The sequence below is a fragment of the Crinia signifera genome, chromosome 19 (genome assembly GCF_055691185.1).
Source record: "Crinia signifera chromosome 19, ASM5569118v1, whole genome shotgun sequence".
Classification (NCBI taxonomy): Eukaryota; Metazoa; Chordata; class Amphibia; order Anura; family Myobatrachidae; genus Crinia; species Crinia signifera.
In genome coordinates this window covers 41,744,252-41,816,340 of record NC_139226.1, presented here as the reverse complement: position 1 = coordinate 41,816,340, position 72,089 = coordinate 41,744,252, and the positions used below count along the sequence as shown (strand labels likewise).

Below are 72,089 nucleotides of genomic sequence, written 5' to 3'. Positions count from 1 at the left end.
AAACCCCACCTGGTCAGAATGTATCAGTGAAGGAAGCAACCTATTGATCCTATTTGCTAGGAGCTTCGCGTAGATCTTAAGGTCTACATTTAATAACGATATGGGTCTATAACTCGAGCAGGTTGAAGGATCCTTCCCAGGTTTAGGCAAGACTGTAATGTGTGCTTCTAGTGACTGTGGGCTAAAAGGGGTCGTTTCCGATACTGAGTTGAAAGCATTGAGGAGTATGGGGGTGAGTTTATCCTTGAAGGTTTTGTAATATGAAATGGTAAAACCATCTGGACCTGGGCTTTTACCCGAGGGGCTCGATGCGATAGCCTTATCTAGCTCCTCTTGGGTAAAAGGGGAGTCCAAAGAGTCCCGCTCCCCACTAGGAAGTGAGGGGTAGAGCACCCTGGTCAGATACTGTTGTATTTGTGTTTTAGATTTAGAGGCCTCTATGTCCGATTGCGGTTTGCGTAGATTGTAAAGGGTGGAATAGAACTCGTGAAAGCAAGATGCTATCTCTGGGGTCTGAGAATGCTGGGATCCCGATGAGTTTTTCATATGGCTTATGAAAGATGACACTCTCTGTGCCCTAAGGGCGTTGGCTAGGAGACGGCTGGGCTTATTTCCAAATTGATAGTACCTGCTTTTGCATTTACGCATGGAGGATTTTACTTGGGCTGAGAGTAGTGAATTTAAATGTTTCCGTTAGTTCATTTGGTAGGGGGTTTAGTGGTGATGATTTATGGGTGGCTTCTAGAAGATGGATTTTTTGAATGAGGGAAGTTATTTGGGCCGTTCTCTGCTTCTTAATATAAGCTCCTGGTTGTATAATCTTCCCCCTTAGAACACATTTGTGTGCTTCCCACAACGTGAGTTTGGATGTGAGCCCGTTATCATTGTTGACTATATAATCAGCTAGGGCCTTCTCAATTTCGGACTTGCAGAAGGGATCCTGCAAGAGGGATTCGTTGAGGCGCCAGGACCATTGTCCTTTCGTTTTGGGTAGAACCTGAATGGTAGCTGTAATCGGGGCATGGTCTGACCATGTGATAGGTCCTATTGATGCATCTGTTAATTGTGGGAGGTGGTGATGGCTAATGAAGAAGTAGTCTAAACGGGAGTAAGACTGTCGGGGATGGGAGTAAAAAGAGTAATCTCTTTCGGTAGGATGTAGGACCCTCCAAGTGTCAGCTAGTCTTAAGTTGTGGAAAATCTTCCTCATTTGGCGGTGTTTCATTTCTGAGTAGCGGGGTGACAGAGTAGAGGAGTCAATATTCGGGTTCATCGTCCAGTTAAGGTCGCCCCCAATAACTACTACTCCCTGCATAAATGAGTCTAGGGGGGAGAGACAGCGCTTGTGGAAGGGGAGTTGGTCCTGATTAGGGGCGTAAATCACTCCCAGTGTGTATTGCTGGTTGAAGATTGTGCAATTCAGGAAAAGAGCTCTCCCAGGGTCTATCTTGTGTGTAACCACCTCTGTGACGTGTAATCTAGATGAGAACAATATCGCCACTCCTTTGGACTTGCTAGTAGGATTGTTGTTATAGTATGCTAGCGGGAAGCGCGCATTGGTAAGGCGGGGAGTCTGGGGTCCTACTTTGAAGTGCGTCTCCTGTACGAACACAATATCAGCTCTCTCGGCCCATAGCATTCTAAGTAGCATAGAACGTTTTTCTGGTATGTTGAGACCCCTGGCATTAATAGACAGGAACTTAAGGGACTCTGTCATGGCAATTGGTCTTGAGGAATGCTTGCCTAGGGTGTGCCATTTGGAGGGGAGTGAGTGGGCAAAATTGGGGGGGGGGGGGAGAGTGGGGAGGGTACAACATATTATAACAAAAAACAATAAGAGAAGGATGAAACATAAGTCAGGTCTACCCGCTTCTGGGGCGCTGGTGCCAAAAGGGAGGAACCAGGGCCACAGAGACCTTGTTGCGTGTGCGGGTCGGGGGTCACCGGGGACAAGTGACTTAGGTCAGCCTTATTTCAATTTCAAGGAAAACAAAACAAGTTAACATATTTGCGATAACCTTCTAAAGAAAACCATCGAAACCAAATAATTGGTAATGAAATGAAATTAGAAGACAAACAATCTATTAAATAAACAAACGTTTAACCACCTAGTATCTAGAGTCCACGGAGAGTGTGAAGAGTTATTCCCCAAAAGAGAAGAAAGAAGAAGGGGGTGATTAAGAATTCACCGAGCCCCTAAGATACACATGTAAACCGAGGACCCCGCCGAGGACCACAGCCGGCCCGCCTAAAGCTGCCTACCCTTAGTAAAACCACCGGGGGTCGGACTAGGCCGTAGTGTGGTATATCATCACAGGCCCATTGGGCGTATATCATTCTTAAATAACTGTGGTGGGGGGGTCCCCATGATAGGCTTATAGCCGATCACTAAGTTTAGGGGCAGCTTGAGGAATGTACCAAAAAAAAACACCAGTCATGTAAAAAAGTCTCTCACGTGTTCCTGGAGGGAGAGCATTCTGGAGCTGGATCGCGGCGTCTTCCAGTCCCTGAGACCTTTTGCCAGGAGTCTGGGGGTTTCTGGGGTATTGCGGAGATAGCTGCCATTGCTGTGGTCTTCCAATCTGGGAGGGAGATGGACGGAAGCCCCAACGCAGTGCAGAAAGAAGGGAGGTTTTCTGGAGAGTGGAGGGTGTGTGGCTTCCCGGCATGGAGGACTTGAATATGAAAAGGGAAACCCCACCTGTATCTCAACTGCCTCTTGCGGAGTTCCTCGGTTAGGGGTCGTAGGGCTCTGCGTTGTTGAAGAGTTGATAGTGACAGGTCTTGGTAGATCTGGATGACAGAGCCGTTGAAGTCGACTCCCTCTAGCTGACGAGCCTTCCTCATAATTTCCTCCTTTTGATTGTAATAGTGGAGTCTGCAGATCACATCTCTGGGTCTATCGGCGGGAGAACCTCGGGGTTTTAGTGCCCTGTGTGCCCGGTCGAAGATAATCTCTGTTTGGGGGTCGTTTCCCAGAATTTCATTGAATATCTTCGTTAGGGCGTTGATTAGGTCATTATTTGTTACATCCTCTGGCAGCCCTTTAATGCGGATGTTATTTCTTCTCCCTCTATTGTCCAGATCTTCCAGCTTTGTTTGAATAAGTCTCAATTCCGAAGCTTGTGCGGAGACCACCTCTAACAGGGAGGACACCCTCTTGTCTGTGAAAGCCTGGCTCTCTTCTAGTGCCTCCATCCTGTTGGACATTTGAGTCAGATCTTGTTTAAGTGAGGTCATCTCCTCCCTAACCACGGTGTGAAGGTCCTTCTTTGTTGGGAGAGTCTTTATATAGGAAAGGATTTCTGCTATATCGTTGTCGAACCTGGAGGGCCTTGACACTGACACATCATCCTCTTTAGCGAGAGTGGGAGCTGTTGATGGAGAGTGTGGCGAGTCCATAACAGCTGTTGGAGGTTCGGGTTCAGTAGATGTGGGTATGAGGAACGGTCTCAGGATTGTTTGAGTGGAATCTTTTCTGGGAGTTGAGGTGTCTTTCTTTTGGGATGATTTCCCAGATTTGCCCATATTGCTTCCCGGAAAAGCCGCAGTGGTTCTCTCGTCTGGGTGTCTTCTTATTTGGTGCGAGTGGTCATCTGCAGGAGGCTTCCCGTCAATCACCGGTCCCCATGAGGGGTGGCGGTCAATCCGGCATTACTTCAGTGATTAAGGCAGGATGGCCAATGTCATGGTATTATTTAGAAGCAAGATTGGGCTTGCTTCGAGTGTCCCTCTCATTGGGCGATCAGGGCTGTGACCTCCCTGTGGTTCTAGGGGTCCGCAGCAGGATATATAGATATCACGGTGTAGTACTGACAGGGGTCTGCCTGTCGTTAGTGTGACCCAGCGAGATACTATTATTACCTAGCTCACTTTCTGGGGTAGGTGTTAGAGGACTCTCTCCCGTGCCCCCACGTACGTGACGGTAGTGGGCAGTAAATGGCCTCTAGTGTGTCAGAACAATGGCAGTGGGAGGTAAGAGGAGGGGGGAGCACAGTGAGCAGGATGACAATCAGGGATCCCTAACTGACTCACCGGAGGACGGGTTCTCTGAAGAGGGGCAGCCTATGCTGGGTGAGATGGGAATCCAGCAGGATCAATCTGCCTAACTAGTGCCTCAGCCAGCTGATGTGAAGCTTGGGCTTGAGTGTTACAATGGCACTTAGCTGTAGTCTGAGGCTCACTGCAGCTTCAGTCTCTCCGTGGGTCCTGTTCTTGTGCCCAGCTGCCTGAAAGTCGTCTGTCCGTTGTTCTGCTGTGGGCAGCAAGGTCCTGTCAGGTCCAGGTAGCCCCCCAGGCACGATGAGAGCTCTTCAAGCGGAGGTGGGGCCTTCCGGATAGCGGGGTCACGTCCGTCCAGCAGCCAAGGATCCCCGGCTCCCCCTCTCTCTGGGGACGGTCACCGGAGGGGTCCCAGGCGCTGGGAGGCACGGGGGGAGCCCTCAGAGGGGAGGGAATCCCTCCGTTCGCGGTGGAGTGGCTCCGATCGGTGACGCGGCTCCTAATCGAGGCCCCGGCTTCCCGGCCGCGGTAGGCCGCAATCCGCAGGAACCTCAGGAGAGGTCCCCCGACTCCGCTGCCGCCGCGGGCCGGTCACCGGGTTGCTCACAAGGCAAGACTGGGTAGGGATGGGTTGTAGGGACCGTCTGTGGTGTGGATGGAGGCAGATTTTCAACCTGATTGAGGGAGCCTCTGGAAAAGCTGCCGTCCCGGATGGCCGCCAAGCCACGCCCATTTCAGCACCTTTTATGTGGTCACCTAAGTTTACCACACCATATACCCCTTATACAAATCATGCAACACAATAGTAACCCCCTTATACTGTATTTGCCTCTTACACATTATACCACATGAAATGAGCCAAAATTCACACCGATTGAGCCAAAATATACACTATACCAGGCATGTCCAAACAGTGGCCCTCGAGCTGTTGTGAAACTACACGTCCCAGCATGCCTTGACATAGTTTTAGCATTCCCTAATAGCAAAACTGTGGCAATGCATGATGAGACTTGTAGTTTCACAACAGCTGGAGGGCCATCGTTTGAACATGCCTGCACTATAACAAACTGATTGAGCAATAATGCATAATATGCATCATAAACAAGGGCATTGCGTGCCAAAGGCGCGCTTTAAAAATGTACACCATAATGCCCATTACACGTTAAGCCTCACACCATAATCTCCATTACGTATTATGCCAAACACCATAATGCCTATTAAAAATTATGCTACATAAGTGTTGCTTACCTACATGTTCATTGCCAGGGATTCCATGCACAGTGCCAGGGGTTCCACGCTCATTGCTATGTGGGATTACATGCTCATTGCCAAGGGGAATAGATGCTCGCGGTAACTGAGGGACAGCCGTTGCCGGGCAGAAATGACAGCCATTGACAGCCGGGCAGAAACCAGGGGGCTGCCTGGCTGTATTCAGAGCACTGCATGTCCCGGCAATTTGAAATAATTCCCCTTTCACACCAGAAAATGCAGGGACTTACCCAGGAATATGGTCCCAGGATCATGCAGGGACATTCCCGGACTGGCCCATTTTACAACAGCCTAGTCCCCCGGCCCCTTTAAACAACCAGCTATATCTTCAGAACCAACTGACCCATTTACATGTAGGCTTCAAATGATTTTGGTCCTGTGGATCTGGGTCGTTTGGGTCCAGAAAATTCTGTCCTCAAACAACATGAACAGCCATAAAATTACATTTCAGAAATGAAAAAAATATTGGTTTACCAGCAATATCTCTAGAACCAATGAACCCATATGGACCAGCCTGGTATCAGATTGAAGGCCCAGCAATTTGGGTTCGACTGAGATCAACCTCGACTTCTGTGATGCCGGAGGGGGAACTAGCATCCATTGGAATCGGGTGGAGGTCGGACTTAGTGGGTTCCATGTTATCTTATAAGGAAAACGTTCCAGGTTTGCCTGGCAGTATCTCCGGTTCCCGGGGTGCTAGTGACGCGGGGCTGGGCTCGTTGGAAAGCCCTGGCCCATAGCTACAAAATGGGCCTATTTGGAGAGTGGACCTGGAGCTGTAGCTCCATCAGGCCCATTGTTAATCCGGCTCTGGCTGCAGCCATGCTCATAGTTTTGTACATTAGGGGGCTATTTAAAATTGTCCTAGAAAACTGTGAGCCCAATTAGACTCAGCGCATTCGCTGCCAGACATAACTGGAATAAAGTGATAATGTTACATGTGACTTTTTTTTTTACTTATTGACAGTTTTGGGCACACATCCCCTTCAGAAACATTCAGTCTGTGTGTTATGTGCTCTCATAGGACCTCATTCAGGTTAGGTCCCATGGTCGTGTGCGTTCGCATGCACCGTGCACACTATTCTATTCTCCATTCTCGCCCTAGTGGATGGTAGGTTATAAAATCCCCCCATAATGCAGTGTAATAGCCACTGCCCTGAGGTTATTTCCCGACACGTATAGGTTGGCATACCACACCGGCATAGAAAATGAAAAAATGGGCGGGGATTGGTGATAAAGGGCCAGATGTATCAAGCTTCAGAAAATAAAATGGAGAGTGATAAACAACTAGCCAAACAGCTCCTACCTACCATAGCACAGGTTGGGGTTGAAAAATGACAGGTAGCAGCTGATTGGATGGTTGTTTATCACTCTCCAATTGGTCACTTTTGAAGCTGATGGCTTCAGCTCCACCCTAACCACTCCTCTTTAAACCTGTTTGGTTGAACATTCCTAACCTGTTAATCCATGAACATCTGTGGGAGGTCTCACCAATCTCACACTTACTAGGAGTTTACATTTGCTCTTGCTCATAAAACCAACAAAAGTTGATAGAAGGTTCCCCATCACTCTTATACCTATACCAAAAATAGTCTAGAAGAAAAATTTAGCTATTTGAATTGTGTGGCCCTTTTACCATACATACCTACAGTACATACATACCCACAGTACAGATGGCGTGTTCTCCATCTTTGCATGGGCTGGTGATTCTATCGCCAGCCGTCACCAGGGGCGCGCGCACCCCATGGAGACTGAGTTTTCCGACGACCTTCCCCGCCTCCATCGCTGGTCCCCACCGGCGACCCGAACCCCCCCTAACCCTGCCTGTCTCTCTGAAGTGGAGAAAGGCAGGGTCCCGCTGCCCAGCCGCCAAGAGACTGGGACGCGCGTGCTCATGAGATGCATCTGCGTCCCAGTCTGACGGAGTCCCTCTCCGCTTGCTCTCACCAGCGAGGACGGTCTGGCATGAGCCGGGCAAAGAAGAGAGGGGATCCATCTGTACATACATACCAACAGTATTTTTCATAATGCTTTGCGTGTTTTGGGGTGGAGCCAAATGGGTGCATCATTAGGCATCACCCCCATGATGATAAATTGTGCAATTTCCAGTTCCTCAAGGAGTGACCCCCCCACCCCCTCCACGAAGACCTACAATGTTATACTTTTTCTGTGTATCCTGTCCGCTTCCCTAGGAAGCGGTTGTGATGTGGGAGGAGCACCGACTCTTCCGAGGTTGCAGAACGGAGCGTCACTTCTGGGGTTGTTGCAAAAACCGTGAGTCTCCTGCAACTTCCCGGAGAGTAGGAAAGCGCGCCGTTTGCAGCCTGAACATTTGATATTTTTGTATCTCCTCATACCTACTGTAGACTCTTGCACCTGAAATGCAGAGGGGGCAGACCCACCTTGGTGCATTAGTGAATTGTAAATATCAGAAGATCCACAGGGCCTCAAACTCATCCTGTATGTCTATATTTCCTAGTTTTGTTCATTGGAAGTAGAACACTTTAGATTCGGCGTCTGTGATCCTGCCGCTTCCCTGTAAGAGGGGTGAAAAGCTAATGTTATTTTTACTCTAGAAGAAAAGCAGCAAACAACAGGAGGCTCCAAGGAAAGCGTGGTCCCAAAATACATGGTAAAGGCCTTTTTAGCATTGCCAGCCAGTCACACATGTCATCACTTACCGAGACAACAGATAGTTATAGCTGCCATTGCAGGATGTTTGATATACAGCTCCCCCAGACCTACTACTAGGAAAGTGTTTTCATGTCATCTAGTTTACCCAGCCAGCGGACATGTGACACTCACAGCCCAATATTACGTGGGCAAAGCACCTCATAGTCAGGCAATTATATATATATATATATATATTGGCACTAGGGCTTAAAGTGGTCATGCAGAGGTGGGGGAACTCATTTCTTTATGCCACCTATTTACCCCTCACCCCCATTAGGCAGAAACAGGGCCAGTGGTAGGGTTTTTGGCACCCCCCCCCCCCCCCCCCTGCAAACTAGAATACTTTTTTGTGAGAATTACTGTGCACGGCCAATGTGGAGTTCAAAAATGTTCCACCTCACTTTAACCCCTGCTTGTCACCCTAAACAAAACTTCAACCCACTGCCCCCTCCCCAACCCCACACTGCCACCAATACCCACTTTCCAGCTCCTCAAGTGAAAGTGCGGAGGTTGCGTCTTAGAAGACATCTTCCCCTGTGGCAGGAACTCACAACAGGAATGGCCATGGAGAACGCAGTCAATTTACTGACAGTCAAAATACAGATTGTAAAAATACTGTCATGTTCAAAATGCTGACATTCATTATGCCGACATGGTCAAAATGCTGACATTTATTATGTCGACATGGGTTTTTCATGATTTTGTCTTTGAAATCGACTTGTTCTTACTTCACGATCCAAGTGGGTACAGACAGACACTATAATAGTGTGCCGAGCACAATGAGCCATGCCAGGGGTCGCAGTACACTTATACATGTTGACCTGTGTTGACATAAACATAAAAAACACGTTAACTCTTTGACATGGTCTCATTTTAAATGTTGGCATTTTGACTGTTTGCATTTTGACCATGTCAGGATTTTGACTGTCTGTCTGTCTGCCAATGCTTGTACATATTTTAAATGTCGGTATTTTTAATTGTCGAGAAATCATACTGACCCCGGCCATGTTACTAGAATCTTCTACTATATAATAGCCCAGATCTGTCACTGGGATGCGGTCACAATCCCGGTGGTCGGAATCCCAACGGTAGAAATACTGTTGCCGGAATCCCAACCGCCGCAACGCCGGCACTTTGTCCACCACACCCATAGAGGGAGAATAAAATAGTGTATCGATCCACGGCCCCGCCTTGTCGGCATTGCGGCGGGCGAGATTCCGGCATCAGTATTTAAACCGTCAGGATTTCGACCACCAGGATTTCATACTAATCCCCTGTCACTCTGTGAGCATGTGTATAATGCTGGGCGGGGTCATAGAGTGACAGATCAGGGCTAATAGCCTATCCATTTGGGGGTTGCTATAGGGACACTTGTCCCAGCCCCTGCCACTCTCAAATAAAGGGGAGGGCCTGGGTCCCCTGCTGCCTGCCGCTTCCCCAGCTCACACCACTTGGCCACGAGTCCCTTGCTGCATGCCCACCCCTCACACCCCACACACACACACGCTGGCGTTAATGCGTCTGGCTTGCACTGTGCCTCAGATGCCTTAAAGTGGGGAGCGGGGACAGAGGAACTTCACATGCCTCCTCATCCCCAAAATCCTGGAGTGGCCGCCACCATCCTCTCCTCCCCACCCACAGCCCAGCACCACCCCTCCCGCAGACCAGCACCACCCCTCCAGCAGACCAGCACCTCCCCTCCTGCAGCCGTGCATCTCCGGCGTCGATGTGAGCGCAGGAGCGGGTGCCGGGCTGCTCTGTGCCTAGAAAACCCCAATTGTGCAATAGTAAGCAGCAAGGCAAGCAGCAAAAGGAGACTGGAGGCAGCAGCAACTCCACTCCAACCCCGGCCACCAGGAGGCCAATGACTCGGCTACAGGAGGCGGTTCCAGGGTGGCTCAATGAGAGTGCTGATGAGGATGGAGGATGGGTTCCCCAGCTACACCAGCAGCATGGATGACACCACCTCCCTCTTCCACTTCTGCAATGGTGATATTAGGGGGCCAGCTCATGCCTCACAGGCATGCCAGGGCGCAACAGGGGGCCTCCATAACCCACCCTGGTACTTACTAGCTGCAAGTAGTTGTTGGGGTACTGCAAGACCCAGCATGCAGCTCATTCCCTACTGCAGCCTGCTAGTACTTGTAGTCCCCTTGCTGCTGGAGGCTCCGGACCTCTGGATCATTGTGCACCAGCTCCTACCATGCCACCCACCCCTTCAACACCCACGGCACCCTCACTCATAATAGGCCCTTGAATATTTTCAGCCACAGTCCCATGAGGCCCATTATCCAGACCTTGCTGCAGTCCCTGGACTTCAGCACTGACCACATAGTGCTGTGGGGAACCACATAGCACATACTATATTAGGTATATTTAGGTAATATCCATGCAAGTCCTGGCTTGCAGCAGTGTGTATATTAGGTGCAATCCGGCCTCCGGGACTCCGCAAGGCTATTATAGGGTCTAGGACTAGAATACATCGAAATTCAAAATCAGTGCACAAAAATAATAAAAAATATATACGTAATTGTAAAATCCTGAATATATTTGGGGACAATTTTGTATAGTAACATGTCATATTCATTTCAACATGCAAAATACAATAAATGCTACATTTTCATTGAGGTGCCCCTTTGTTTTGTCTTGTTACGTTGCTTTGATAGCATAAGGGAAAGCAAACTAAGGAATAAATATATTTATTTTAAATGTGATGTGATATGTATTTTATTTAACAGCCCTGAATCAAATGAAAGAACACACAGATGTATAAGGTAATACCATTAGTTTCATCATTTATTTATTTCATAGCTAATAAGCTTCCTACCAGCCAACAGAAGTCAGCCACTTGATATGCTTAACTCTGTATTCAATTCTTGTTACATTACCCTAACACAAATATCCAGCATATGCCAGGGTTGCCTACTTTTTTTAAGGCAGGGGGGTTAGGCACTGATGGGGTGGTGGAATGAGGCGGAGCTACAGTGATATGACACAGTTTGGGGCGTGGCCAGTGCAAACGTGTCCCCGTGGCTATGCCCCCCTCTGTGCAATGCCAGGGGTGGGGCTACAATAACGCAAATTTGTCATTTGGTCCCACTAACCCCCACCGATGGGAGGGGTGCAGGAGACAGGTAGAAATCCGGGAGGCTTACCCCCTTTCCAGGGGGCCGGGGGTCACGATTTCCGGGACCCTCCCAGCCATTCTGGGAGTGTAGGCTAACCTGGAATATGCACATGTTCCCCTGAAAAACAGTCTGTATTTTAGTGAATCCAATATAAATGACTTCTACAAGCAAGGCTATCATTAAATTACATCTACATCAGTGGCAAGGGGGCTCTCAACTGCCCTCCCCCCACCCCCAACGCAGGACACTGCTTGCCATGGGTGGGACAAGGGGCCTGATTTTGCAGCATGGGCGATTATCGAAGGAGCGTCCATCGCTGGCCTATGCAAGTTCATTGACAGGCGCTGAGCATTTGGGAGCTTAACACTGACATTTTCTGGTAGTGTCCCAGAAAATGCAGGCGTTCCCCGGTCTTTGGGAAAGAGGGTCGGCCGCTGACATCATCAGTGTCCGTCTCCTTCTCCAAGTGCAAAAAAAATCCTTTTCTGAACATGGCAAAGGGCAGGGCTTAGTCGGAGCCCTGATCAGTGCCAGGATTTTTGGCACCCCCTGCAAACTACACTGTAGCACAATCATATTAACATTAGACAGCATATAGTGCCCCGTATTTATATTACACCACATAGTAGTGCACCTTATTCACTGTATGACACACAGTAGTGCCCCTTATTCACATGACATCACATATTAGTGCCCTTTATTCATATTAAGATACACAGTAGTACTCCTTTTACATGTATGGCACACATTAGTGTACACAATGCCCACAGTAGTAGTGCACCTTACATACATAATACCCACAGTAAAAGCCCAGGAAAATGAAGCAGCTGTCACAGGGTTTACTGTTGTAATTATTGTGCAGGGCTTTGATGGAGGTGGACCTAATTCCCCCAATAAATAGAGGTGGGGGAACTCAGTCCCCCCCCCACTTTAACCACTGGAGAAGGGCATCATTTCTATGCTCCCATACTAAAAGTATAGGGACTGTGAAAACTATCATGGGAGAATAGTAAGCAGGAGATACCACTGTTAATGAATAACCTTGACACTTAATTTCCACAGAAGCGGTGAAAATGAAAAAAAATTAACATAAAAAAAAAACATATTTGGCATATTTACCTTATATTTTACCATTACACTAGTTTCCATTTGAATCAATAGGTCATATGTCACTACAAGGCAGTAGGTGCAAAGGGTACGCTTGGCCTTGCTGTACTTATAAACTCACCATTGGGTATCCCCAGGCCCACACTTAACAACACTTAACCATAACTTAACCTTCACTTAACTGATAACTTAACCTAAAATAAAGACACAGACACAAGTGCTGGCGTTTCAAAATGAATGTCAAAATTTATTTTGACAATTTAACTATATAACTATAAACGGTGGCGGCACCAAAGAACGGCCAATAAAGGAAAGTGGGGGTTAAACATCACCATGCATACACACATCGCTGGTGATCACTCTCCCTGGTCAAACCACCCTTGCAGGTGGTGTGGCCATCCCCCGTGCAGAAGCATGGCCCATGACAATCGATGTCAAGGGAGAGTGCACCCACTATCTACATACACACAGAGCTATTAAAGATGACCGTTCTTTACCGCCACCGAAGAAGAAAAATAGGGAAGGGTGGGTGAGGCTTCTCAGGACAGAGGCAGATCACTCTAGCACGGGATCACTTTCTAATCCCTCCCCCCTGCTCTGATAGGCCTTATGCCTCCATTACCATAACACATGACTAGCTACTAAAGTGCAGCCTGCAAGAACCCTTCAGTGGTTTATGTCTACCTCACTGCTTAATCAGCATTCGTTGTTTCTATCTATGTACAGTATCTACTGTATGATGTTCAGGGGACAAAGCTTAGAACCTGTAATGACAAACAAAGACAATAGAATTTAGAGTGAGCAGGGCAATTCATTTTCTCTTATTGATCCTACTCCAGGTTCCTGTAAATCAGACATATTCCATCCCTGATCCTGGAACAGATGCTCATTTTATTAATGTCAGAAAAGGAGAAATAGGATTTCATTACATGATGACAATGACTGAATGTGAGGTTGTGGCTGCAGCTTGTGCTGTGGGATCCAGACAGAGACAAAGTCGTTTACGAAACGCCTGTCTTTCATTACTCTACAATGAATCAGATATATGTCGCGGGCTGAGTGTTGATTAACAATCACATCTTGTGTTAAATGCTTTTGGTGTGTCTCTCCATTTCAGTACACAATTTTTTCCCCAGTACCTTCATTATTGAAAGCTAGGGCCCCATTTAATAACGAGTGATAAGGGAATTGTCACTCATTTATAATGCAAAAGGGTGTTTTGGAACCTTTCCGTTATCTGTCAATGCAAATGCCACAGATTGGGCCTAATTCGTATTCGCTCACAATGCAATATTTAATCAACTGGGTGATTATTGCAGCCTGCACTTACATACAGTACCTCCCAATTGTCCCGATTTTCAAGGGACAGTCCCCATTTTTGGGGGGACTGTCCCGCTGTCTCAGCCCCATGGTGGGAGGGCAGTTTGGAGTCCGCCCTGTCACTCACTGCTCTGCTCAGTGAGCGGTGTCCGTCACATACATGTCACTTCCTGTGATGTGCACACCTTGCCAGGTAATCCCAAGGCTGGAGAGACACAGGGGGACATGAGGTTGGTGAGATACATGGGGACATGAGGCTGGAGAGACACAGGGACATGAGGCTGGTGAGACACAGTTGGGCATGAGGTTGGTAAAGCACAGGGATGAGATGAAGCTGGTGAGACAAAGATGAGCATGAGGCTGGAGATACAGAGGCTGGAGAGACACAGGGTGCACATGAGGCTGGTGAGACAAAGGTGTGCATGAGACTGGAGAGACACAAGGGGGGCATGAAGCTGGTGAGACACAGGAGGGATATAAACCTGTAGAGACACAAAGGGGAACATAAGGCTGGAGAGACACAGGGGAGCATGAGGCTGGAGAGACACAGATATACATGAGCATAGAGAGATACAGGTGAAGCTTGCGCCAGGAGAGAACAGCGAGCCATAACAGCTAGCAACCTGGTGAAAGATGGGTCCAAAATACTAGTTTCTTATCATAAACAAGTTGTTCTAGATGACATCAGAACTCACTGTTTTTGTAGATATTATTTATTTAGGTACTCTTTACTTAGAAGGGCGCCCACGATTTTGATCGTGGGCATCGTTAGTAAAAAATCTCGGGCATCTCGGGCATTGAATGCACTAAAAAATCGGGTGCGATCAACCGACGAGATGCCCGAGATTTCCCATAGGGAACAATGTTAAATGTCTCAATTGACCCAATTTTCCTGTTCAATGCCTCAATTGACCCAATTTTTCCATAGGAAACAATGTTAAATGGGCCACAGAGGCCAAATAGGCACCCTGAAGTGTATAATGGCCACCCGAATTGTTAACGCCACCCCACGATCAACGTCAACCCGATGCGTGGCGAGCGCAGCGAGCCCGCGAGGGGCGGCGGTACGCGTCCTACGACCTTTTCATACCCCCACTATCCACGTCGGCGTGGAGTTGAGAATAGAAAGTGTGGCGAGCTCAGCGAGCCACCGAGCCCGAAGCGTGGCGAGCGCAGCGAGCCCCGCGAGGGTACGCGGACAGCTGTGAAGCCCGCGAGGGGACGCGGATACCTATGAAGGTATCCGCGTCCCCTCGCGGGGCTCGCTGCGCTCGCCACGCTTCGGGCTCGGTGGCTCGCTGCGCTCGCCACACTTTCTATTCTCAACTCCACACCGACGTGGATAGTGGGGGTATGAAAAGGTCGTAGGACGCGTACCGCCGCCCCTCGCGGGCTCGCTGCGCTCGCCACGCTTCGGGTTGACGTTGATCGTGGGGTGGCGTTAACAATTCGGGTGGCTTTTATACACTTCAGGGTGCCTATTTGGCCTCTGTGGCCCATTTAACATTGTTTCCTATGGAAAAATTGGGTCAATTGAGGCATTGAACAGGAAAATCGGGTCAATTGAGACATTTAACATTGTTCCCTATGGGAAATCTCGGGCATCTCGTCTGTCGCATCGCACCTGATTTTTTAGTGCATTCAATGCCCGAGATGCCCGAGATGGGCGCCCTTCTAAAGAGTACCTTTATTTATATTATTAACATCACTTGTGTATAGAGATACTTGAACCAACCAAATATGGGTAGTGCTAATACCTACAGCTTTGCTGGGGAAGTAGTTAATATAGGTGGCATCATTAGAAAGAACGGGAATGAGATAAACTGAGGTTAGAAAGGTTAAGAAATAATGACATACTGTAACTAGAGTGAGCATTCTGTAGGAAAGGTCGACAGGTGCAAAAATAGGGTGGGATGGGATCATTTGTGTGAAGACGTGCAAGTGTTGATGGGAATTTAAAAAAAAAAAGATGGTATGACAGCACTAGCACAGTACTGTATATAGTAAATAAAGATAGGAAGTCAACAAATTCACTGGAATGAGCTCCCGTACTTACCTACTATCAGACCATGCAAAGCATGAAATATGCACTGAAAACCCACCTGTTCATCAATGTGTATCCTTCCGCGTAATCCACCCCCTGCCTACCTGCCTCCTCATGTTTTGCCCATCCTTGTCATGCCCACCTCCTGCCTTTAGGTCTCCATGCCTGCATCTCATGTCACCTGCCTGTCTCTTCCTCCCTCTAGACTGTAAGCTCTTTGGAGCAGGGCCCCCTCCCTCCTGTTCATCTCTCTCCAATACCCGCATCTCTTCTCATTCCTAATACAGTAGTTAATCTTTTCCAATGACAATACAACCTTGGTAATATGCAGACAATCCCTGTGCTTCCCTACAGCCCAGCTGTATTGTGTACTGAGAATTGTGCTGCTATCTGTTGCCTGTGCTCTGTTTTAGTTCTTCTGTCACTGTAATGTTAAGTTCTGTGTACTCTGTATTGTTCCAATATGTGCTATATGTACGGCACTGCCAACCACTTGTGTCACCTTATAAATAAAATGTAATAATAGTAAGATAAAAATGTATTAAACTCTACAGAGAATGCAGAAGGGTTGACATGGTAAGACATGGTAAAAAGTGATGACATCTCTATAGTGAGGATGGAAAGGCATGATGCGTATTAAAAGAGTATAAGAAGTAATGACACCACTAGAGAGGATGAGGAAGAGTATAATAAGTATAATAAGAGTGTATAAGTGATGACATCAACAGAGAGAGGGTGAGGAATGTCCGATATGTAGTAAGAGTGTATAAGAAGTGATGACATCACTATAGAGAGAACTATACGGGGCTGATGTGTTGTAAGAGTATAAGAAGTGATGACATCACTGAAGAGGATGAGGAAGGACTGATGTGTAGTAAGAGAGTATAAGAAGTGATGACATCACTAGAGAGGATGAGGAAGGACTGATGTGTAGTAAGAGAGTATAAGAAGTGATGACATCACTATAGAGAGGATGAGGAAGGGTTGATTTATAGTAAGAGTATAAGACATGATGACATCACGAAAGAGGATGAGGAAGGACTGATGTGTAATAAGAGAGTATAAGACATGATGACATCACTAGAGAGAGGATGAGAAAGGGTTGATTTATAGTAAGAGAGTATAAGAAGTGATGACATCACTAGAGAGGATGAGGAAGGGCTGATGTGTAATAAGAGAGTATAAGACATGATGACATCACTAGAGAGAGGATGAGGAAGGGCTGATGTGTAATAAGAGAGTATAAGACATGGGGGTTTATTCTAGTTCATTCTTTCTGACAAAATCCTTCTTAGATGGACAAAACCATGTGCACTGCAGGGAGGCAGATGTAACATGTGCAGAGAGAATTAGATTTGGGTGAGTTATTTTGTTTCTGTGCAGGGAAAATACTGACTGCATGATTTTACACTTCAATATAGATCTCACTTTGAAGAAAAACCCCACCCAAATCTAATTCTCTCTGCACATGTTACATCTGCCCCACCTGCAGTGCACATGGTTTTGTCCATCTAAGAAGGATTTTGTCAGAAAGAATGGACTAGAATAACCCCCATGATGACATCACTAGAGAGAGGATGAGGAAGGGCTGATGTGTAATAAGAGAGTACAGTATAAGCAGTGCTATTTTTCAGCAGGAACCAGCAGGAACTCAGTTCCTGAACCTCTAATTAAATATGACATCATCAGGAACTGAAAATCTACTTTCCATAAGATAAGTGTTATTTTAATGTCACCTGTGAGTGCCTTTGTTTCTAAATACAATATATACATCTATCCCTCTATCCCTCTCTCTATTATATATCTATTTTTTTATTTAATTGATTCATCCCCAGACCTAGAGTTCCTGGACCTATTTTTCCAGAAAAATAGTACTGAGTATAAGACATGATGACATCACTAGAGAGAGGAAGAGAAAGGGTTGATTTATAGTAAGAGAGTATAAGAAGTGATGACATCACTAGAGAGAGGATGAGGAAGGGCTGATGTGTAGTAAGAGAGTAAGATGACATCACTAGAGAGACGATTGATTTGTAGTATAAGGGAATATAAGAAGATAATGTAGTGAGTTGTGTTATGCTAAATTCACGTGACTGTCATAATAATAATTAGAGATGTTTTCTAAATTGAAATACACATTTTAATGCAAGACATTAAAATGACAAAGTTGTCATCCAAACTAAAAATACGTTTTAGGATTTTTTCAGGGTCTGTAATACGAAATAAGTTTACAAAATGAAAAAGCAAAATAATTTCGACCCACTTTGTCCACAGAAGCACAGAGTGGACTCTTATTGTAGCTGACACCGCACCTATCACAGTATCAGAATCAGAGGCTGGTGGAGGAATGTCTGCAGAGTCAGCATGATCGCTGTATCCTTGTATGAGGGCCAGTTTCAGCTCTCTGGCTTCCCTCCATCTCAGTCTGCTGCTCATGATGTAATCTCTGGCAGCAGATGCACAGTCAGTATAAAGGTTGTGCCCAATCCAAAAACTACAGGAGTGAAAGATGCTGCATTGGTAATTGGTGATATTAACAGGCATTTCTTATTACACTCACACAAGGAAATGGTAATGATAAGAACATTTACATGAGTACCTGGTAATTAACAACCTTATTAATCTCAATATTGTTTGGCGTCTATGCATTCGCATTTCTGCGCATGTGCAGATGCTGGGTGCGAACAGGCACGGCGAACTGCAAGTTCGCAGTCCCATTGGCACACACCAGTGTGCGTGGGGCGGCAGGGGGTGGACACGCCCATGGGAACGCCCAGCATTTCATCGGTTTTCCCATGAAAACGCTTTGCGTTCCCATGGGAATGAGGCAGTGGCGCGGCTGCCTGAGGTGGGCAGCTGACATCACCGGATGTCAGTTGTCCGCCCTGTTCCCGTACAGGACACACAAAACTAAGGCTCCAAATCATTTTATGCGCAACATACATCAGCAGCCGTGGGGAGACCAGGCCGAGCGAGGGGAGGATGGGCGGCATTGCGAGCAGTGTTAAAACCGCACGCAGCGCTGCGTGTGAACCAGAATAATCTCCGACATATTGCCTTTATCACAGTGTGTCTGCTCAATATGCGCGCTCCCGCGGTCGTGTGCAGCGTTGTCAGTTTTAATGTCCACAGCAATCCTGACAATATCACTATCATCCTGTAGTAAGCTAATGAAGGGTGCTTGGCAATCTGGGCTGACAGGATTCATTCCTATATTGCTCCAATCGGTGACCGGTTTACTCCTCAGGCTGAGTTCCCTTGTATAAACTTGTCACAAGAAAGGACTCAGCATTGTTATGTATCTCCAACAGCTTATTTACTGATCATGAGGCACATTTTGGTCAATTATATAGATTCTACAGATGGAGCGCCTCTCATTCAGCGCCAGCCCTCGCCAGGTCCCCTCCGCTGGCAGAGAGGTGTTCCATCTTACGGGGACACGTGAACGTCTCACATGCATGAGCGGCCCCATCTCTTGGTGGCGGTGAGCGGAATCCCTGCCCGTCTCCGCATTGGGGAAATGGGTAGGGTTTGTGAGGGTGCGGGGGGCTGCAGGCATCGACGAGGGAGTGGTGGGGAGGCGGTGGAGGGCAAAGGTGGGCTCTGACAAAACAGGGCGCCCGAGATGGCGTGATGGCGGGTCTTGGCGATTGGCGATAGAATCACCAGGACCCGCTCAAATGACAGGCGCTCCATATCTATATGGAATGTGGTAAGTATCCCAGCGATCAGGATGTTGTCGTTCAATCTACGGATGCTGGCATCACTACTGCCGTCAGAGCACCGGTGCCAGAACTTCAAAAAGGATCAGGATGGGGGGGGGGGTGTTAAGTTGAGGCACGGGCACTTACAGGGGGGTTAGGTTAGGCAGCAGGGTATGCGGGGGTTAGGGTTACAAAGCTAGCAGTGAGGGTTAGCATACGGTTGCAAGGGGAGGGATAGGCTCCTGCAAGGGAGGGTTAGGGGGTAGACGAGAATATTAGGGTACATATGAAGCTCCTGTCGGGATTCCCCATATTGGGATGCTGGGGTCTGTCTTTTGACAGCCAGGAACCTGACTGTGGCGATATCCTGTCTATCCCTTCTATACAGGTCACCAAATTAATGTGCATACTAGTTACTAGATATGTCAGCTGTTTATATCAGTGGTTTCAAGGGTATATATTCAGTGGTAGCTATCCAGAAGGATATCCATGAGCACAAAAGGTTAAATCAAACTGTAGTAATGAAATCACCTGTAGCCGAGCATGGCTATCCTTACAACCTGGACCATTCGGGTGCCTTAAGGACCAAGTATGGGAATTTCTGGTTTATGGCATTCACAATATTGGGTAAATGCAGTGTAACCCCCGATGTATGGGCATGCTCAATGACTTTACAACTGCCTTCTCTGGCAAGGGACAGCAAGGATTGGGGCATAACCATAGGTGGACAGTGGATGACCAATGGGCTGGGGTTTCGATGATATAAATCATCCCCAGACAGCCAACATTGTCTGATGCTGCAGGGGAGGTTGCCGGTGGCTGCGGAGGGGTGCAGAAGAAGAATCTGGGAGACTTGCGATTATCTTCAGCCATTGTGGAGAGAGGGTAAGTATGTGTACCGATGATGTCGGCAATGGGTAGGGTTTGTGAGGGTGCGGGGGGCTGCAGGCATCGACGAGGGAGTGGTGGCAATGTGCCAGCAATAGAACACTACATGACCCATACATCATATTTATCTTGCAGACCCATGTGGATTCAAATGAAAATATACTGTAGAGTACAGTATATCAAGCTTTCACCCATTAAGGGACTTTATAATTATCTAAAGACCCCTAGAAATGACGCAGCGATCTCTGACATCACTCCCCAAAGAACGCCCCAGAATACACCGGAACTTAGCATGGGAGAAAGGGAACATCCCATAAGTACTGTATGTATTTGTTTGATAAAATAGTGAAATATATTTTGAAAACTTTTAAACTTTTTTTAAATTGTAAAAAAAAATTTACTTTTTTGTGGGGGGAGGGGTTTGGTCAGTTAAGTGTTTAAAGTACAGGTGGCACAGTGGATAGCGCTGCCACACACCACTCACGGAGGAAGAGGGCTTGCTTTTAGATGCTGGGCTTTAAGTTTCACAATGGAATTTATGGGAACCAAGAGCATGGGACTCTCCCCTTGAAGAAATTTCCACCAGCATCAGAAGATAACCAGCTGTGCTAATCACACTAAGGTAGGGTCATACATGCGTCACATTGGCAATCGGCCCTTGCCAGTCAGCATGTGGCAAAAGCCCCTAGGTTACTATCGCCCCCTTCTAAGGGAATCCACACTAGCACATGATCATCATCAGTATTTGTGGGTTCCAGCTACACAATACCTGGACTTGCTGCCAGGTATATTATTGTTGAAGATACCATCTAATCAGCATTTGGAGGGTACAGCAGGGGCGTAACTAGAACTTTAAGGGCCCCATAGCAAAATATTGAAAGGGCCCCCCCTACAGGGACAATGTCGGAGAGAGAGAGAGAAAGGAGCAACAGTGACGTGAAGAGAGGAAAGGAGCAACAGTGTTGGAGAGGGAAGGAGCGACAAAAGAGAGAGGGAATGAGCGCCATCGACAATGAGAGAGGGAAGGAGGAACAGTGACAAGGAGAGAGGGAAGGAGCGACAGTTGTGGGGAGAGAGGGAAGGAGCGACAGTTGTGGGGACAGAGGGAAGGAGCGACAGTTGTGGGGAGAGAGGGAAGGAGCGACAGTTGTGGGGAGAGAGGGAAGGAGCGACAGTTGTGGGGAGAGAGGGAAGGAGCGACAGGGAGAGAGGGAAGGAGCGACAGTTGTGGGGAGAGAGGGAAGGAGCGACAGGGAGAGAGGGAAGGAGCGACAGTTGTGGGGAGAGAGGGAAGGAGTGACAGTGGTGGGAAGAGAGGGAAGGAGCGACAGTTGTGGGGAGAGAGGGAAGGAGCAACAGTTGTGGGGAGAGAGGGAAGGAGGAACAGCTACAAGGAGAGAGGGAAGGAGCAACAGTTGTGGGGAGAGAGGGAAGGAGCGACAGCGATGGGGAGAGAGGGAAGGAGGAACAGTGACAAGGAGAGAGGGAAGGAGCGACAGTTGTGGGGAGAGAGGGAAGGAGCGACAGCAACAGGGAGAGAGTAAAGGAGCGACAGTTGTGGGGAGAGAGGGAAGGAGCGACAGTTGTGGGGAGAGCGGGAAGGAGCGACAGCGTCGGAGAGGGAAGGAGCGACATCGACAACGAGAGAGGGAAGGAGGAACAGTGACAAGGAGAGAGGGAAGGAGCAACAGTTGTGGGGAGAGAGGGAAGGAGCGACAGCGATGGGGAGAGAGGGAAGGAGCGACAGCAACAGGGAGAGAGGGAAGGAGCGACAGTTGTGGGGAGAGAGGGAAGGAGCGACAGTTGTGGGGAGAGAGGGAAGGAGCGACAGTTGTGGGGAGAGAGGGAAGGAGCGACAGCGACGGGGAGAGAGGGAAGGAGCGACAGCGACGGGGAGAGAGGGAAGGTACAGTATGTAACACATATATGTGTGCACCCCCTTACTGTATACATTTTACACTCCCCTTATGCACTCCGCCAGATGTACAGGGCTGCAAATCATACCTAGACCTTTCGGCTTGTTGACTAGTACAAAAAACTTGGCTGAGAAATTATTTTCCTTTTTCCTCTAAATTCCAGTCATAGCCTAATTGTGTCAGTTTGTTTTACACCGAGTTTATCTATAATTATCTTCTACTGCTATAAATGTTTCAACAGATGGACTAAGATGACAGTAACAGATGGATTTGATACTTTTGGTGCATAAAAAGGAAAAATGCAAAAAAACGATCACTTAGCAGCTTTTTAACTGTACAGTGTTGTATGGCATATGTCCTTTTTATGGCATTTATGGTTAATCAGTCCCAACATGCGAAACGCAGAGCAAATAATCCATCTAAACTAGAGATCAAACCTGGACAAACCCCGCCCCATCCAACAATTCATTTTAAAACCACACCCATTTTGTCATAGGCCCCACCCCTTTCTAGGCCTGACAGGTTGGACTATTGGAAGGTGTAAATTGGAGAGTGTTGTACTGAACATTATTGCTGGCAAAGAGCTTTCCCTTTACTAAGGAACCAAAACCTGATTCAATGAAATACAGATAATTGACTTAGGTTATAGGGGTACATTTTCTAAGATGGGAGTTTTGTTGAAGATGTTACAGTAAGTAAACCATATCAACCAATCAGATTATATCTATTATCTTCTAGAAGGTGTTAAATAAATAAGAACTAGAATCTGATTGGTTGCTATGGGAATAGAACTCCCGTCTTAATAAATTGACCCAATGCCTCTAGTTTCTATAATGTGGCTGCCCTCTTGGCCATTGCATTACCATAAAGCAGTGGTGTAACTTGGGCTCTGCAGCCCTAGCGGCAGCGGGGGGGAGCAGGCGCCACCGGGGCACAGGTTCACAGCATTCTATCGGAGCAAGTGGCAAGAGAGCTGCAGCAGCCAATAAAGATGCTCTTCTCCGTCTCTGGCTGTCTGTGTGAGGATGCAGTGACAGGGTCACTGAGCATCCTCACACAGGCAGCCAGAGAGCACTCCCCCTTCCACCCTGCCCGCTGCCCTTCCAGCTTGCAGGCCGCACTGCTGACTATTCCAGGCTCCCTGTAGCCAGCCGGGCTGTGGCTTGACCGGCTGGGTGAGTGACGCTGCCTGCTATATGCTGGCAGACAGAGGCGTTGAATGTACAGGGCTGTGTACCGGTGGGACGGGGAAGGCAGTCGGCGGGACAGCGATGAGAATTGACTGTTTTTCCTCTCCGCTCATGGTCACAGAGATCAGATAGGCTGTCTGATCACTGTTGCCAGGAACATCACGGCAGGTGGAAATGGGGGCAGGAGCTGGCAAGAGGCAGTAAGCAGGGGGGAGAGGAGAGGGGAGGGTACAGAACACCAAGCCGGCTACCGTGTATGTGTCACATGTCAGTGTCCAGCTTCCCCTGATCCCTGTGTGGCTCTGCCAACTCCACCCGATCCCCGGTGCTTGCTGGCTGCTGGTGCTGGCTTTCAAAACAAAAACTAATAATACACATACTCACCTAATATGTTTGTTTGGGATGCAGGTATGGGTGTCCCTTTCCGAAGCTTCAACAATGCTTTCCCAAACATCCAATAATATATTAAACCTTGTTTGAAATTCAGGATTCAGCTACTTTGTTTGGTCAGTTTTTCTTCTTCTTCTTATTATTATTATTATTATTATCATTATTACTATAACAACACAACTTGGGGTTTTCGTCTTCATATAATCCAGGCATAAAGATCTCCTCCTATAGGATGCGTAGTGAATTACACGCAATGTGTGCATAAGTGGGGAACTGATTTCTTTATACGGCATTAGCCAGTAAGTCACGAGAATATTCCCAATAGTATATTAAGGGGGTTATTCTAGTTCACTCTTTCTGACAAATTCCTTCTTAGATGGACAAAACCATGTGCACTGCAGGTGGGGCAGATGTTACTTGTGCTGAGAGAGTTAGATTTGGGTGGGGTTTTACTTCAAAGTGAGATCTATATTGCAGTGTAAAAATAAAGCAGCCAGTATTTACTGTACCCTGCACAGAAACAAAATAACTCACCAAATCTAATTCTCTCTGCACATTTTACATCTGCCCTCCTGCAGTGCACATGGTTTTGTCCATCTAAGAAGGATTTTGTCAGAAAGAGCGAACTACTGCAGATCGTTATTAATTATCTTTAGAGGGATTTATGAGCCAAACATTCATTAGTGTTTCACTCCAGAAAGTCAAAAGAAAATATTTGAGTTGTTCTAGTTCTTAAAAGGACAGATCAATATAATATGGCTGGAGTGCACCAGGGATTTCTAAGATGATTGTTGATATTTTAAGGTGGTAAAAATCAACACGCAATGCCATTAGGATCTGTGTTTACCAGGCTACAGAGATTTATACACTGTGGGAAATTAAACACTGTTACGGCTGAGAACTTTCATTTCTTCCTTTCGATCCAAAACAGTCAACTTACAACTGATATAACTATTGGGTGACCATTATGCCTGTTGTATACACTTGTCAAATACAGTATTACTGTATGTGAAATAGGCTGATGACCGATGGAGCCCTCAAGCCCAGTTTAAGAAGATCTGAGCCTGCCACAGGCAACATTTAGGGCCAGATGTACTAATATTCAAAAGTGATAAAATGGAGTGAAAAACAACCAACCAATCAGCTCCTTCCTGTCATGTCAGAGACTGTATTTAAAAAATGTCACATAGGAGCTGATTGGTTGGTTGTTTATCACTCTCCATTTTATCCCTTTTGAAGCTTAGTACATCTGGCCCTCAAACTGGCAAGCAGTACAACAAGTGCAAAAATGTAAATAATCGTGAATAATGAATGTTAACCTTTTCAAGTATTGACCATTGCATCTTTGAACTTTTGCTTGTGCCAATCTTTTGTCACACTGCCTATATACTGTATGTAACTGCAATTTTTATCTGCATAAAATATGTTTTGATATAGGGCCAGATGCACTAAGCTTCAAAAGTGATAAAATGGAGAGTGATAACCAACCAATCAGCTCCTGTCTGACATTTTTCAAACAAAGTCTGTGACATGGCAGGTAGGAGCTGATTGGCTGGCTGTTTATCACTCTCCATTTTATCACTTTTGAAGCTTAGTGCATCTGGCCCACAGTGTTTCTTAGACAAACAGTGTAACATTATTTGTTATAAAGATACGTTTGAAAGTACATACAGTATATAGGCATGCTATGTATCATTTTTATCAGCAAAGGCTGCTTGTGCGTCTAGTTGTACAGTACATGACCTTTTTTGACAAATCAAAGTATATTTTGCATTTTTAAGGTTAGAAATAATAGTGTATTACCAATGTGCTCTAATTTTGTACTTGGAAGTTAATTTGACAATGGAAAAACAAACCAGTCAAAGTTGCAAACTTGGCTCCTATTACTTTGGCTGAGTTCTATGAATGACGTGGGCAAAGCATCTGGATCCAACTTGTTACTGGCGGCTTTGATTTGGAAACCTTCAGAGTTTGAGTGAACTGGGACGCTATTACATTGGGCAACTTTAAAAAATGGCAGTTTTTTGTGTAACATTTTAAAAAATTGGACCAATATTGACTCTGATTGCATACCAACCTTTGTGTTAACCGTTTGCATGCTGACAATATTGTCATGTTGACCGTTTTTACCAAGGTGACTTTAAACGCTGTCAAGCAGGGCAGCCATTGGTGGTGTCTGGGGGGGGGGGGGTGTTTCGCGGGGACTACGGTCCCAGGCCCAGACAGAAGGGGGGCCCTGGACTGGAGACTATAAAGTATATTGTGTTGTAAACCAAGTTCACATTTCCCTTGAAGCAATACAGAGGGTGAGAGGTGCAGCCAGTGCTGCAGAATAGGCCTCACCAGGCACGCTAGGTGTTCCAGAAAGGGGATTTTCTCTGCCGTCAGCATTTATCCATCAATCTATCGCAGGGGTTCTCAAACTCCCACACAGTTCATGTTTTTCAGGTCACCCGGCTGGTGCACAGCTGCATTCATTACTCATTGACCCATTTTAAAAGATCCACAGGTGGAGCTAATTATTTCTCTTGTGATTCTTTGAGGAGACCTGCAAAACATGCACTGAGTGGGGTTCTGAGGACTGAGTTTGACAGCCTGTGGTCTATTGCATGCTGACCTTTTGCAGTCCACCTACTGAATATGTAACTGGGCACTGTCTATCCATTGGCTGGAACTCTATTTACTAATAGTCATTAGAAAAACATATATAGGATGATAGAGTATAGAGGCCATCGGGTTATATAAGCCTTAGCTATTCTCATGTACAGTATAGATCTTTCTTTTGCATTGCATTGCATATGGCAAACATTAGAACACGCACAGGAGCAATACAGTGACATATATCTGAAGCACCTATAGAACACATTGGATACAGCCAGCGTGGCTGATTCCGGCACAATGATAGGACAAACAAATAATGGCACTTCCGTAGCAGAACTCAATGTTAATGATCAGGTGCCCCTGGACCCACATGACATCAACCATCCTGATAAGTGCTGACTGCTGTAACATCCCTATTCCTTATCACAGTTGTCATGGCTGCGTCTGTCACGACCCTACTCCTTCCCTTGCGCTTTATCTCCATCCTGTGGACTTGATCTGTGTTGCAGCCTGGGAGAGAAATGGATTTCTTCTCCGGAGCTTAATGTGCAGAGGTATTAGGAGCTCAGTCAGGGTGACAGCCCGCTGGGAAGTAAAGTACCACTGTTTAGAAGCATCATTGCTGGCATTAACTTTCAGCTGGTTATCACAACATAACCTGCCAGGAAATTATGAGAGATATGTATGTATAATAAATATATCCCTAGGCTCGCGCCACGGTCTCAATATTCAAAAAACTTGAACTTTAAGGACATGCAGAAGGCTGCAGAAAAGATGAACTGTATTTGTACGATGTATGCTGTAGCCATACCTCCCAACTTCTGGCTGTCGCTAATAGGGACCTGCCGCGCCTAAAGCTGGCCATACATCAGAAAGATCGATCTTAAGATCGATTGCGCTCATGATTGTGTACAATTTCCTTTAAAATCCCCGGCAGTCCTTGGTGGTTTTTGGACACACAATCTACTCACAATCCATCAAACAATCAGTCATACAATCCATCTGCTGCATGATTGTGTACACAAGATGTGCACACAATCTGCATACAATCCATCATACAATCAATTGAGATTGTATGATTGGGTACAATATCTTTCTGATGTATGGCCACCTTAAGGCGCGTCTGCTCCAAAAGGGGGTGGAGCTATAGTGATAGTGGGTGTGGCATCGGGAATAGGGGGAGTGACCTCATGCTGTATTCCCTGTTTTTGTCATTTTTGAGGTGTGCCCAGCTCTCCCAAAGCAACTGGCCCCCTCCTTACACTGCCTCCCTCCCCGCACTGAAGAGATGCAGTGCACTTGAGCATGTCTTCAGCAGGGGGCACTGCTGCTGAGCTGTTCTGTCGCTTTGATGACGTCTTGAAAAAGGGCGTTATACAGCTGGAAACGTCGACCAAATTCATGTCACATTGGTGATGTATTATTAAAACTTTATATTGTTGGTTATTGGAGTGTGCTGTCTTGGCTGATTTGTTGCTATCAGCTCCTGTACTTATGTACAGTGCTATTTTTCAGCAGGAACCAGCAGGAACTCAGTTCCTGAACCTCTAATTAAATATGACATCATCAGGAACTACAAATGTACTTTCCATAAGATAAGTTTTATTTTAAAGTCACCTGTGAGTGCCTTTGTTTCTAAATACAATATATACATCTATCTCTCCCTCTCTTTTTTATATATATTATTTTTTATCTAATTGATCCAACCCCAGACCTGGAGTTCCTGCACCTATTTTTCCAGAAAAATAGTACTGCTTATGTATGGTACACACGTGGTACCTTAAGTGGAGCACCCCACCGGTGATTATTGTCCTTATTTGGAGAGACTTGGATTCGGTATGAAATCCCGACGGTCAAAATCCCGACAGGGTAAAAATCCCGAATGGGTCAAAATACCGACAAGGACAAAATCCCGACAGGGTCAAAATCGCGACATTTAAAATTCCCGACAGGGTCAAAATCCCGACATATAGAATGTACAGGTGAAACAGTCTACATGCCTTTCGGTCCAGAGGTGCGAGGTCGACATGGGTTTTTTTCACTGTTTTTTGACCCGAATGTTGACACAGTCGACATGGACACAGTTGCAAGTGAACCGCAGCCCCTCGCATCGCTCGCTTCGCACACAATGCTTCGAGTACGGGGCCTTGCTGCGCTCGGCACACTATTTTATTCTCCCACCACGCCGTAGTGGATGGTAGGGCATGAAATACCGCCGGCACATGACGGTTCAAAAAAACTGTGAAAAAACCCATGTCGACCTCGCACCTGTCGACCGAAAGGCATGTAGACTGTTTCACTTGTACATTCTATATGTCGAGATTTTGACCCTGTCGGGATTTTGTCCTTGTCGGTATTTTGACCAATTCGGGATTTTGACCCTGTCGGGATTTTGACCGTCGGGATTTTGACTGCATCCCCCTGCCTTATATATATATATAGAGAGAGAGAGAAAGAGAGAGAGAGAGAGAGAGAGAGGGAGAGATGATATTAAAGATTTGAATGACCATATAAGGAGAAGTGTGTTTTAGTAAGTAAGGGAGGGAATGAGAGGGAGGAAAGCAATTGGAATTCTGACCCTCATTACAAGTAAGCAGTGCGTAACTCTTCAAATAGCCAAACCATGTCCACCTAACAATGCACAGACAATGAGTTTGCAGATTGTCTTTAAATTGCATATGCTACACGCTCACTTGGACCAATTTAAAGATGACATGGTGCCTATTCTGAAGAGTAAGGTGAACATTTTCATCAAGATGTGATGGACTTTGAACATCATTATCAGGGGCAATACAATAAGAATATGATGGGGGATTATATTTGGGGGCTAATACGAGAAAGTTCATGCAATCACAGAAGAAATATGAAAAAAAAAATATTTCTAAACTTTTTTATATATATATTCTGTTAAAGTAATTGTTTGTTTTACATTTTTTACAAATAAAAATAATTTAAATTCATAACAAAAGTTTGTGTTATTTTATTTATGAAAACAGGGAAATTTTCTTAAAATCTGTAATTTTATTCCAATAGCTGCAAAAGCAAATTTTTTTTGGGTAAAACTATTTGTGCTTTAATTAGTAATGTGGAAGAAATAAAAATCAGATGCAGAACCCAGACTAAATATTTGTGTTGACCGCTGAATTAACAGGAAATATATTGTTTTTACTATAAAAAAAAATAACGTAAAAAAACAAAAATAAATACAAAGTGCTCTCAAGAATACAAGCAAAATATTGTGGAGGGCATTTATTATTATAATTATTATTATTATTAATAATAATAATAATAATAATAATAATAATAATAAAAACTGTGCAGAGGATATTGTGTGATTTTAGCAACAGAAAAGTTTGGAAAGAATAATGGCGCCTGACAGTGTTGGACTGGGGCCACCACACCGAACAAGCCCAGGCTGGATACACGCCGAACACCAGCTTTACGGCAAGGTGGACCGGAGGGAGCAGCAGCATCCACACAGGTTAGTAGTAGGGATGGCCATCGACCATCGATGATTCAAAATCATTGATGGTTCATGGCCGATGTCCAATACTTTTGCCATCGATGGGGGAGAACCAGATGGTTCCCTGTGTGTAGGGAGCATGGAGGGAGGGAGGGCGAGTGTAGGGAACAGTGAGGGAGGGAGGGCGGGTGTAGGGCAGCCAATTAGGAGCTGCCGCTGCAGCCACTTTCCTGATTGGCTGCCATTCCACCAGCTATGATTGGATGCCCACCTAAGCAACACCCAGCTGAGCAGCATCTGAGCCAACTACTGGTACCTACAGAGCAGGGCTGCTGGTGGGTGCAGGGGGGGCTGGGGACGCTGTGGGGGACACAGGCGGCATAGAGCCGGGCAGAGGGAGCCGGGAGCTGTCAGTGCTAGAAAAAAAGCCTATACAATGAATGGGCAGCCTGTGATTGGCTGAGCGCTCTCTCAGCCAATTGCTGACTGGCTGAGAGAGCGCTCAGCCAATCACAGGCCGCCCATTCATTGTATGGGCTTTTTTTTTTTATTCAGTGCTGACAGCTCCCGGCTCCCCCTGCCCGGCTCTATGCTGCCTGTGTCCCCCGCAGCGTCCCCATCCCCCCCTGCTCCCTCCACCGCCGCGCCGCCCCACTAGGTCCCAAGTCGGGTGGTCGGACGTGCAGCAGGTCCGACCACCCGACGCAGATCCGATGCGCACGGGACCGCGCATCGGATCTGAGGGGACATCAAAACTAGCCGATTTTGGTCCGATTTCGGCCAGATCCGACTGCTCTGGCCGAAATCTGACCAAAATCGGCTAGTGTATGGGGGCCTTTAGACTTGTATGTGTTTTATTCCAATGCAAACGTTATCTTGTTATCACAACTACAAGATGCAGAAGTGTGAGGGAAGCTCTAACCCTTATTTCAGTTTAGCAACCATTTGTTCTGTAGGGCAGGAAAAAGTCGTTTCCATGATATGAAATGTACATTGACCAAAAGCTTCACGTAATCTACTGCCAGTGGCTGCATTACGTGTTTCAATTAGTGTATATACAGAGTATAAGGCAAGGGCAAGACAAGGACTCACATGAGAGATTCATATAAGTATGACTAATGGCGGTCTGTATCCACTCTGACTGCTGTGCTCTGTGTATGACATATATATATATATATATATATATATACATATAATAACCAGTCTGATATACACCCTGTGCCCAATGCGCACATTATCCTTCTAACTGAGACCTGTAGCTTAATAACTAAATATATATTATTATAAAGGTTCCTTTGGTGATTAAAACGGTTATAATCCATATTCCTGATATAACATGTTTCTAAGACAGTGGGAAGAGCGATATTGGTCTGGAAATTGTTACGTTTCCCTCAGGACTTCTATGAAAAGGTCAACAACGAGTCACAACAGTACAAATCCAATTACCCCTGATTTATCTGGCATGGGACAACTTTGCTAATTGGTTCATAATGAAATGTGTGTCATGTGTCAGTAGCTGAGGCGGCCCTTGTCAATCGCTTTGCTCACAACAGACTTGTCCTCAGGATTTACGAGCGGTCAATATTAATGAAAGGGCTGGAGTAGGGCTTACTTTCTCTTTGCCCAAAACATAGAAGGGTTTTACTGAGGCTCATGTTACTGCCGCCAGTGGTGAGTTAGGCTTCCGCCAGATAAGATTCCCACCCCCCCCACACACACACACACACACACCCCAGCGCTCTTGGGACAAAAGATTCTCATTGAGGAAATGAGAAAAAGATATTATGTTGAGTAAATTATGTTTAGATCCCATCCTTGAGGATGTGGTAGACATGAGCCACTTCTGGTTGCTCACAATTTACCTATTACATTGGCCATAAAGACTTTAAATTGGTCATGGACCACCAATCCAGAGCCCCCCTGCAAGTCCCCTAAGGCACCCCAGGGGGATGGGGTCACTAGGTCAGCATGCATTGGGTTGACCACTGAAGGATGACAAGGCCTAGGTCGATCCTGAACTAGGTCGATATGGCTAAGGTGGACAGGTTTGGAAGGTCGATACAAGCATTAGGTCGACAATGGAAAGGTCAACAGTCAAAAAGTTGACGTGAGTTTTTCAAGGTTTATTTTTGAGCCACAAGCGGAATCTCCTGCCCTACCATTCACTATGGCAGGGGTGGGCAATAAGCGGCCCTCCAGCTGTTGATGAACTACACATCCCAGCATGCTTTGCATCAGTTTCAGCATGGCCATAGAGCAATACGGAGGCAAGCCATGCTGGAATGTGTAGTTCATCAACAGCTGGAGGGCTGCTTATTGACCACCCATTCATTATGGTGTAGTGGTCGAATAAAATATTGTAGTGTACCGTGCCCAAAGCACGACGAGCGCCACAAGCTGCGCAAGGGGACACGGTACACTTTGACAGTGTCCATGTCAACTATGTAGACATTTGGGACAAAAAGCGTGAAAAATTATTGTCTACCTTTTAACTGTCGACCTTACCATTGTCGAGCTAATGGTTGTGTCGACCTTCCAACCCTGTCGACCTTAGCCGATTTCAGGTGCTGACCTTCGGTGGTCATCATAATGCATGTCGACCTAAATAGGGTAAACCCAATGACCCATACCCCCCCCAGGGTGACACAGAACATATAATATTGTAGTTTGGGAACCACTGCATTAGTGATTAGTGTTAGAGCAGCCATGTCCAAACTAAGGACCTTATTCTGGTTCGGGCGGCCAAACGTACGTACGTTCCTCATCACCATACGTTTCCCGTACGCGGACGGTGAGCGAAAGTCCACCCACAAAACATCCGCATACGGACGGTCACAAACACCGACAAAGGGGAGTGGCATACACTTGAGCGTATGCCACCGTACACGCACGGATCTCCTCTTAGACATCGACAACTGGCGTACAACAGAGCGTACGCCACCGTATACGGACGGGTCTCGTCCGTTTTCACACCAACATCTTCCGGCTATCTGAGCGTTCGCCACCTTGCACGGACGGGTCTCGCTTGTTTTCAATGGAAAACTCAGTGAGCGCACGTCCGTGCACGCTGGCATACCCTTCACATATATGGCCCTGCTAATATAGCCTTTCAACTATAATTAAGCCAATTAAATGAATTTTTCTAATTGTTCATCAATTATTGTTTTCTATTACCTCAATTGTCTACCTTAATGAACAGCCTAATAAAAATACATGTTACCCCTCCTTACATGTATATTTATTATGTTCTAATGTTGCATTTTAATCACTATCTATGTGTCCCCACATTGCTGTTACTTTTAAATCAACTTATGTTGGTGTTACAGTGAAAACGTTGACACATGTCGACTTGTGTAGATTGAGTGTGCTGCTGTTTAAAGTATATGAAAACACTTACTGAATGTGTGTAAATGGTTACAAAATAACTATCTTGGCATATATAAGCAGGTCTTAAAAAGAATCTTAACTAAAATTAAACCAACATTTACATGTAGAGAAGTGTAGAAAGATAAGCTTCCAATGTGTTTGAGTGCTGTGTGTGGCTTGCAGGTAGTGAAATCATGGTTTGGACTTAATAGACTGCAGCATTGGTTATTACATTCAGGTGTATGTGTTTGACTAGTAATCAGCGTTAATTAGCAGACCCAGGCGTCCACTCTCATGCGGTATCTGTAGGGGTGGTCTGGAGGTGTCGGTGGCGGCTGCCTGTTTTGTGTCCGAAATGCACGGTGCTTTCGCCGATCGAGCACCGTACATTTTTTGTGCACACCCCGTGTACGCCCATGTTTACGCCCAGTTTTCCTCATTATTTCGGACGCTCCCCTCAACACACCCCTATGCCACCCACAATGACCGTACTCTTGCGGACAGGTTTTTTCGCACGGAAAGACCCGTCCGTGAGCGTTGTGAAGTCGCCGCGCCTGCGCATTGCGAAAGGTACGCATGCGCAGATAAAAAAAAACAGATCCGCCGGCGTACGTTAATAACGTACGAACCAGAATAACCCCCTATGACCCTCTAGCTGTTGTGAAACTACATGTCCCGTCATGCCCTGCCACAGTTTTGCTATTAGGGAATGGTAAACTATGGCAAGGCATGCTGGGATGTGTAGTTTCACAACAGCTGGAGGGCCAGTTTGGACATGCCTGTGTTAGAGGTACCTTTTAATTGCAAGTAGGACTGAGATTACTCCTATACAGTATAGCTGTTAAGGTTGGCCATAATTACATGACACGTATCATACCTCCCAACTTTAGGTGCACGGCAGTCGGGACGCTCCTCCTGCGCGCCGAAGGCGCTTCGAAATTTTCGGGGGGGGGGGGGGGGTGGCCTAACTTGGGGCGTGGCCTATACTCGCAGCTCTTCCGCGAGGCCACGCCCCCATTTTGCCGCTATGGGGGCATGACCCAGAGGCTCTGTGAGCCTCTAGCCATGCCCCCAGCCCCCTGGCTACGGGAATAGACGCTGTGCGCATGCGCACAGCGTTTATTCCCCGCTGCTTAGCAGCCGACAGGGGGGACTCCCAACAGCCCCCCCACACCGCGGGACACTGCCGCCCGCGGGTGGGACATCGGGACAGGCCCTGACAATCGGGACTGTCCCGATAAAATCGGGACTGTTGGGAGGTATGTGTATAATGGCCGTAACATATCCTTGCTCCGTGCGCTGTGGTTCCCTGTTGCACCTCTGCATGCACCCTGGTAATTGCTGATTACTATTCTCACATCACAGACCCATATTTACAATGATTTAACCATTGCGCTATAGAATTCTGCATGTAAACCCAATGCAATTAAAATTAGCCTCATCCTGAAACCCCAGCGCTTTAATCACAAGTAACAGTCCACAAAGGGCCTATATTTTGATGTATACAAACGACTTGACTAAATTTTCAACATTACGTTCAATGACTTTTGACAAATGCCAAATTAGTCCAGACCCTAATGGGCAAAGTGCTGCTCTGGAGAGAGGGACGGCGTAATTGTGTTATTGGATTTTATTTTAGCTGCTCTTTAAGGCAAGTAGCCAAGAAAAGTGAATTATAGATATTAAAAGCCTGCATTTACTAATGTAATATCACAGAATTTTAAAAGGCTCTTCGTAAACATTAAACTATTAGTGGAATAGGTACAGCGGGCAGTGATATGCTTTGTAATTGGCTGTTAAAGATCTTTAAAACAGATTTGGATTTATTTCGATGATGCAGTGTATAAAACATCACATTTTACAAATTTATCATTTATCATTAAATGGATCTGTGCCAGTTCCTCTCGCCCTGCAGAGCTTACTGTATGTCACTCGGTCAGATTGCAGTACATTGTGAGTGTCCTTCCTGGGAGCAGGGCCGGTGCCAGCCCTGTCAACGCCCCAGGCGCCCCCCCCCCCCCCCCCCCCCCCCTGCTCGGTCCAAAATTTAAATTGGGGAGTCACACCAACTGCCATTGTGTCAGTTTGAAATAGCGGTTGGTGGCAGTTGCTGTGCCTACCCTATTTGAATTTTGAACTGCTCTGCAGCTCCACCTCTGGAGCCTCCCCTGCTTGCCACCCATTACTAGAAGGAAAAGGTGGCGTGGATAAAGAAATAGTTGTTCCACCGTCCTTGCTGCTGTCACTGCCACATGGTATGTTCCATTGGTCACGTGGTCCAAACTACATTCAGTACAGAGGAACTAGTCACAACCATCTATGGCAGTGGCATCTTGAAGGTCCAAACCCTGACGAATCCTAACAGTATTTTAGTTAGGTCTTTTGTTAGGAACTAGGATAAGGGTTAGGGTCAGGATGTTGAGGAGACGGTTAGGGTTAGACTGCCAATAAGGGACTAATAAGGTGTCAGTTAGTGTTGAAATGCTCACCAAAATGCATTGAGATTTTGACTGTGTGGATGGTCACCGCCAGGGTATCGTACCCAACATATTAGTAGGGGCATGTCATACCCGTGTTGTCAAATCTATTTTACAAGCTGCAATGTTCCTAAATGGTTATCTATTTTTGTAACTAAAAAAGACATTACCTTGACTTTTTTGTCCATAGATGTTTACAGTTTACTGTACATTTTGAGAACCCAGAGCAGGCCCGGCCAATCTGTGGTTGACCAGCTGTTGGGAAACTACAAGTTCCAGCATGCCCTGTTACATTTTTGCTATTAGAGAATCCTAAAATTGTTTCAGGGCATGCTGGGATGTTTAGTCTCACAGGAGAGGCACAGGATGGCTGGGCAGGGCCTAGACCAGCAATGACATCAGGTGGCCCTCAGGGCACTTGAAGCCCGCTAAGCGGGGTGGGTACTGGATCCAGACGCTTAGAATGCTGACACCTTGTAGATAAGTATCTTAACTCTCTCCCTTTCTACCTGTAGCCTAAACCCTCATGGAGTCTAAGGGTACAAATACACTTATACGATTTGGACACTTTTCACCTGATTCTGACACCTCGGGCTGAGAAATCGGGTAAAAAGTGTCAAATTATACATGCCTAACCTAGAGGTTCCAAACTGTGTGCCTTGCGGGGGTACCCTGGGTTGGTGTTCCAGGACCAATTAAAATTATTTATGGCAAATGTCTATAGGCAAAACCAGTGATTGTGGCTTCCAATCATAAAATAAGTGGACAAAAAGAAGTGAATCCTTTCCCTCACCACATAACTGAAACCAAGGATGCTAAAAACACAATTTCATTTATTTAATATTTGTTTCTAAAGTACTCAAGAAGAAAGTTTTGGCCTAGGGGTGCCACGAAAAAATTTCTGATACTCTAGGGTGCCTTGATTCCAAAATGTTTGTCCCAGTGGAATAGTCTGTATGTGAGGTAGGTGAAGTTTTACCGCAAAGAGTTCACCACTGGAGGAAGAAGTCTGGAGCAGTGTCCCAATAGATCCAATTGCAGAAGATCCTCTCTCGGTGTAGAGTGGTGCAGGAGATAACGGTGCCATACGATGCAGTTTGCCCAGGCAAGTCTGGGTGAGAGTCTGAGTCCTGATGGTGAGTTCCGGTCACTACTGACGCGTTTCGATACTAACCAGCTTTATCAACGGTCCAGTGATATGCCTGTGAACGATATTGTTCAAAGACATATTGAATCGGCTGTTTAGTACGGCCGATGGTTGATATATCCAAAAGATATATCGGTGCCTCATGCTGTGTGTACCAGTTATCTACGGAATGCCAGTACACCCGCCGCTCAAGCCAGCGGTGATTGAAAGTGCAACTTAGTGGATGCATGTAAATAACATTTTGCAAAAGGGAAGACTAAGCAATAGCTTTCTATGAGGCAGGAACAATGTCCCATTTATTAAGCTAGATAAACACTTCTCCCTAAATACAATATGGGAGCTGCAAAATGGGACACTGAGAAGGGGAGTGGCCTTATGGGAAAAGGCATGGCCTAGCGGGAGGGCACTCCTCCATTTCCACTCCCGGAGATGTGAGCCAACAGTGTAAAGGTGCAATATAACAGTGCTATAACCCCTCCCCCTTTCCCCATGAGAAACTGCATCCTACAAGTTAGACAAGGGGACAGTCATTGATAATCAGGACTGTCTTGTCCAAATCAGGACAGGGGGTAGTGTGCCATAAAGTTCAGATGTAAAAGTGATAAAGTGGAGAGTAATAAACAACCAGCCAATCAACTCCTACCTGTAATTGTTGAAACTCAGCCTGCAACAAGGCTGATTGGCTGGCTGATTTTATCAAGCTCAATTTGATCATTTTTTCAAGCTTGATACATCTGTCCATAGACAGATTTAGGGGGGGACGACGACCCAGACATGTGCCCCCCCCCCCATTGTTTCGTAATTATTATAATTATTTTTGTTACTTTATTTTTTCTGGCTGCTATGGAGGGGCTAGGGCAGAGGGTCTGGCACAGCTGCAGCAGCCAGCCGCCATGGACTGCCACTGCCAATTCTCAACTTCCTCCCAGTGACGCTGACCCGTGCATCTCAGCTTCTGAATCTGAATCAACTTTATTGGCCATGTGTGCTTGCGCACACTAGGAATTTTTTGTGGATTACAGTGCAACATCAAGCAGGGATGAAATGGGGGTGGGGAGACATTACATACATTCCATTGAGACAATTATACACGTTACATTGAGAGCATTTAGACATCACTTGCGGGGATTCACTTGCCCGCCGAGCTGCACAGCAACTAGGCAGCCATCAGCGGCGCCACTGGTCATTGCAGCAGCCAGGTAGGTAACAATATAAGCAGGGACAGTACAGTTATCGCACAGGGAACACATACCCGCTGAGCTGCACAGCGCCTAGGCAGCCATCCGCGGTGCCACTGGTCATTGCAGCAGCCGGGCAGGTGACAGTATGAGCAGAGACAGTACAGTTGTAGCAGGGACAGTACAGTTATCACACATGAGACACGGGATACATATTGCTGAGCACAGATCCTAGGCAGCCATTTGCAGCGCCATCTTGAAGGCCTCACCAGGCCATCATCCTGTAGGGAGAGTCAGTGCAGGCAGCTGCCGGGGGAGGGGGAGAGAGAGAGAGTCCATGAGGCTGGGGGGGAAGAGTCAGTGAGGCCAGGAGCCTGGGGATGCGGAGGGAAGAACCGATGGCACTGGGCGGAGAACGAAGCAGGCAGGCAGCGCGGCGCTGGAAAGGAGAGAGCTGGGAGCCACAGCTTTGGCCAGTAGCGCACACTGGTCAGTACGTATGAGGAGACTCGGGCCACATGTATCAACCTTCAAAAGTGATAAAATGGAGAGTGCTAAATATCCAGCCAGTCAGTTCCTACCTTCCATGTCACAGGCTGGGTTTGAAAATGACAGCAAGGAGCTGATTGTCTGGTTGTTTATCAATCTCCACTTTATCACTTTTGAAGCTTGATACATCTGGCCCGAGGAGAGAAGAGGAGAAGATGCCATGGGACAGTCGGAGGATTGGGGGACCAAGGAAAAATCCAGCAACCCATACAGGTTAGAGGACTCAGAGGTGGGCTGGGCAGGGAGGCAGGGTGCCATCTGCACCCAGGCCAATGCAATTATGCAGCAATAGGGCCACCTGACAGCCAGGACAGCTCTAGTGCGTGTCTCCCATCTGTCAGTGTCAGGCCGCTGCACAGTGCACAAGCAGCATGAGAAGGAGCCATCCACCAGCAGAATTGGATCTGGCTACCATAAGGGGGTACAGAAAGAATGTGCTGCAGGGACAGCATTCCCCAGTGACAGGTTCCCCCTCACCTTTTTTTTCCAAGTTTCTTTTTCTCCAATCTCCATGGTCTGCAGTAGCCCCTCCCCCAATAAACTCTCTTCCTCCTCACAGTTCTCCTTCCTCCCTGGTCCCTGCTGCTACTGGAACCACACAGGAGAAGGTTGGGCCTGGCACTCAGTCAGCCTGTCAGCAGTGGAACACAACACAGAGGTACCCCTGTCCGCTGTGGTCTCTCACCCTGTCACGGGCAATCTCTTTCCCTGTCACATGCAGTCTCTTTCCCTGTCATATGCATACCTCCCAACATGACCCTCTCCAGGAGGGACACTATGCTCTGTTTCTGGACTTCCCTCTAAATGTATGATTGCCATCACCTGTTTTAAACAGGATGAGTGATACGATAGGTGCTTCAATACAGGTGACGGCAATCATTAATTAAGAGGGAAGTCCAGAAACAGAGCATTGTGTCCCTCCTGGAGAGGGTCATGTTGGGAGGTAGAGTCATGCAGTCTCTTTCCCTGTCACTTGTAGTCTCTCTTCCTGTCCACTGTGGTCTCTCTATCTCCCTTATATTGCAATCTCTCTCCATTTGTACCCTGCAGTCTCTCTCGCTTTCTCCATGTCCCCTGTGGTCTCTCTCCCTTTCTCCTATGGTTATCTCACTCTCTTCATGACCCTGCAGTCTCTCTTGCTCTCTACGTTCCCCCTGTGGTCTCTCTATATACCTGTCCCCTGTAGTCTCTCACTATCTCCCTGTTGCTGTGGTCACACTCTACATGTATCTCTCTCTCTGTGGGGAAGATTCATTAAGCTCAGTGAAGTGCTAAAGGGGGAAATTTACCAAAATGGATTCGTAAAAAATAGGTGTATTCGTAGGCAGAAATACACCTATTTTTTACACATTTGTATTTTCGGGATTTACAATCCCGAAAATACAACAATTCGTATTCCTAATGAATGGACATTCGTATTTTATTTATTTCGTATGTTATCTATGCCATAGTTTGCATGTGTGATCTTGCATACATTGGCAAGACGAAATACCAAGTTAAAATCAGATGGGCGGAACATGTGCGTAATATCACAAATGGAAACCCTGGACACCCGTTCTCCCTGCATTTTAAAGAAAAGCATGGTTGTAAAACAGAGGGGATCAAAATGTTTTGCCCTATTGCTTGGGTGAAAGATAATTGGCGTACTAAAAATAGAGATATCCGTCTAGCACAGACCGAAATGAGGTATATCCATGACTTCAAAACCTTGTCCCCCACAGGCTTAAATTGTGATTTTGAGCTTAGATGGTTTCTATGATTTTTAATTTTAATTTTATTACATTTTTGAGTATATTTACTTTTTGTTTTTTATGTATCCTAGGCCTGCCATAGTCTATTTGGTTGTTTTTTACTATAATAGCAGCATACAGTCTTAATAGTTATTATAATGTGTTTTGGGGGGATTTTTAAATTTATAGTAGAGTATATAGATGCGTATTTTGAATATGTAAATTAGAGGTGACCTGGTATAAAGTATTTGGTACCCATTCCACCTGAGGACCCTCGCAAACGGAGTATTTCCATCTTTTTTTGGACGGGGGGACTTGTATAAAAAGTCTCCCCCCGGCTGTGGCATTACCCTGCTGGCTGGTTTGGCCTGGGGCTGGTTCTTAAAATACGGGGAACCCCTAGTCATTTTGTCCCCCGTATTTTGGGAACCAGCCCCGGACCTGGAGCCTGGGGCTGGTTGTTAAAAATCGGGGAACCCCTATTTGTCGGGTTCCCTGATTTTTAATTACCGGCCCGGCTCTTTCAGCCTGGTGCTGGTTACAGCTGTGGGGGGGACCCCACGCTGTTTTTTTTTAATATTTATTTATTTTTTCAAATTTTTTTTTACACACTACAGCCTGCACAGATCTGACTGATCCGTGCAGACTGCCAGAAAAAATGTATACGACATCGGAGGGTTACAAAGCAGTCATATATGACTGCTTTGTAATTTCCCCTCCGGAACACGACTTTGCATGCGACTGAAACAGTCGTATGCAGTCGTAGGGATAATACTAATACGAAAAACTAGGTTTTTGATATTAGTAAATTTCCCCCAAAGTGTCTGGTTTTTATCACCGGCCAATCAGCTCCTAACTGTGAAGTTACAGGCTTGGTTTGAAAAATGACAGGTAGGAGCTGATTGGCTGGTGATAAAACCAGACACTTTATCACTTCACCAAGCTTAATAAATCTACCCCTCAGTCCCTTGCGGTCTCACTCTGTCCCCTCCAGTCTCTCCCGTTGTCTCCCTTTCCCTTGTGATATCTCCAGCTGTCTCACTTTCCCATGCGATCTCTCCCGCTGGCTCTTTTCCCATGCGGTCACTCCCGCTGGCTCCTTTCCCATGCGGTGGCTCCTGATGTGCTCCTTTGCCATGCGGTCGCTCCTGATGTGCTCCTTTCCCATGCTGTCGCTCCTGATGTGCTCCTTTCCCATGCGGTCGCTCCTGATGTGCTCCTTTCCCATGCGGTCGCTCCTGATGTGCTCCTTTCCCATGCAGTCGCTCCTGATGTACTCCTTTCCCATGCAATATCTCCCGCTGGCTCCTTTCCCATGCGGTCGCTCCTGATGTGCTCCTTTCCCCTTCCAATCTCTCTCACTGTCTCCCTGTCCCCCTGCAGTCTCTCTTGCTGTCTTAACTCCCTCTCACTGTCTCCCTGTCTTATGAATTGTATCTCTTTATCTACCATTCCCCTACTGTCTCGGACGCTATCACCTTGTCTTCTGTAATCTCTGTCATTATCTTCCTTTCCCCCGCAGTTTCTACCACTGTCCCTTTTTCCCTATGTAGTCTTCATCAATTTGGGAAGGGATGCTTTACATCCTGGTTTTCCCAAGAACATACTGTATCAGCCCAGTTTTTCTATTTTTTAAAATATTATAACAAGCCCAACCCCAGGGCCGCTTCCTTGTGTTTTCCCCGCAGGCTGAAAGTTGCCAGCCAGCCTCTTGTTAGAGGTGCAATCCCCCCCCCCCCCCCTCCCCCGTACCTGCCTCCACCTTGACCCTGCCTGCACTTGCAGAAATACTGTACCCTCACCACTGTGACTTCTACTTAACTCACCCCCAAGATAATTCTATAGCACAGTTGTATATCTATATATTTGGACATTTTACCCTATTTTATTTAAATTAATTTGGCTCTCTATTCTATAAAGTGTGGTATTGTGACCAGCATATATATATATAGAATGGTGCGGCACTCAGCTGTATAATAAAAAAAACGTCAGTACAGTGTACTGTCATTTTTTTGATTATACAGCTGAGTGCCGCACCATTCTATCTGAGAATCCCGCTATGTATTATTTGTGAGGGCACCAGCGCCATTACTACTTTCCAGCTTGGAGTGCCAGTCCCACCAAGACTTGTGTATATATATATATATATATATATATATATATATGTTTTTGGCACACCCCAGTGTGACCATAGGGCACTCCTGCGTTGACTATTGGTGAGTGCGAGTGCAGGTACTACATTGTATGTACTGTGTATATATATATATATACATGGGGGTTGGCGGCACTCAAAATGAAGTCAGACCACACAGTGGATAGTACTGATGTTTCTGAGCCCAGCTCAAGGTGCAGGAAGGAGCCGCTGGGCTCAGAAACGTCGGTACTATCCACTGTGTGGTCTGACTTCATTTTGAGTGCCGCCAACCCCCATGTCTATGTGAGCGTCCAAGGATTGCCTTTCCCGGAAGGCACCGGGTCTATTTGTCATAATGTGTAATGATCATAATGGTGTGTGGTATAATGTTTAATGGGCATTATGGTTTTTGGCATGATGTGTAAGATTCATTACGGTGTGGCATAATGTGTCCATGCCCCTATTGTCATGTAGTCACTCCTCTAGTTTCATATGACCGCGCCCCCTCACGGCATGTGACCATGCCACTAATAAACAATTTCTACTGGGTACAACATTCCCTTTTGAGGCCACAGCCATGTTTGATAGGCCATACACCCTTTTCTAGAAACCTGCTCACACAACTTCACACCCGGGTTATTTATTGTGGTGCCCCCCTTGTCATTTTTTCCTGGATCCGCCCCTGCACCAGTCCCTAACTAATGTAATTTTTAAATGGCATTGGCCAGTGTAGCTTTTGAATCTCCCCTGCCAGAAGCACACAGGTGTATACCTCCCAAATTCTTGATCTGCAGAAGAGGGACGCTCGCGTGTCTGAAAAGAGGGGGTGGTCTATTCAAATGAGGGTGCAACCTATGCAAATGAGGGCGTCACTGGGCCATGCCAGCGTTTTCCGCCCTCTGCGTCTCTGAATAGAGACACTGTCGACCCTGGGCGGGACCGTCCCCCAAAAAAACGGAACAGTCCCGCGAAAAACTGGACAGTGGGGAGGTATGCAGGTGCATTAAAGGGCCAGGACAACCTGCAATCTCTTATATTTTTAAACTTCACCAGGTAACTCAGAGCAGAGGCGTAGGGAGGGCGGAGTAGGCGAAGCACAAGCTCCGGCCGCAGAGACCTCAAGGAGCGCCGGAGCCATGCAGCCCGTTCCCCCCCCCCCCCCCCCCCCTGCCTGCTTCCTGTGCTGCCTGATCCCACTCACTGAGGGGCAGATTTATTAAACTTGGAGAAGAGATAAACTGGAGATAAAGTGGAGAAAAGGTAAAAGGAGATAAAGCACCAGCCAATCAGCTGTGTTTGAAAAAGACAGTTGGGAGATGATTGGCTGGTGCTTTATCTCCTTTTACCTTTTCTCCGCTTTATCTCCAGTTTAATTATTCTCCAAGCTTAATAAATCTGCCCCTGAAGCCACAGCGCGGGCAGCGCTGGATGCTGCGTCTCGTTGCATTGAGTGAGAGGGTGCTGCTGGGCTGGCTGGAGGTAGGGGGCGCTGTGTACAGAGGCAGCCTGCTTACAGTTCCTCCCACAAGCAGTGCTCTGTGGCTGTGTGAGAGAGCAAGCAAGCAAGCAAGCCAGCAAGCCGGGAGAGCAGGAGACCAGCAGCTGCCGTGAGTGTACTATTACCTCCTGACCAAGGCCAGGATGGTTGATGCTGGGGGGCTCAGGGGTTGTCCTGATGTGGCTCAGGGGTTGTCCTGATGTTTGTTTGAGGGTGGAGGATGTATGCTATGTTCATAGGCGTGCGCAGCCCGTTTTATTAGGGGGTGCACCATTGGAGGGGGCGTGTCCATCACTATCTACTGGGCGTGTTCATCATCTCCTATTATTACACATAATGAAACACACTAGACATAATGTCACGCACAATAATGCCCATCACACATGCCACACACCGTAATGCCCATTACACATTATGTTAGGGCTTAAAAAAATATTATTAAAACAGGGACAATAGGGACTGTGCACGTCGAAGGCGCGCGCCAAAAATTAACACATGCTTACATGCATATTACACATCACACAGCCATTACATAGTATACCACATTCCATAATGCCCATTACACGCAGACTGTGATGGCCATTACAGATTATGCCATGGGGGGGGGATGTGAAATGTTCTTTGCCAGGAGTCACATGCTCCCTGGGAAGGGGGTGGTTAAATGCTCGTTGACAAGGGGAGTTTCATGCTCATTGCTGGGGGTGCGCATTGCACACCAGCGCTCCCGTGAATCCGCACTTCCGGGTAGCGCTGTGCACTCTTCTTATAAGATGCCCACCGGAGCCGCAGCCTCCTTCCCTTTTGAGCCGCTGGCCGGATGCTGCACGCCGCACACTGAAGCTACTTTACCTGTCAGCGGCAGGCAGCATCTGTTCAGCCACTCAAAAGGGAAGGAGGCTGTGGCGGGCACGGGACACTTGTACCCCAAGTGCCCAGGGGCAAATGCCCGCCCGCACACATAGTATACACACACACACACACATACAAAAAAAAAAACCGGTTTAACCTCAATATCCCTGGAATCAAATAATCCATATGGATCCGCCTGGTATCAGATTGAAGGCCCAGCGATTTGGGTTTGACTGAAATCAACCTCGAGCTTCAGTGATGCCGAAGGGGGAACTGGCAGCCATTGAACTGGGTGGGGGTCGGAATTAGCGGGTCCCATGTTATCCTATAGGGAAAACGTTCCAGCTTTGCCTGGCAGTATCTCCGGTTCCCAGGGGGCTAGAGACACGGGGCTGGGCTCGTTGGAAAGCCCCAGCCCTCAGCTATGATTAGGAGGTGCCTGTGCACCCCCGGCACCCCCCTTGCGCACGCCTATGGCTATGTTGACATATTGTGTATGTGTATATATGGTGTGTATATGGTATGATATGGTATGGTATGTGTGTGTACTGTACATGATGTATGTACTGCATGCATGCATGTGTCTTTGTGTAAATATGTGTATGTATGCTATGCGTGTATATAATGTATGTGTGTACATGATGTGTATGTGTAAGGTATGTGTGCACATGATGTATGTATGCTATATGTGTGTTTGTGTATAAATGATGCATATGTATGTATGCATGGTATGTGTGTAAATAATGGATGGTATGTGTACATGATGTGTGTAGGTATGTATCGTATTTGTGTGTGTATGCTGTGTGTGTACGTGATGTGTGTATTGTATATGTAGGTTATGGATGTGTGTGTGTGTGTGTGTATGAATGTTATGTGTGTGTACATAATGTGTATATCTATGGTATGTGTGGGTATTTGTGTATGTATAGTTAAGTGTATATACAACCCCCCCCCCCCCCCATGAAAATCCTGCATTTGCCCAACCCCATTCAGTGAAGCCACAGCGTGGGCAGCTCTGCTAAGAGTGCAGCCGCAGCACATCCACAGTGCGAGCAGTGCTGCCTGACACCCCACTCCCCTCCTAAACAGAGCAGTGGATCCCCCCCAATCAAGTGGCGGGCTGGCACTGGGGAGCAGGGGATACTGAGGCAAGCAGCGGCCAGTGGACGGACCAGTAACTGAGCAGTGGCTGGTGCTGAGGACCAGGAGACCCGCAGATGCTGGTGAGAAGATTTGCCTCACCTACCCTCCCATACACTCTTCCCCTGTCACTTCATCCCAATTATCCCTCTTGCCCCTTATCACCGTCCCTCCACCACCTCACCCTCTCTATCGCCCCCAGTTTTCTCACCCCCTCTCAAATAACCCCTGGTCACCTCACCCCCCCCAATCACCTCACCCCTTTGCCCAACCAAGACCCTCACCCTCCCTATCACTCCCCTGTAGCCTCACCCCCTCTCACCTAACCCCCTTTCACCTCTACTTCCATCACTTTACTTATTCGCCCCCTGGCACCTCACCCTGTATCACGCCCCCCCCTCTTGTGCCGTCACCTCTCCCCCACACCATCTTTCCTCTTTTTTGCTCTCTTCCCATCCCCTTTTCTCTCTCCTGTTCTTCCGCCCACCCACTCTCTCCCCTGCTGTCCCCCCCACCTCCTGCCATCTGCTCTCTCCTTACTCTCTCCGGCCTGCCACCTCTCTTTCTCTCTTTGGCTTTATGTGTAATGGGTATTAGTTTGCTAAAATGTGCAGTGGGCATTACGGTGTGTGGTATAGTGTTAGGCTGCGCCCCCTTTTTGCTACGCAAGAGCCCCGCCTACTACAAATGGGGGGGGGGAACGAAACATGCTCCGGGCACCGTGGCACCTAGCTACACCACTGACTCAGAGCTTCTGTCCCAGCATAAGCCCCATATTATAAAGTTGTGAAAAACCCATTACAAATCATTGGGATATGTGGCTATTAGTAATGATAACCTTTGGGACAGTAACGCCATTATTATACATACGCCCCTTGCTCTTATTGGCCTGTCTGGATTAGATTTTTGATTTAACTGAAATAAAAGGCTGCTTAATGTTGTACAGCAGAAGAGAATCCCGTAGCCGGCTGTAACCGTGCCGACGCAACTGCCGATAGGTAAAAATAGGACAATAATTAAGTCATTAGAAATTTGACTGTAATCCTAAAGATGCAAAGTAAACTACAAGGGAAGAACAAATCCCACTTAACAAGGAGCTGGCCAACATCCCAGTGAATAAAGAGCATCAGATTCCTCCCACGTGGGACACTTAGCTTGTGTTCACTATGTAAAAATAGCTTACATGCACCGAAGTGCTGCAGGACCCTGTGTAATGTTTCTGCATTCCCCAGCCAAACGCAGCTTATATTGTATGGCACTGGGCCACTGTGTCTCTGTCATTTAAAGCAGCGGGTGTAGCCATTGTACAATTCTCTAGGAATAATATAGTGCTGCAGAAAGTGCTTATTACCAGTGGCGGTTTTTACCTATGGGCTGCTGGGCTGCAGCCCCTCCTCCCAGGTAAAATCCGCCACTGTAGTGAAGCCAGATGCAGTCTGTGAGACTGCACTGGCTTCACTGTAACTGGCAGTGACTTCCTATTGGAAGTCCGACCTGCCAGTCACCAAGGCAGTCCCAATGGGAGGTGTTCCCTCCCCCTGGGACACTTTCTGCGGGCTGCCGGGCAAAATCCAAGATTGCGCATGTGGTCATCCACTTACAGTACAGGATATGTAGGAGCCCCATGAATATCTTCTTAACTTAATCCCACAAAATGGCTGCCTCCAGGGTGTGTTACAGATCTTATTCTTATGTCTGGTGGCACCAAGTTGTGTAGTACTAGTGTCCTCATGTTTTTGGCTGTACCCTTGACCAATGCTGTAGGGGCAACCGACACAACATGCATTCAGTGGCTGCCATCAATACACTGTACGCTGTAATACATTGTAACCACAAATATGGTGGGATTTTCGACACTGAACATTTCATGATTGTGGTGACTGCCAGCCCTACACCACTGAGTATACGTTACTGTGACTGCCAGCCCTACACCACTGTGTATACATTACTGTGACTGCTGGCCCTACACCACTGAGTATATGTTACTGTGACTGCCGGCCCTACACCACTGTGTATACATTACTGTGACTGCTGGCCCTACCCCACTGTGTATACGTAACTGTGACTGCCAGCCCTACCCCACTGAGTATATGTTACTGTGACTGCCAGCCCTATCCCACTGTGTATACATTACTGTGACTTCCGGCCCTACACCACTGAGTATACGTTACTGTGACTGCCGGCCCTACCCCACTGTGTATACATTACTGTGACTGCCAACCCTACCCCACTGTGTATATGTTGTTGTGACTGCTGGCCCTACTCCACTGTGTATACGTTATTGTGACTGCCAGCCCTACCCCACTGAGTATATGTTACTGTGACTGACGGCCCTACCCCACTGTGTATACATTACTGTGACTGCCAGCCCTACCCCACTGTGTATACGTTACTGTGACTGCCAGCCCTACCCCACTGAGTATAAGTTACTGTGACTGCCAGCCCTATCCCACTGTGTATACATTACTGTGACTTCCGGCCCTACACCACTGTGTATACATTACTGTGACTGCCAACCCTACCCCACTGTGTATACATTACTGTGACTGCCAACCCTACCCCACTGTGTATACATTACTGTGACTGCCAGCCCTACACCACTGAGTATACGTTACTGTGACTGCTGGCCCTACCCCACTGTGTATTTGTTACTGTGACTGCCGGGCCTACCCCACTGTGTATACGTTACTGTGACTGCCAACCCTACCCCACCGAGTATACGTTACTGTGACTGCCAACCCTACCCCACTGTGTATACGTTACTGTGACTGCCAACCCTACCCCACTGAGTATACGTTACTGTGACTGCCAGCCCTACACCACTGAGTATACGTTACTGTGACTGCCAGCCCTATCCCATTGTGTATACATTACTGTGACTGCCGGCCCTACCCCACTGTGTATACATTACTGTGACTGCCAGCCCTACACCACTGAGTATACGTTACTGTGACTGCCAGCCCTATCCCATTGTGTATACATTACTGTGAATGCCGGCCCTTCCCCACTGTGTATACATTACTGTGACTACCGGCCCTAACCCAATGTGTATACATTACTGTGACTGCTGGCTGTACCCCACTGTGTATACTGTACTGTGAATGCTGGCTGTACCCCTCTGTGTATACTGTACTGTGAATACTGGCTTTAACCCACTGTTGTTAGGGTAGTGCTAGGGGGAAGGGCCACTCATTGCAAGTGATACAGGGCCAGATGGAGGGGGAACTCACAGTGGGTGAGACAGGAGCAGGGATTAGTGGGGGTGGTGGGGGGATGCAGGGAATCACATATCCATCAGTGACTCTGATCCTGTGTGTCCGCCAGCTTTCTGGGTACAGGATAATGGAGCGCTGACTCTTTCTTCTTCTTGTACTCCATCCAGAAATGGTCGTATATACAGTAACTGTATTATGGCTTATGTTACCCTGTTTTACTGTATAACTGTGTGTACACCCTGAGGCACCATATAAATAAAGGTTACCATTGATAACAGTGATGCCCTTATATAACCATCATTGTCTGTCCTCCTGTATAACACTGTAATCCTGCACTGTCTCCTCTCCTGCAGCGCTCAGCCTGAGATGTGCCCAGTACATTGGCAGTAGCTCTTCTTGCTTGATGATTGGAAGGGCACCCATCCTATGGGACCACCTGTCTCCCCCAGGCCTTCAGTGCACAAGGTGAGCAAATGCGGGATACATGAGGCCCAACTGAAGACACCTTTTCTACATCCCTAAATCAGCCCCATGTCGATTTATAACCTGCTTTATATTAGTGTCCACCAGTTATATGAAACCAACTGTAGTGTAGGAGACAGTTTTCAGTCTATACTTCCCCTGTAAGGGGGCTTGCAAGGGAGAACCGGAAATATTTACTTGCTGGAAAAAGAGATTTACTGATATTGAGGTGATTTTTCTTTGACATGCCTCCCTTTTTTTTTTTAAATGGAGCTCCTACCCTACTCCTACCCCCCAACCTAAAAATGGCGTCAGGCTGTCAATCACTGATATTCTGTCAGACTTTCGCCCAACACCACAGAAACCAATCATGCACCTGCAGAACGGGTCCTACACATGCGCCCAGCACCAATAACAGATATTGTAAAGCACAACGGAATCTGCTGCACTATATAAGAAGCTGTAAATAAATAAACAGGCACTTTGCACAACAGGAAGCAGATCTCACACATCCCTGCATCAGTTTTTGCATGGCCAAATAGTAAAACTGTAAACAGGGCATGCTGGGATGTGTAGTTCAACAACAACTGGAGTGTAAAGGTTAGCCATCACTGTCCTACGGGATCTGAATTAGGGGACATTATGCTTCTTACCTCAGCAAAGTTTTTAGTCAGGCAGCTGGTGCTTCTGGTCAGAAAGTGGAAATACTGACAGACAGGATAATTAATGCCCAGTGTGTTATTTAGGAAATTGCTGTTTGTTAGGCAAAGTATCCTTTATATTAATTAGAACATCCTTACTAGTGGTTCTGTAGCATGCTGGGACTTGTAGTTCCAGAATTGCTGTGGAAACACAGGTTACCCATAATTTACAATTTGCACAATACCAGTGATGTAACTACAAAATATGCGCCCCCCAGTAAAGTCAACCCTCATTCACCCCTCCGCTTGCGGCCGCTGTGGCCGGGACTTGTAGATCTACTTACCTGCGGTCCTGGCTGCTAATGAAAAATGCCCCATACAAAATGGCTGCCTCCTCTAGCATCCTCAAAACCTGTCTGCTGTAAGGGGCGGACATTTTGTGAGGGCAATTTTTCATTAGCAAGAGGAGTGCCGGGACCACGGGCAAGTAGACCTGCAGGTCCCAGCAGCGGTGGAACGATAGCCCCCACAGACCCCCATCGCCCAAACGTACTCAGCGCCTCCCCACCACCGTGTTTTCTGGTCCCTAAACCTTCTATCGGATGAGGGGTGTCATGGGAGCAGGTCACTTACCCTTATACTGTAATGAAATAAAGACACAGAGACGTAGATTTGGCAGAGAAGCGTCAGCTGTTTATTAATATACAAATGATTATTGATATATAGGAGGATCTGCCAAAAGAAAAAACTGCTACTAATTGTATTGGCAACTCAGCTAAAGTGGCCTCAACAAACATGAAGACACAGAGGGGAATATGGGGGAGGGGTATTTAGGGAAACACAAGTGAACTCGGCAAGAGGTAAAATAAAAACCTGCTGAGGGACAGACCTAGAACCAAATTGTGTAATTGTAAATAGCCGAATTAGTCCGTCAGTACAGGCAAAAATTGTAAATCCCTCAAGACTCCCATTGCCAACAATGGCGAGTAGCTAATCTCCGAGTAGGATGGACAGGGGAACAGACAAGACAAACACAGGACAAACGACACTGGACATGACATAACAATTACAGATTGGTGCTGGACGGCTCCCCGACAGTCGGGATTCCGACAGTCATTACTCCGACATCGGAATCCCGACTGCTCCCTCGTGGGGGTCCACGACCCCCATAGAGGGAGAATAATATAGATGGCGAGCGCAGCAAGCCCGCAAGGGGCTTCATTGCGCTCCCCTCCGATGTGCAGTCGGGATTCCGACGTCTGAGTAATGACTGTCGGAATCCCGACTGTCAGTGTGTCATACCACACCCTAACAGATAGGGGCCCATTTACCATAGGATTGCATATACAATGTGATGTGGGCAGGATCTACCTCCCATGGTCACATTGCAATATGCTATCCTATTGATGGGATGTCCCTACAGACACAGGGGCTCTGAAAGGAGCCAGTCCCTGCGATCTGCTTCACTGGGTCCAAGGGGTCTGTGCATGTGCAGTTAGCGCTCACCCCCCGCTGACCACACTGCCCGCTATAACCCATTGAATACAATGGACTACCGCCATCACAGAATGGGAGTATCCCGGGACCCGATGCGATGATGCCCGATACTGTGGCAGCATCATATCCCCTACAGAAACCTATGGGGGATGCGGCTGTGAGCGGAGCAGGAGGTATCGCAGCAGGGATCAGAGATTCCTGCTGGTGTCCATCTGTCTTACATTAAGGGGATACTTAATATTTGCAGGTAATCCCTGATAGCGGGTGTGTTTGGGGAATTATCCACTGATACAGATGTAACGCCTCTCAGCCAGCTCAGGAAAAAGCCAGAGGGTGCGGGCTGGTGGAGAGGCGCCTCATCTGACGGGGATGCGTGAGCGCCTCACACGCTCGCACGTCCCAGTCACCCGGCGTTGGAGAGCGGAATCCATGCCCGTCTCCACTACAGGGAGACAGGCAAAGGTTAGGGGGGAGTGCGGGCGATAAGGGAGGCAGAAGAGGGTGGCAGCGGGCTCCGTCAGAATGGGGAACGTGAACATCTCGTTCGCGCGTCCCCTTCTGGCAGATGTCGAAAGGCTGCGATTGATGATAGAATGAGAGCTGCTCCATCTGTATACAATCGTATACAGTATGCCAGTAGGCCGGGCCAGGGGGTTCGGCGCCCCCCTGCAAACTACACATTTACATAGACACACAGCAGAGCACAGTATTGTTACTTTAGACAGTAGTACCCCTTATACACATTACGCCACACAGTAGTGCCCCTTATACACATTATATCACACAGTAGTGCCCCTTATACACTTCCCAGAGTAGTAGTGTTCCTGATATATAATGCCCTAAATATTAGTGACATTTACACCTCTAGGCCCACGTTAATGTCCCTTTTACATAATGCTGACAGCTGAAGTAGCTCACAGTAGTGACCTTTACACAGCATGCCCACAGCTGAAGTAGCTCACAGTAGTGACCCTTACACATCATGCCCACTGCTGAAGTAGCTCACAGTAGTTATCCTTACACATCATGCCCACTGCTGAAGTACAGATGGCGCAGGTCTCATCATTGCAGGGGATGGCGATGGCGATGCTAGCCGCCATCTCCCACCACACACCATCTGTACGCACGAGATGCACGCGCGTCCCCTTCCGACGGCACTTCCCCTGGGTCACCGCTGGCTTGTCGGCAGTCGCCCGGGGTCCCCACCGCCTCCCCGCACCCCCCACCCCCTAACCCTGTCCGACTCCCTGAAGCGGAGACGGACAGGGTTCTCAGTCAGATGGCGAGCCAGGCAGCGGTGACGTTCTGGCAATTCGCCATCAAAGAAGAGCCCGGCCCCATCTGTAGCTCACAGTAGTGACCTTTACACATGATGCCCACAGCTGAAGTAGCTCACAGTAGTGACCCTTACACATCATGCCCACAGCTGAAGTAGCTGCGCTAATCAGGAAAAACTGCATTGTGGAATCCCGAGGTAAGAGGCCGACGCAGCTGGAAGCAGATGCGCGTCCAAAAGTGGGACAGTCTTTCAGTTCCCGGAAAGCTGAACTATCCTGCTCACGGTTGTGGTGTATACATATTACTAAATGCCCCCAGTGCCACACATAAGATGGGCACCAGCCTGTAGGAGCACAGTGGGCCTAATTCATATGGGGTTGGAGGTGCTATCACAGCTGCTTACATGGAAGCCACAATGATAGTACTAATATGGTAATCCAGCAGGAGGCGTCATGCCTGCCGCCCCCAAGCAGCACCAGACTGTCAATCACTGACAACTGGAGGCTGTAGTACGACAAAGTCACAGACCTGTACTGCACATGTGCAATATGGGCCCGACACATGCGCAAAGTACCAAACATCTGTACTGTACTACACGCACCACTTTTTTTCTCTTTTCTGCATCTATGAAGGGGCAATGAATTACTACAGTGTGCCTGGGTACTTATATATGCTCTAAATGTTGGTGTGTTATTTTGGACACACTTGAAAGTAGATGTTTGGGTTTAATTCAGAACTGTACTTTGCTATTTTTGAGCCCATCAAAAAATTCTTCTATGCTTAGAAATTTGACAATTTAGTCATCGCATTCAGGGGTGTGGTCTTGTATCCCCGCCGTTGGCGGGAGAGTTGCCTTTTAAACCATTGTTTGTGTGTCTTTTTCTGTATCTCATGTTCTGAGATCACCTTATCCTATAAATTGATACTATTAAAAGTTAAGTTTTAAGTGATCAACTACTCATTGAACCAACTACTCATTGACCCAAAAGAGTTTTTCTGAAGAAGAAAAAGGGGGAAAGGGTTGTCGCTGGTGTGGTGTGCGAGTGACAAATTAACCCCTTTCTTCAATAAACTACTCATTGAAATTTAATAGTGTTAAGTGACTTTGTGCGCTGACACCCTTCCACTATATTCCGTGATGGATGGCTAAACAGACCACCTTAATATTATACACCACCTCTCAGTGAATTTAGGTGTAAAAAAAATTTCACTCTCCTTATCTTACTTTTCTTCACCTCATCAGACGCTCTCCATATAGATAAGATGGAGACCAATGTGAAGGTCAGATGTAGAGACCTCATGTATTGACCAAGATGGTGGTTCCGGTCTATTTCCCAGCGTGTGGATCCAGAAAACCTCAGATTGATTGAGCAGGAATGGCAGGTAGGATGGTAGGTGAAACACTGCCAGAGATTTGTGGCTCTTGGTTGGGACCAGGCAAATGAGTTAACAAGTCTTCATCAGGAGCAGTAATGATTACTGCTCCTGATGAAGACTTGTTAACTCATTTGCCTGGTCCCAACCAAGAGCCACAAATCTCTGGCAGTGTTTCACCTACCATCCTACCTGCCATTCCTGCTCAATCAATCTGAGGTTTTCTGGATCCACACGCTGGGAAATAGACCGGAACCACCATCTTGGTCAATACATGAGGTCTCTACATCTGACCTTCACATTGGTCTCCATCTTATCTATATGGAGAGCGTCTGATGAGGTGAAGAAAAGTAAGATAAGGAGAGTGAAATTTTTTTTACACCTAAATTCACTGAGAGGTGGTGTATAATATTAAGGTGGTCTGTTTAGCCATCCATCACGGAATATAGTGGAAGGGTGTCAGCGCACAAAGTCACTTAACACTATTAAATTTCATACTACCATTTCGGTCACTAGGGAAGTAACCATAGTGACTAGTGCTGCAGACATCTACAATTCAGCGCCCTAAACATAGACTCAAAACCATTATAACAATAAACTACTCATTGAACCTACAGTATAATTCTGACACATACATTATTTGCTTAAAGTGTGCCCCCCAAAAAAGAGTCTTCTTTTTCTACCTGTGTGATATATCTACATGCACCACTACAGCATCAGGGCAGGAATCAGGCCCAGTATGCTGACTATAGCCCCATACATACCAGACAATAGAGGCCACAGACTATATAATTAGCAATATCATCCGTGGGTACCAATATTGTGCATACACACTGACCAATATCGGTATACGATATCATTCAGTGATGTCACAGGGACCCGCTGAACATTCACCTGCATGTTCAGCAAACATCAATCCCCATTAATGAGGTGCAGGAGCGTGCCTTGTTACTGATATTGTTACACACTACATAATATTGTGAAATATATTGCTTAGAAGTCTCTATCTCAGCAATATCTGTCACATTATCCTCTAGTGTGCATGGTGTATGGGGCTTGAGTCTGCCCCACGCCGCAGGATGGTGAGAGAGCAGGGAAGATAGAAGATGGCTGAGTGCGGATGGAATTGCACAGAGAGGTGGGATAGTAGGGAATAGAGAGAAAAGGAGAAGGAAAAACAGAAATATGGAAAGAGGGAAGAGAGAAGGAAACAGAGTAACAGCAGAGAGGAGAGATATAGGATGAAATACAGTACCTGAATGTACGGTGATGTAGATCTTTATCCTCCTGCCGTACTCAGGAGATCCGAAACAAGACCGGCGTTGGGATGCACGGTCCTCGGCACACGGGACAGCTGGGATTTGTGTCCGTCCACTCGTAGATGCAGCTTGCGTGGAAAATGTGGCTGCAGGGCAGGGCGGCCAACAGCTCTCCAGGCACGAAGTCCATCAGACAGATGACACAGGATTCTGCTGCTTCATCCTCTGTAGCAAAATGAGCTGGGAATCCGCAGATGTCCGCCACCATGGGAGGGTTGTTCGGCCCGCTGATCTCCACCAACCTGGCTGGAAGATTGTTGCTGGTGATCTCCATCTCGATGACCACGAAATCCTCCTCCTCTCCGTTGATCTCGATCATCATGGCTGGGAGGTTCCGTCCGCTGATCTCTACCACCATGGCCGACGGGATGTTCTGCCGGTTGATCTCCAAAACGATGCCTGGAAGATTCGGACCATTCTCTGCTGGCGGCTGAGAGGCTTGATGAAAATGGCTTGGCCCGGGGAGATGATCTGGGTCTGGTCTGTCCAACGCTGAATCAGGTGGAGGAGAACGGCTTCTGTCTGAGTCTTCCCGTTGTGGTCGCTGCAGACGAGCAGATGTTTCTCCTGTTGATGGATGCTCATGATGCTGCTGCCGAGTTCTTCCTCTTCGGCGTTCGGACCGCAGCCGCTCCTCAAACACGGTCTCCGAAGCGTCATCTGAAAACATATACATTATATAGTAGCCAAAATATCTACAGCAATAACATTCAGGTATATCATTGATAATAGTATTACAGGGGGATGGGGGGATATTTCCCCAGGTCTCTGACAGGTACCTCAAAATAATCCTATATATTGTTTTGTGTTTCAAATGCTTTTTTATATGTATTTGGCAATTTATAAAATTGAAGTCCTAGCTCCTAAGATAAAAAAGCCCTGCTAATGTGAGATATCCAATAACCCAGTACATAGTATATGTATACAGTGTGTTATTCTGTACATTTTATTAGTTAAATATTAAATTACATTTTAAGATACATTTGAAATAAATGCATTTTTTCCCACAATTTAGCGTAGGGACCTTGCGCCATGCAATGTGACCACCCCCCTCGCCCCCCACCCCCCTTATGCTGGAGGCAGCTGCTGTACTTTTGCTATTTTTTGTAATACTACAACCAAATCTGAATTAGGCCCCATGTACGGATATAGGTCCTGATTCTGGTTGACTCAGTAAGCTGCAAAGATTACAGTTTGAGTACCGAGTCCCAGAGTGCCCACCCCGCCATAGCCCCTCGCAGCCATGGAAGGAGATGCGTTATGAAAACACACCCCCTCGCATAAGTCCGCAGCAGGAGAGATCATTGGAGGGTTGGCGACCATCAAATTATTTCTGCTGGGCCTGCAAATATAAGTCGGGGTCCGGGTTGGGTGCATACTTGTCTACCTGACCCTCTGCATGAGGGAGACAATGCTCTGTTCCTGGACTTCCCTGGTAATGTATGATTGCCATCACCTGTGGTGAAACACCTTTCGGTATTTGTGTATTATCAGGGCGCTTACGAAATCGTCCAAAAATTGGGCGCTAAATCGCATGCAAATATCGGATGCGATTTAGCGGCCGATTTTTGGCCGATATTCCACGTTTTCCGGCCGATTTGCATGCTATTCCATCATTGCACACCCCCACTATCCAAGTCAGCCTGATGCGTGGATTGCTGGCATGTGATGCTCTGCGATATTTAATTGTACAATCAGGGGCATTTTCCCGAAAATCCCATCGCATACCATGGCATATATTATGCCATGGTATGCGATGGGCGCCGTGCTAGGAAACAAGTACCTGGGGGTGTGCAAGGATGGAAAAGCATGCAAATCGGAAGGAAATGGCCGAAAATCGGACGCAAATCAGCCGCTAAATCGAATCGCGGAAAGGTCGTAAAAGTCGGCCGATAACTCGTATGCGATATCTTATGCGATTTACATTAAATCGGGCGCCCAGATAATACACAAGTACCCACCTTTCTTATGAATTACCTAGTTCCCCATAGGTGATGGCAATCATACATTACCAGGGAAGCCCAGGAACAGAGCATTTTCTCCCTCATGGGCCCTTATTCTGATCTGTGCGGAAATTCCCGCATTCTTACGGAGCGGTCCGCACGCCACGGCGTTTTGCCGCATGCGGCCATCGTCCGTCGAAACGCCCACGTGTCCTCCGCATTCGGACGGACTCACTCTGTAAGAACAGGGCGTGTTTACGGACGACATACAAAGCATGCGTGTGCGGGAGAAACACTCCGATTCGGCACGGTATTACAGAGTATTACAGAGTATGCTCGGGAATACCGCATCCGAACGGGAGCCAAGCGGTGCTACCGCACGTAAGCGGAGTATTTACGCCAAACAACCCACTATGAAGTATCTTCTGCAATACATCACATGACCCACTTATTCAATTACCTATCCTCATAAAAAACTGCTTATTTGGAATTGGAATCAATTAGATGCCAATATATCCTTACAAGTATGCCTAACACATGCATTGCACACATTAACCCTTACAGCAATTGAAGTGCAATGGTTTCAATTAAAGCACTGACAAGCGTCCTATTAGTGAGTAATGAGTAAAGGAGTAGATTCTATTGGGTTCAGGTGTTAATGGTTGTAGTCATTAGGCGTACGTTCGCCTACCGCATGAACGAGTGGTGTCCGCAAAGCAATAGTACACTTGTGGACACCGCACATTTCTGCCCTTTTTGATCGCGTGCATTCGGAGTGGTTTCCGAATGTACGCCCCCCAACATAAGTGTACTCCCCCGTGTCCGCCCATGTTTCCGCCCCGTTTTGCCCACTTTGAAACTACGCCCATGTGTCATTCCGCATGACGCCCATAATACGCCCCTATTTCCCGACTGATAGCGGTGAACAGTTTTGGACGGGATTTGGCCGAACTGGTACCGAGTCAAGGCGTGGCACATGCGCGTAGCGTTCTCCACGCATGCGCAGACGCCATAAAGACGCGATCCGTAAGTACGCGGTAAAGTCCGCGTCAATCAGAATAAGGGCCATGGAGAGGGTCAGATAAGCAAGTATGGTTGGGTGCAGTTCATAAATCTGCATAAATACCAAATCTGCATAAATACCAACTAATATAAATATACCAAGAACCTGGTTATTGCTCAATACTAGAAAGCAGAGCTTATGATAACTATTGTAGAGTGTGAATCAGCACTGTACAGGGTTGCCTACTTTTAAAGTCTCCCAGTTCCCTCCTCCCAAAAATTAACGTGGAGGAGATGGGGGGGAGGGGGGTAGAATCCGGGAGGGTAGGCAACCCTGGTTTTATTTATTTGTAGAACTACAAGTCCCAGCATGTTAGCAGCTATTGATGTGTTTGTGTAATTACATATCTCTTTCCCCACAGACTGTTGAAAAGCTCATCATTTACTAGAGGCTGTCTGCAAATCTGCTGATCGTTACCCTACACCAGCGATCCTACTGCTTCCATTGTAGGAATACCTGTGTTACCATTCCCAATCACTTTGTGGTCAGAATCTGCCATCTGTGGCCCCCGTACATTGTACATTTTAATTGGGTGTCAGGCGCGTTTCCGACCGTCGGGATCCCGACAGTCATTTACCCAGCGTCAGGATCCCGACTGTCAAAACGCCGACAGCCGGGTGCCCGACGGCCACCCGCTATTTTCCCTCGTGGGGGTCCACGACCCCCATAGAGGGAGAATAGAATAGGTGGCTCGCGTAGCAAGCTACCGTGCCCGCAAGGGGCTATTTTGCGCTCGCCATGCTGTCTGAGTACGGGCAGTCGGGATCCCGACGTCGGGCTAATGACTGTCTGGATCCCATCTGTAAAATGCCCTAGTTTATTGCTGACTAGCTGAATACCCGTTCTTCCCTACAGGATGAGGATGGTAAATTAGAATTTTAGTTTGTTAATTATTTTAGAGCGTAGCACATTATGCATCTCCTGATATACTCTGTGCTGCTGGGGGACCCTGCTACTGCCACTATATAACTCTCAGTGTGTGGGTTTGTGCTATCGCCATTCCCCTCCTCACATCATGTCACTGTCCCTGTCACATGCAGCCCTGTCATCACTGACATATCATGCATGTCCTCATATGTTCTGTGCTGCTGCCCCACCCCTAGGGGTGCTAGGGGTGTCTTACCCCACAGTATTTGTTTACAGAGTGTAATTGATATGTGTACCAATTTTGGGGTAAATTGCTCCAGTCATACCAGAGTTATGCTGTCTACTGAAATACTCTGTGCTGCTGCATCAGCCCTAGGATTGCTGGGGCTGTGTTACCCCACAGTGTTTGTTTCCAGATATGAAGTCATATGTGTAACAATTTTGTTGTAAATTGTTACAGCCATTCTGGAGTTACGCTGTCGGCTGATATACTCTGTGCTGCTGTTCCACCCATAGGGGTGCTAGATGTGTTACCCACACAACTTTTGATCCAATATTGTAAGTAATATGTGTACCAAGTTTGGTGTAAATTGCTCCAGCCATTCTGAGGTGACGTCTGCTGAAATACTCTGTGCTGCTGCATCACCCCTTAAGTTTGCTAGGGGTGTGTTACACACACACACAGTGTTTGTTCCCAGATTGTAAATCCTGTGTGTACCAAGTTTGGTGTAATTGCTGCAGTCATTTCGGAGTTATATTGGAACATACACATATGAGTGTACAGCAAAAATTGTGTTCTTCAATTATTAAAAAAATGAACAGTAATTAATTTCAATTTGAAACATTTTTAGTTGTCTCGGACGTGTATTAATACGCTCATATGTAACATTTAACTATCTTCCCTTGTAAACTGTGAATTTGCATAGAAAGACAGAAGGACAGAACAATACATTTCACTTTTATATATTATTAGATGTATGGGGGCCACATCTCCAAATGCTGCCCACATTCCACACAGGGTAAGGTGACATACAGGGAAATCACAGTGCTTGGAGAGAGAGATTAAGTGCCAGCCAATCAGCTCCTTGCTGCCATGTCACATGCTGATTTTGACAAATATGAGCTATGTAGTTGGCAGTTATTCTCTGTCCACTGTATCTGTCTCCAGGTTTTAGTACATACACCACTTTGGGGTTTTAGTGATGTATAACCCAATCCGTATAATAAAAGGTGATCCAGCCAATCTTCCCCAACTGTCACTTGGACACATGACAGGAGCTGACTGGGTGGAGCAACACTTATCATACACATTGATTAGGTGATAAATTGCTAAAAACTCACTGATAAATGGCCCCCTTTACCTCTCTCCACCTTATCTCTCTCCAAGCTGTCATGAGTCTCCCCCAGAGTATAAGGTAGGACATATAGTAATGTGCAGCTAACTCCAACTGCCGCCCGCATGCCACACAGGGTGAGAGGACAGAGAGGGAGATTTATCACAGCTTGTAGAAAGGTACACTGCCCCTAACATCTCACTTACCAGGATCTTCATGACGGCTCCTCCATCTTCTCTGGTCCTGGAGGAGCCCTCTCAGCTCTCTTCTGCTCATCTCCAGATGTTAGCTGCTGAAAAGGAAAATGCAAAATAAAAAAATCCAGGGAAAGCACAGATATTATTGTGCGCTGTATATCAGGAACCAAAGCCGGAAGTATAACACTAGATGCCGAAACAGTCTAGCTCGCTCTTCCAGAGGCAAGAGTTTAGCACATCCGCATCAACTGCTTCAACTCATCAAATGCCACTGATGGTACAGTCTGCATGGGTTGTATACCTGTCCATAGGATTCAAACTGGCCAATCAGCTCTCAGCACTGCACTCCGGCGGCCATATTTGTTACTGGCATAGAGAAAAACAATTATTGAGTATATGATTTCCCATAAATGTGCTGACTAGTTTACACAATATATCTACAAACTTTAGAATAAAGCCCCACCTACAACACCATAAGCACCTCCCCCTGCCAGGCTGCAGATTGGTACAGTCTGGCAGCAATAGTGACAGTTGACAGGTATGTGTAATGGCAAAATCTCATCTCTGCCCCATTGCTATCACAGCTTCCCCTGACATCTGCTCTATCCCAGATCATTACTCACCAGCAACATACTACAGGTTGAGTAATCCGTATCCAAAATGCTCGGGACCAGGAGAATTTTGGATAACGGATTATTCCGTATTTCGGAATATTTTAATATTTCAAGGATGTATTTTGCATTTATGCTGTATAAACCCATCAAGCACATGAAATGCACACAAATATATTTTATTTGTTCAAAAAACAAGGTTTCAAAACATGAAACAAAATTTGTGTACTTTTTCAGATATTGAATTTGAATGCCAAGCAATCATTGTCTTGCACATATATAGTGCCAGTTACAAATCATTCCCTCAGTAGTGCTGTTACAGATGTCCCCATTGAGTTTTTAGCAAAAAAAAAATTTTTTTTGTAACTTTCTGGAATGTATGGTTTTCGGAATAATTCGGATAACGGATATTCGGAAACGGGATACTCAACCTGTAATACATTGGCTCCAACTGATACTGGAGTCATTTTTATCTTATTTTATCTGAAATGTGCACCTTATGGTAATTGGTGTTAAATTGCACTAATGAGGGGTATTAGCAATTTCAGGTATTTCTAATAATAATAATAATGAAAATGTAAATATGTGTAGGCTGTTGGGCTTATAGTAGATATACCACAGAGTACACGCTTACTACATGTAGGAGTGCCCTGTGGCAGTATACTGAGTGCCCCATGAGGAAGATGCAGCCATGAGCAGAAACAGGCTGTGGGGCGTATAGTAGATACAGGTTGGGTATCCCGTATCCGGGCATCCCGTATCCGAATTATTCCAAAAACCGTGTTTTTTTTTAATAATTCAAATTCCCCCCCCCCCCCCCCCCCCCCCCCAACCCTCTTTTAATACTTACCAAGTCCTCCGGCGTCCACGGCAGGCCTTCAGCATCCTCTCCGGCGTCTCCAGCGGTCCCAGGAGTGCTTTGCGCGAGTGCGCGCGGCGGTGACGTCACCGGCGCGCCTGGGAACTTGCGCAAAGCACTCCTGGGACCGCCGGAGACGGTGCTGGTGGCCTGCTGTGGACGCCGGAGGACTCCATGGACGCCGTGGGACCATCGGGGACCCACCAGGGGCAGGTAAGTATGACAAAAAAATAAATTATTCTAAAAACCGGAATATTCCCTTATCCGGAATGCTCGTGGTCCCGAGCATTTTGGATAAGGGATACTCAACCTGTATACCACAGAGTACCCGCTTACTACATGGTATAATTGGTACCTTCCTATACAGTATTTATGCTGCTGAATTTTGCACATTTGATTTTGACTAAAGAACCATTGAGCGCCAGTGGCACGGTACTCATCAGAGTCACCGGAAGCTGCGGTGGAGAGCTTCATCCAGCGCGCAGAAGACATACCTACCGCGGACTGGTCCGGCTGCGTCACTTAGTGGTGTTAGTGCATGCAATGCAATATACACAGACTCCTCTGGCGGATGCTTCATTCACTTTGCTTGGAAACCTAGGTTTTGTGCATCTGGGAAAACACTTACCCAAACACACACACATACATATACACAGTGGTGTAACAATGGAGGGTGCAGGGGATGCAGTTGTGCTATGGGGCCCGGCGGCTCAGGGGAGGGTGGGGGGCTGAGACCAAGCTAGCAATACCCTGCACCCTTTTAACTTTTTAAAATAATGCCACAGGCAGTGGCAGGAATCAGATAGCAGAGCCGCTACCTTGTCCCAGTGACAGCGCAGCACCACTCACTGCAGGAGGTGGACCAGCTGTAGAATCCTGCCTCTCTCTCGGACTCCTACCCCTCTCCTCTGGGGCACAACGGAGTGACCAGCCCCAGCGCGCACCGTGAAATACAAGATCGCTTGACCGTCACCCTGTCCAGCTTCCGGCACTGACAGGAGGCAGTGCAGCACTGGAGAGCTGGCGGTGTGTAGTGGTGCAGCGCTGCAGAAACAGAGTGTTGTGCTCAGGAGACCAGGCCATGTGACTGGTCTCCGATGTGACTGTGAGATTGGGTGGTGCGGTGTAGAGACCCGGCAGGGTTCTGCCAGAGGTTCTGATTAAAAGGTTAACAGCAGCACCTGTACTGGAAGGGTTGGTAATAAATATGTATAAGCAGCACATGTATTGGGTAAGGTGTGTATGTGTGTGTGTGTGTGTGGGGGGGGGGTTTAAAAGGTTAACAGCTGTACCTGTACTGGGTAGGAAGGGGGTGAGTAAAAGGTACACAGCGTCATCTGTACAGTCTCCCACCCTCTCTCTCTTGCCCTGTCTCTTCCCTGCGCCCTCTCTGACAGTCTCCTCTCTTTCTCTCTCTGTCTCTTTTTCCATGAAGCTCTCTCCCCCTTTCTCTCTACCCGACACCCTGTCTCTTATACCTCTTATACACCAAAGTGCCGGGTCACACCCGGGTTTTTGGACCCAGCTTCAAACCAGATGCAACACAGCATTTGTTAGAATTGACACCAGCAAATTTCCCCTGCACGCCTCCTCCCTGCAGATGCGGTTCCTAAAGGTGGCCATACATCAGAAAGATATTGTACCCAATCATACAATCTCAACTGATTGTAAGATGGATTGTATGCAGATTCTGTGCACATCTTATGTACATAATCATACAATCAATCAGCAGATGGATTGTATGACTGATTGTAAGATGGATTGTATGCAGATTGTGTGCACATCTTGTGTACACAATCATGCAGTAGATGGATTGTATGATTGATTGTATGATCGATTGTGTGTAGATTGTGTGTCCAAAAACCACCAAGGACTGCCAGGGACTTCAAGGGAAATTGTACACAATCATGAGCGCAATCGATCTTAAGATCGATCTTTCTGATGTATGGCCAGCTTAAGCTGGCGCTTGGAGATTACATCATCTCCATGTGCCGAGATCGCCGAGCTGGGCCCCTTACCTCCACGCTGGGGGCAAGCCCAGTACCAAGGTAAGCTGCTGGGCTGCCCCTAGCCCCTGTGCAGCCCCCAGCCCTCATCTACGAGGTGAATGGATGCCGCACACAGGCATCCATTCGCCTTTTCCCTGCCTCCGCTGCTGTCTGCGGAGTACAGCAGTGAAGGCTGTGTGTAACCCCTGTGTAAAAGGGGTATTACTCTCTTTCTTCTGTCTACCCCTCCCCCAAATGGGTACTGAAAATGGAAAGGGGGCCCTTACAAGATTTTGCTATGGGGCCCACATCGTTCTAGTTACGCCCCTGCATATACACATACATATATACTACATATATACATATATGTACTGGATGGTTTTACTACAGCCAGGTGTCTCTGGTGTCTGGACGTGGATGGCGGTGGGGCTGCGGGCGGATGCAGACGGTTACTGAGTCTGTCATGGATCTGTGTCCAGATCCAGGGGTAGGCTGAAGGCTGCTGCTCCTGATTAGAGGCTTTATCAGTGGACAGGGAAGAGGCTGGTGCAGCGCAGCATCAGCGTCATGACCGGCGCCACTGCTCAGCCTCCGAGACTACAGAGAGCGGAAGCAGGGATCCCGCCTCCCGCCACAGGTCATTGATGCAACCGCTGATTCCCCTCTGAGACACCTAGTAATGCTCTGCGGGATGAGCCACGGGCGGCCGGCATCAGTGCCAGCGGTTATCAGAGTGGTGGGTGCGCTGTGGCTTGGGGGCCTTTTAAGACGATGGGTGGTAGTTATATAGGGTGATGTTGGGGGGGGGGGGGGGGGCATTTTGGGGCCACTGGGCAATTGCCCTTCAAGCCCATACGCTAATATGGCCCTGGTATTACAGGTGCGCTAGCAGTAGGGATGAAAGCGTTCAGATCTCTGAGATCTGGAACCCCATTGTCCTGTAAACCCCCATTTAATTTTATAAATACTTATTAAAAGGTTCCAGTGCACTCATGTGCTGTATTAGTGCTCTGCCCTGTGTTCGCACTATTTAATTAAGGGGTTCTACCATGTGCTGTAGGGGTGCTCTGCTCTGTGTGTTCACTCCATTTAGTTTTATTGGTTGGCTTGAAATCACAAACATCCTCCTGCTTCTCTTACTATCAAGAACAGTGACATCATCGTGGCCAGTATATAGTAGTGCCAGTTTGAGGCGTAACTCTAGGAGGCAATGGAGTGATCTGCTGCCGGGCTCCTGCTCCCAAGGGGGCACCTCTCCTCCCCTGCAGGTTTGAATCAGTTCATTGAGAACTGTCAATATTGTTTATGTGGCTGATTCCCCCTCCCAGCAGGACCATAGACGTCACACTCTCTGTATTTTAAACATAATATATATGCATACATACGCACGCATGCATACATATATTTATATAAGGTGGCGTGTATGTGTGTGTGGGGGGGGTTGTGTTTCGGGCACCAATATTCATCTTGCTTCCGTGACGAGCTTATGCCACTCGAGTGAGTGCTAATTACCAGGACGTGGGCACGTTGAAAGGGGCTGGTAGGGCATCCAGAGAAGCTGCTGCCATTGCCCCTGCATAATGTGCCAAAGTAGGAGGGCAATCACACTAATTGCAACATACCCCTGATCTTCCCCCGAACCGTGTATACTGTTCTTCACATTTATTTGCTGGGGGTGTGGCCACATCTGTACAATTAGGTTCCACCTCCTACAGTGCCTGGCCCACAACCCTGCAAGCTGTTTATTGGGTACTTGTTTAGTTTCACGGCGGCCGATATATCGGATGCGATCCGATGCGATTTTTTTACCTGTTCATAACCCCACTATCCACTACACAAGGAGATGATTTTATATAATGTGGCAAGCGCAGTAATCCGCGTCCCCTCGCTACGCTCGCTGCGCTCACCACAATATATAAAATCAACTCCATGCATAGTGGATGGTGGGGTTATGAACAGGTAAAAAAAACGCATCGGATCGGCCGATATATAGGGCCGTAATCGCATCCGATATATCATCCGCTGTGAAACTAAACAAGTACCGTTTATTGCCATCTTCATAAAGTTTGATTTATTGGCACCCTAACAACATAAGAGCAACATTACATTTACTGTACATAATGGTAGCATTACAACCCCCATATAAATCATATACTGTACACGGTCACAGCATACCCTCCAACATCTGAAGGGCAGCAACCGGTCCAAAACCACAAAGGGGGTGTGGACATGGGTAAAGTGGTTATGGCCACACCTCCTTTCCTATACTTTCAATGGAGAGACCAAGAAAAATGGTACAAAGCCCTTTTTGGCCAGCAAAGCCAATCATAAGCAATGAGATTTATTCAGAGGTGGCTGGTGGACGTGTCTGCTCATGTACCTAATGGTGGACTGACGAGAACGATAATATACAAATATTGGTTTCACACCCCCCCTTCCCCACCCCTGGAATACAAGCGTGCACCTGAATGTGTAAGCACTGACACGCCCACTTTCAGGGTCTCTTCAAATCAGTAGAATGGTGGCTAGCAGTGGTGACTCCAATGGGGAGCTACACCAACTGCCGGTGATGTGGGGCAGTGTTTGGGGTGGCAGTGGGTGTGGCTTCTTGATTTGAATTTTAGATTGAGCTGCAGCCCCACCCCTGGATCCGCCACTGGTAGCTAGTCACGTATACTATAGAAATTGTATGTGTTCTAAGTCCACAATGTCTAAGTGACCTTGTCAGGTCTTGAAAAGCAGCAATCCATGGTAGGCTATATTATTGTAAGTGGCTGATTCAGAAAACGACGAATTATTCTAGATATCTGGATTGACTCACATGCCGCATTATCACTTGAGTAATGTCCGTTATGGTGTTGCCGGATTCAGCAGTTTTAGTTGGCAGCAGCTAAGTTAGAGGACAGATTAGTCAAATTTTGATTCAAAGAAGGTGATAAATGGGGAAATCTAATAAAATAACCAACACCCCATCTGGTTTTCATTTTTTTATTTTGGCTCTTTTGGGATAAAAAAAATGTTTTTAACCTCTACCCAATACAATTTTATATAGCTTTTTTTAGGATACCTCTCACTTTTTGTGTGTGCCACAATTGTTTCTCTATATATTGGATTTGTTTTGTTAAACCTGTTTTTGCAATGGTAATGCCATCCATGAAACACATCCCTACTTTATTCAGCAGTGTCTAACATTTACTAGAATACCAAGTGCGTACATTTTATTGGAACTTTAGAATATGCTTTGCCCCCTAGGGGCACTGTGGCAAAATAATCTGTATCCTACATCAGGCCCTGATTCTTTTGCTTTGCCCCGTTACGACCGATGTTGATTGCCTGCACATAATCCCTCATGCGCCTGTGCAGGCACCCCCGGAGACTTGCACAGTCTCCAAGACGCTCGTAGCATGGGCTGGGCATCCCCATGCAAATGGGGGCACCTAACGGCCTTCCAGGGGGGGCGGGCAGCTGATGTCACCGGATGTCAGCTGTGCGTCCTGTTCAAGGAGCAGGGTGCCGCTTGCACCAGAGAGGAAGATAGATTAGTGAGCACTTCAAAAATCATTTGCAGGCCTGGGGGGACATTCGGCTTCCCAGGGGGGGGGGTTGATTTGGTGGCATTACTTGGCTCGCAAGCAGCGAAATACTGCTGCTTTGCGAGTCGACCAGAATTTGTTTCTGTGCAGGGTAAATACTGGCTGCTTTATTACACTACATTTTAGATTTCAGTTTGAACACACCTCACCCCAAATCTAACTATGCACGTGTTACATCTGCCCCACCTGCAGTACAGCATGGTTTTGTCCAGTTGCAAAGATTGCAGCCTTCCCTTTCTAATAGGTCTGAATAAGCAATCCAGGATAAAGCCATCAGCAATCTTTGGGGTGCTTCCTCAAAGAGAGTTGTGTGCATTTGTTATTAATATTGGCTGGAGGGATTTGTAGTAGTTACAGAAAATGGAACAGAGAAAATAAGACATAACGGCAAGCTGCAGCAAATCAATGGGCAGGTGTAGAATACAGGGGTATGCCTTATATCTGGACAATTTATTGTATTGTAAGGAGAAAATGTTGTACAGTATCTGCTTGGTGCATATTTATTACAGTGAATTATTCACAATGCGTTTTGTTTAAGGCTGTGATGTTGAGGCACCTGACGTAATAGTGCCCAGCATGCTCTATTCCTGGGGAAGTCACATGGCATCGTGTCTGGAAGAGGGGGCATGTATTTTTGCCAGTAATACAGAAAATAGCGAAGTGACCATGACCTCAGGTGATATTCCAACGGTGCAGACTGAATATAGATTGTCGCTGCATTTTCTCTGGATCCATTCAAATCAACTTCCCTCTTTTATCCTTGAAAATAGCCAACAATACAGAGACATTTCCAGAGCTTGCATCAGATGCTACATTGGGGATATGGTCAGAAGATCAACGCAAGCATTAGGTCCCCCCCCCCCACACACACACACACATACACATGCTGCCGCCATAAGTAGCTCCAGCTGAATCAGGCCCAATATCAGCAAGTGACATCACAGTTGTTTTTGGTCGTTGAGTGATGCTGTTTTTATCCCTTGTCCCCTGCTCTTCTCTAGTCCCCTTGTCAGGCCTGGATTAAGGGGGTCAGTACCACTTGGCAACCCTCTATCTAGGGGCCCCCTGTGGTTGGCATGTACAGTATTTAAAAAAAAAAATCTTTAGCTAAAGGTTTTGTGCATGGGAATGGGGTAGTGCTACAGCTTCACCTATCTGCCAATGTGACAATGATTAATGGTGCTGAGCATCAGGAGCCAGGGCACACTGACTTTGCATAGGAGGTCAAAGGCTGAGAGGCTTGTGCAGAGCTCTGCTTGGTGGAGCTCATCCTTATGCTTCTCAGGCCCATGGAGGACAGCAGCAGTGTCCTCGTCATGTGAAGGTTTTTAATCAAAGGCAGCGCTGAGCCTGTCAGCGCTCCTACAGAGTAAGGTACAGAGGGACAAACACAGGATTTTCATGTGGTGTTATATATAAGTTTATACTACCTTTACTCTGTGTTTTGACAGTGTAATATTCTCCTGTGCAGTTTGCGGCCAGTAATGACAAGTACGAGGGGGTCCCCCTGTCTAAAGTGACCCAGACCCCCCGAAGGCTTAATCCAGCCCTATCCCCTTGTAACTCCAGGCCTTATAGTGTGTAGAATATTTGTTGTTTTACCACAGTGTACAACTTTATCTGTTTCCCTTATGAAAAGGGATGATCTGACAACCCTAGACACAATGCTAGTGTGTGGTACATTCTATCCACATGTTGAGAAACTCGTCCTGTTAATCCACTCTCTCCCTTCCCAACATTATCATTATCCTACCATGGATAATGTAATGTGGGTGTCACTAGAGAACTGCCGCAGTGGCTGAGACATTTACATTATGTAAAGTGACGTCATCTGAATAATCGTGAGGCAATGGCGAGGATGCGGCTTATTAAACCCTGTAATACAAAATGCTTGTAGCTTATTGTTAGCAGCGCGAGGCAGTGCCAGGCTGTGCTGAGCGGTAGTGCATGTCCCTGCAGAGCATCATCTCTTCCCTATATGTCGTACACCCACTGGGCACTATACCTATGTTGTTAGTACAATGGAACAATACAGTATGCACAGTGTCCTCACCAGTCACATTATTATAATGGTAACGTCAATTATACCACTGCAGAGAAAGTCATTTATTTTTACTTATGTTGCAGCCTTGATAGCTGAGATATTCTTTGCAAATCTTTGTAATTATCTGTGCTGTAGTTCACATTAAAAATAGTTTGAGGACAACAGCGTTTTACGTGCTACCCCCTCCCCACTTTTGGTGCATTGAGCCAGATTCAGGGCTGGATGCTAATCCTGTGGCCAACTGCATCTTTGTACACAGCAGTAATGTGAATATATGCTAATGCCACAGCTGCTGGGTTTTGTAGAGAGACTCCTGCTGGAGGGTTCTGGTAGTACAATGACAAACCATTGGATGCACATTGGTGGCACCATCGATCTCCTGAACAACCAAGTGGTCAAAGCCGTAATGTGCAGCCACAGGCCCAAGTATTAATGGAGGTGTGGCCAATATGAGGAGGTGTTGCCACTGGCCCTCTTTAGAAATTAAGAAAAACATTATCTACAATCATACCTGCCTATCTTAAAGGTGCACATACACTGCTGCGATGTCTCGCAGCAGAGTACGGACCCCCGACAGCCTGCGAGCCGCCGGGACCTTCCTTCCATGCTATCCGTTGTGATGGATCGCATGCATCCCTGCTTCCCGCCCGCCTTGCCGCCAGGAAGAACAGGTGGTCGGACGGCCTGCCGGTCCGGCCACCTGGTCGGGTCCAATGTGCACGGGACCGCGCATCGGACCCGATGGCATGTCAGGGAGGGATGATTTGGTCCGAGTTAACCGGCCAATTGGTCGCAATTGGACCAAATCGCCTCAGTGTATGGGCACTCCAGCTTTTATGGTGCGGGGCTTGCTGTAATTAAGCCCCGCCTCCCATTCATGGGGATGCCATGATTTGCAGCTCTTTGGGGAGGGGGTGTTACTAAATGTTGCGATTTGCTGTGTGAGGGCTGATACAGGTTCCCCGCTGAATTTGGGAGGCTTTCCCACCTTTCAGGGGGGCTGGGAGGGGGACCTAATTTTCGGGACGCTCCTGGACATTCCGGGAGGGTAGGTAAGTATGTATACGGTGTAGAGAGAGGTGCCAGTGGCCAAAGAGGGGTACAATCTAAAGGGCTTCCACTAGATTGTAAGCCCTCCTGAACTGGGCCCACCCTAGTGTTAAACTGGGTACACAATGGACGATATCTATCGTTGACAATATTGCCGTTGCCATTGGTCTATCGATGACACTCCCCTGTTGTCTGTACATGCCGCTCAATCTGACAACATCAACAGTGACTGCATGTATGGACCGGGGGGGGGCAGATCGGGTGTTTGGTCAATATCGCTCTCACGCGGGAATCGCCTGGTGTGTATCCAGCATTACTATGCACAACTGCATTATTTTATTTACACTGAATGCGTCTGTTCAGGCAGGATCTGTTTAACCCTCTTCCTGACCATAAGCGCCCCTTAAATAATAATGACAATAAGACTAATAACATATATTTATCAGTTACAAAACATTGAATTATTTATAGTGTATCTGCTGTCTAAATAAGTAAATGGAGCCTTTTACATTAACAAGATTGCAATTTATTTGAATCCAGTAAAGAAGACGGAACACGCACTGCAGAACACTAATTAAATCTCATTCTCACGGCTAAGTCCTGCTACAATCCATCCGCTGTTGAAGACCTAATGCATCTGACATCAGATGTTCGGCAATGCAGCTCTTTACATATAATGGCTGTGATTCACTGGCAGGAATTCTATATAAAAACACTATATTTGAAGTACAATGCAGTATTTTCATTTACATATAAATGGCTTCTGATTGCAGAGCCATTTTAACCCACTCTTTAACGTGTTGCTCCCTCTTGTGGCCTTTAGCGGAAATGCAGGTTTTTATTAGCTAGGCTGTCTTGTACTAGTAATTCTATTGAGCTTTCAGAATTTCTTGCTGTTTCTTTGGGAAATGCAACAATTAATCTGTGCCGCTTCCAAGAGAAAAGTCTTACAGACCCCAAAATAGGTTGTAACAGATTTGATTTAAATGGG

General features: G+C 47.0%; 1 long non-coding RNA gene across 2 annotated transcripts; it reads left to right on the top strand.

Annotated features, from left to right (window-relative positions):
• The first annotated feature begins 38,972 nt into the window (after positions 1-38,972).
• On the top strand, positions 38,973-60,436 carry LOC146041812 (uncharacterized). Of its 2 annotated transcripts, XR_014463601.1 has the most exons (4): positions 38,973-39,070; positions 49,332-49,443; positions 55,531-56,263; positions 58,917-60,436. It is a non-coding gene; the product is annotated as an uncharacterized LOC146041812 (long non-coding RNA). The 2 variants fall into 2 exon arrangements; XR_014463600.1 differs by lacking the exon at positions 58,917-60,436 and having other exon boundaries at positions 55,531-56,529.
• The last annotated feature ends 11,653 nt before the right edge of the window (positions 60,437-72,089 follow it).